The following is a 70,515-nucleotide window of genomic DNA, read 5'->3' as shown; positions in this document are numbered from 1 at the left end:
TCTAGACAAAGAGGAATTCACACTTTGGCACGGCAGGTGTGATGATCTGCATTGCTTACAATAGGAGGATTAATTGACTAGTCAGGTGATTAGTTAATCAACAAAAAATTCACAAGATGTATATAATTATTTAAGTGTTTAAGCATTTACAGTCTCTTAAATGTGAGGATTAGCTGCTTTTCTGTTTGATATCTATTCAAAATAAATATATTTGGTTTTTGTACTGTCACTTCCCTGAGGGGAACTAGGGGAAACAGAGACAGTAATATGAAGAGCCAATAAGCCTAGTGTAACAAACGTCATTTATGTGTAAAACATTTACTTGCCCTAACCTAGTTTACCTAATCTCCTCACCCCACCACATACCTGTTAGATTCTGCAAAAACCTTAGTTAGACAAAACAAGTCATTTAAAGTTTTGATGAATATTTTTCATGCTTTTGTGACACTTTATTGCATAAACAGTTAATTGATTAATCGTAAAAATACTGGACAGATCAATTGATAATGAAAAAAATTACAAGTTGCAGCCCTAGTCTTACAATTGTTGTGTCTTTCCTGGCTCTTCCTGTGTGAGTAGACGGCACTGACATACAGCTGGCTTCATTGAATCATTGGGCAGCCATTTGTGGTGTGTAGATTAGATGATACAGTTAGAAAAAGACATACATTACAATGGAGGTCATTCTCTTTCACTATAACAGAAAACCAGTCTGCTCTGTAAATAGTCTTCATTTGTAACGTTTTCAGAGTTAGAAGCTTGAAGTTTTGAACACTGTAATCACACTCTGGCAGACAGGCAACATTGCCACAGTAGCATTATGACATTGTCACTTAGTCATCATGTTCACTGAAGATTACAAAAAAAATAACGTGTTTAAAAATTCTTCTCACACTGTGATAGGAGTTTTTTTTTACTCTGGATAGTGCCAGTGTTTTTTTGCCATATTAAAAATCTGCAGGGTCACAAGTTGAGTGCCTTGTTCAGGTTTAGAAAGTGAATTAGGAGAAAAGAGCAGAGCAAAACTGACAAGATGAGAGAACAATTTTAAGGAAACAGTGGTGACCAGGCGTTCATTATCGTGGTCGTTTCATTGATCCCGTATATTAAGATTCCCACAGATGGAATCGCAACTGACAACCATAAAATTATGTTGGGCCATGCTTATTTGCCTTTCACCTGCATCTGTTTGGCTTAGGTCTCTAGACAATTATTCCTCCCTGGCTCTGACTCACAAACTAATAATGAAGGACAAACAGAGGTCTGTGTGTCAACTCCCAATTCGGATCAGATCTCATAAGAAATCCCTGCCACTGTCAACAGAGCTACAGGCTGCTGGTTTGGTGTCCTGTCAGAGGACGTCCAATATGGAGCAGATGTGCAGTATTTCTCTTGACATATGTTTGCCTTAGACTGTTCTATTTCCCGCTTATGAAGAGGAGGAGACGAAGTGAGACGGAAGAAGGAGGATGAGGGGGAGGTTGAAGAGTAGGAGGAGGATGAAGATACCTGTTTATTGCGGAGACTCTGCCAGCTTTCACCACTCACTCTACCGCAGGAATCCCCATTAGCTACTCTCTCTCCTGCGCCGTTGTCTGTGTGACTGAGGAGGCTGCTGGCTAGGGTTTGACGGGCTGCCGTGGGACTGAGAGGAGACTCAGGCATCCCAGCTCAGGTCCTAATGGAAAACAGTCAAACTCCAAATAAGATGTAAGACTCAATCACTGTTGTTCAGCATCACGGCTAAATTGCACCTTTGTGTGGCTTTGCATTAAACACATGGCTAGAAAGAAAACTTCTAAAAAACTAAATTCTAAAAATACCAAAGATGGTTGTCATGCTTATTGAGGTACTGGCTAATAGAACGCGCAAGAGATGGAAAAAATATTGTAAAAACTATTCCTTTGTACAACTGAAATAAACAGCACAAGGCTTCAAATCCATTTAAATTCTATAGATGTTTTTTATTGAACCAAAGACTAGATATGTATTATAAATCCAGATTGTCCATTATAATTTCAGATTATCACAACTCAAATTAGTAATTTGACACAGAATAAAGTCAGTTAGTGTCTGTGGCTTCTTATTGACAGACCATGAAGATCAAGCTTGGATTGAGTTTTTCAAAGCCAACTTTTTATTACATGTCTTAATTTATCTCTGCAATGCAGGAAGTAGATACTAAGGTAAAAAAAAAAAGGTCCTACATATATGCAAGAGAGTTATAAAAAACAACCAATTGCCTCTAAAACTGAGCACAAATAGGAGTTTAACTCTAAGTATTAACTCCTAAAATCATTCAAGAAGAAACATCTGATCACACCATCACAATAGAAAGCTCTCTGAAGCCTCTAGTTCTGTCAGAAGTGTGTTAAAGCTACATACCGTTACGATGAATAGTCGAATTCTGAGCAGCCAGGCAGAGTTGATGTCTCCAAGTCATGCAGTTTGGAGTGAGAATGGGAAAGAACTGATGGAGTTGTGTGTCTACCTGAGGGGGAGGAGTCACAGTGTCAGTCAGTGAATTAGACATTAAGAATAGCAGTTGATTACTGGAAGATGAAAACAGGTTACCAAATCAGCTAGCCCTATCTAGGTTACCTGGTGAGTGTCTCCACATATGTAGGGGATGATTTTCTTTTTCTCAGTTTGTAAAAAGGATCCTCTAATTTGCATGAATCAATAAACATCACTTGTACATTGCAGTGATATTAAAATACAATGTATATTGTAACATGATTTATAAACATATAAAATATGATATTGTGACTATTTAGCAGTAAGAAAGCATTTTTCCAGGCACTACTTTTCTTTGTTGATATTCATAGACATGCACAACAGTTTTTTGTAAAAACAAAACCATTAAAAACAAGATGCCTGAAACCAAGCATCGTTTATTGTCTTTCATGATTAAAACAAAGGGTCTGCTTTGAGAAAAGACAAGTATAGTTGTCTGTGACTTTATTTAGATATGCAGTATTTACAAGTTTTGAACAACAAAAAGAGCTCTACGCTACACAACTGTCAAATTGTTATCAAAGAGCTATTTACAGTAGCGTCTGCACTTTTATTTGAATAGCACATCAGTACATCTGTTTTAAACAAATAAAAGTGTTTTAATTTTGGCTACTGATAAATGCAGCTTACCCTAGAGTGTAAATGTTCAACACAGCATTGACAAACAATGCCTGAAATGACTGTGAAACTTTGTACAGGACATTTCTGCACTTCAGATTTTTAAGCATTTTGGTTCAGCATTTTCAGAGTCTATTTGACTCTTTTTTTTACTCTTTCCTTTCTTTTCTTCCTTTTCTTCTTTTAAGCATGTCACCTTCATCACACACCTGTAATGGTGGCTTGTGATGTCAGCTCTTTATTGCAAAATGTGTTTTACAGACTGCAAGTACATGATGCGGACCAAAGGCCAGGCTGCCAAACCATCAGGAGTACTTACAATATACTTTGATGAGATGCAAAGTACGTCAAGGTAACGAGCAAAGACCCATAATACATTATTTTACATTTTTGCACACAACAAAATTTTAAGTGTTTTTTTCTTGTCAGGGCATCAGAAATAACATGGCACAGCTATGAATATACACAACAATAATGCAGACTAGTACATGTTAAAGAATTAACTATTTACACCATGTAAAAGTGGATTAGTGCTGTACATTTAAATATGGTGACTTTATATCAGTGACAATTGAGCAGAGAGGCCAAGCATATCTTCTTATGATGTACAAACATCAGCAGGACAGACTCAAGAGCAATTAATGATTCAATTGTAGATATTGTTAACAAGGTAACTTTCTGCCACCTACTGGATTAGTATTTACCTGCCCTCTAGTTTATACTGGAAATATACATTTGTTCTGTATATTCAGAGACAGCAAACACATTTCCACATAGTCTCCACTTTGTTCTACATTTCATCATAATATTTTATGACAGTTCAGGAGTGAAATTAGAAATTGACTTTGCAAGGTAAAGGTTTTATTAACTCTTTGATGGCTGGAGACATACACCAGCAGCCAGGAAACCTAAAGGCTTGCACTGATGATGTCATGAACCTGCTCTCATATGACTCTTTCATGCTGTCCAGTGCTGGGTCATTCATCTGCCAACAGTGTAGTCTTGAGGTCATGGGTTGACTGTCGTGCCCTCTGACAGCTGTGGCCCTGCCATACTCTGGTAGCCTCTCTGAAAAATAGTAACCTTTCATCCAGCTGGGGGATGGGACCCAGCCCACACTGAAGTTGCAAGGCTCATAGCATGGTTGGGCCCAGTCCAAAAAACTCATCTGATACCTCCTTGGTTCCTGTAGAGGGCATTGTGGCTCCACCCACCCCAAAGATGGGCTCTTATAGAGCCTTCCCATAAAGTAGCTGGTCTCCATCCAAGCCAGACACCCTGCCACTTTGTCATATCGCTCCCTCTGCCTCCTCCCCCTGGTATTCCTGCATTGCCTGAAGTTGCCCTGCTGGAAGTCTCTCAGGTGAGCATGGTGGACACCCCAGTAATGGCCCCTACCGTCCTCGCAGCGGCTCACCTTCACAAAGCAATCATTGACGGACAAGTTGTGCCGGACACTGTTCCTCCACCCCGGACCCCGCCTCCTGAGGTAGGGAAAATGCTCCTCCATTGCTTTGTAGATGGATGCCAGGTTGAGTTTCTGGAAGCGGGAGGACAGGATGACTTTGGCAATCAGTGCAATGTAGGAGAGCCCGGGCTTTGAGAAGAGCTGAGTGTCCTCAGAGGAAGGATTGTCTGAGGAACTCATCAGATTGTCTTGAGGATGGGCTGGGTTGGTTAAGATGCTCTCAAAGGTACTGACAGGGCCTGCCATTTTTGCAGTCATTTCTTTTGAAATAACATCACTGCCGTTCTCTTCTGTCTCAGATGGATTTATGAAGTCACATCGTGCTTTTTCGTCTTTCATGTATGAAGTATCTGTGAGATGTTGTCTTGTTCTTCTTTTCTCTGTATTCATTGTATCTTTTTACTGTAACTTCCAAGTCTTAGCACTGCAGGGAAATATAAAGTATCCTGTTCGTATCCGATCCCACATCCTCTGGTTCTTTCCTGTTGGACCCTGGACAAACGATTATCTTCCCTGACAGCCTTTACACGCTTTTATACTGTTCATATCCAAATCAGGGGGGTTCACATTTTTCAGTTAAGCCTTAACACTCTTACTCACTGTTAAAATATGTATAATATTTGCTCAGTAAGATTAAGGACTAACCACTTTGGTCAAGGCTTGGGCTGGACAAGCCACTTTGTCACAGCTGGGAGATAAACACAGGAAATAGTACAAACACAATGCATTACTGTGAATTGTATAATTCTGGTATGTGCAGAAATATCTTTGATATGGCATAAGAGAATACAGAAATAACTTTATGTGGAATGGTTGTTTCTAACATACTAACAGGCTCTCAGTTATTGCACCATCAGAGAGTCAACGATTGGTTAGTGAAAATTATTTTGGAGGCCTAAACAGTATGCTAAGGCCATTAGTTCTATTTTAAACCTCATGTGACCAACTGTGGGCCAAAAGCAACAAACACAAATAGCTGTCATGGTAAATCTCATGCTTGTTACATGAATGGCATTATAACTCTCCAGGGACCAATTAGTACAGTTACATAAGAACAATTAGAGCTCTTAGTTGTTGGGTTACTTATCCAGTAAGAAAATTAGATAATTATTAATCTATATTGTTATATTATATCACACAAATGATGTGCCTTAAAGAGACACGAGGATGATATTTTCTCCTCCTGGGCTTAGACTACTGCACATACTTGAAGTCCTTTCTGGCCTATTTATAGCGTTGGCCCTTGCAACAATGTCATCTGTAACTTGATTCCATCTGTTAAGTCAGAGCATGTTGAATGTCACTTGCCAAAAGCAGAAGCCCTGCAGTTCATTTCCCACCAACTCTCTTACAGAGAGCCCCATGGAGTTTATGGAACAGCCAGGACCTTCTGGGGCCTGTAACCTCTTAGGAGTACCAGGCCTCAGCACCTTGGACGTGGATGACGATGAGGGCGAGGTGGTGATCGGCATCAGGCCCAAATCTTCGCCTCTCCCGCGGCGAAGGAACTCTGTCTCTGACGAGGACTCAGAGCCTGAGCCTCCCCTGTGTGGCTCCAGGAGAGTGTCCTTTGCAGATGCCAAAGGCCTCAGTTTGGTGCACGTGAAGAAGTTTGACTCTTGGGATGTACCCAAGCTGCCAGGGTATGACTCTTCTGAGGGCAAAGGTAAAGATGCAGAGGAATACTTCCTATCTCCTCTTACTTTCTACCTTCCATTATCTACTGAGGAGCTGTTTGACAAAGTCCGGGAACAAAAAGTGGAGTTGGAGAGCATTGAGTTACTTCCAGGGACCACAATACTGAAAGGAGTGATCCGTGTCCTTAATATCTCCTTTAGTAAAGCAGTATATGTCCGAATCACTTTGGACTCCTGGTCCAGCCACTTTGATCTCCTGGCAGAGTACATCCCCGGTTCCAGTGACAGTCTGATGGACTGTTTCTCGTTTAAGCTCACCTTAGTGCCCCCATTTGGAGAGCAGGGAGCCAGAGTTGATTTTTGTCTGCGATATGAGACTTCAGTAGGGACATTCTGGACCAACAATAACAACAGAAACTACGTGCTGTTCTGCCATCAGAGAGTGAAAGAGAGGAAAGAGAAACCACAGAAGGAAAATGTGAACATGAAAAGCTGCCTTAAGACTATCAGGTGAGGATATAAAGAGTCAAGAGAGTTAAAATGTCACTACTGATGATGTTTTTAGACACAATTCAGTGTATGTAAATTAAAGCTGTTACTTTTCCAATAGCCTAGATATTAAAAGGGGGGGCAAACTACATTGAATTTGGTATGTAGAGCGAAGGATAACATCAGCAAATCAGCACTATGTGAGCTCTGTATCATTTTACATAACTGGTATAAATATCCTCTATATTATTGCTGAATGAATAATATAATGGATTGTAAAACTGTGTTAAGGTGCAAGGGTTGTGCAACCAATCCAGGCTGTTTGTGAATGGGAAAATAGCCAAATGTTTTCAAAAAAATTAAATGTGGACAAACACATCTTGCACTGATAACATCACCAAAAGTATTTGAAATATTTTAATCAAAAGAAGTAGTGTATCTCAGCTTGTTACCTTATGTGGTTGGCTGATCAATGAGTGTATGTGAAAAGTGACTTATCACAATTTTATTAATTCACAGTCAGAAATTCTCCACCGTGGAAAACATTTCAGGATTGGAGGCTTCATTTCAACAAAACAACAAAAATATTTCAACAGGTGAATATTTATTTTTCTGTGAAATGAAGAAAATAGTTGTGAATTTAAAAACAAGTGTGTCTGTAATAGTGCAGCCTCAATACATATGTCTCTTTTCTCAAGATGTGTCAAAAAATGGACAGGAAGTGGACACTACAAAAGCCACACAAATCTCGGATTGCCAGTCAGGAACATCAGAGGAAGCTGAACAGAAATTACTAGTGAGTAAAAAAAAACATCACAAATATTTTGCATTTCTTTCTGTCATTGTTTGGCAAATATAAACCAAGACACAACTGTCCTGTTCACTAATACATTTTATGGTTTGCCCTTACACTTCCTAGTCAAATATCCAGACTTTAAAGGGCAATTCAGTGCAGTTGTTCTTGCCTCACAAGTGTGTAGCTTAAGTTAGCATAATATTATATTACAATATTAATTAAGGTGACTGACAAGTTACTTGATAATAATAGCTGTGAAATCCTAAATTCTTTTTGAGTCATTCAACTATATGGTATCAGGTCTGTTGCATTATTGGATTTGAAAGGGACCTCAAAGACACTGTGGTGTGTTCTATAATGTACAGGAGGAGCAGAAAATTTAACATGACCCTGGTACACTTTCTGGGAGTTATGTGACTGTGATTTGAGTCCCAGTCACATAACATTCAGTCATGCATACTATTCTAATATTATTTTAATAGTTTATCATTTTATATTTAATTAAAAATACTGTAAAATACAGGATTTAATCCAAGCATGCTACCGTGGGTCATGTGACTCTTAAACTCACCCCACTCCCTTTCTAAAAACAGAATAACTTTTGTTTGAGCAAACTGAAATTAATCTATCACTGTTGTTGATGAACAGACTGAGAGCAGACAGAACTACAGCCAAAGAAGTCGCAGAAAGGCTATACGGATGACTCAGCTGAGGGACCACTTTGCTGAAAGAGGTGGAGGAGGAAATGACACTGAAAGAGATGAATCACCTCCAGCAGTAAAACAGACAGCTCAAGAGGAAACCCAAGAAGAAAAGCATACAGATCTGCAATCTTTTTCTGAGTTGAGCAGCAAATCAGAAGATTCTGAGTTTGTTTCTAAATCTCTGGAAACATGCAGCGAATCCGTCCCTGCTGTCCTACATTATACATCACCAACACACGACTACACATCCAACAGTGAGCCAGAGAAATCTGAGAGCATCAATCTGGCTGACTCAGCCACATTAACAGGAGGTGAGAGTGCCACAGATACCCCAGACAACCCATTGCATTCAAATGATGAAATTGGTCCAGCAGATTGCCAACATATCAACAAGTGTGTCTCTAAAGTTGAGGAAAGAAATCAGAGGCAAGGCGTGTGTTATGAATGTACTAGAAACATTGCAGTGGAACCATATGACAGTGTTATTTCAGCAGTGAGTAGCGAAATCCTTGTTAGCCAGACCAGCAGCTTCACATTTGGAACTGTGGTGGCTCCGCTGTATCATCAGGTGTTTGGAAGAGTGGGAAGTGAAAGTCAAAGTGCAGGTGATTGGGGAAATCCAGTACAGGCTACATTGAATGTTGTAGATTTAACTCAAAGATACGCTCACACTGAAAGAAGAGAGACCAGATGCACAGTTCCAACAAAAGTTATTGGTAAAGCTGACAAAGTTCAAGGAAATGTGATAAAGACTCAGAAATCAAACCAAGAATGCCTAGATGCCACTCTGAGTAGTCCTCCTATTGTAGAAGAAGAAACAAGTTTGAGTGTAACAGCAAATGATATCCTGGACCCTGCAGACACTCTGCAGGATGCAGTTGAGATTATATATTCAGGCCAGAGACACACAAATACACCTGAGGTTCCAAAAACAATTTCAGGAGACACAGAAGCACAGCCACACACTGTAAACACTGTTAATACAGATTTGTTGAATCTGCAAATAACCACTGAGAGTTTACATCTCCAGGGAAAAGCACAGGACAGCAGTCTAACCCGTGACCTGCAAAGCCAAACCACAGCAGAAACAGCACAGGCTCAACTGCCAGAACACGCATGTAAAAACATTAAAAATAATCTAGTGGAACCAGTTGCACAAAAGGAAATGGAAGAAGTCCTGACCTGTCAAGAAACCTCATTTGTGTCACTTCAACTTTCTCAGAGTGTATCAGAGCATGTTAGTGATAAGACTGTTCAACATGCCAGTGGTAGTGGAGCAAACGAGTGTGTTGTAACTAAATCAACAATCAATGGCATTACAGAGGAGGATAAACCATTAGAAACTTTACATGATTGGGATCCTAACCAAAACAATAATTCAGTTACTAAAGAAACTGAGAACAGCTATATTTCTGTTTTTGAAACTGGGGAGAGAAAGGATGTCACAACATTACAGATGTCTCTTGAAACTCAGGAAGAAACTAATAATGTGGAAGGAGGAAATACAGTGGTGGACAAAACACATTCACATGAAACAAAACACTCAGGTGATATTAAGATAACTGGTGAGGTAGCTGAGTCAATGATGAGTAACAATCACATACATGGTGAATTGTTAATAGAGCTCAAAGATGAAGACATTTTAAAAGATAAAACAATTATTGTTTCAGAAAAAATAGATCATCATGAAATGGAGGCTGTCGTCTCAAAACAGGAGGATTCTTGTTTAGCAGGCACTACTGAGGTAAACTGGGAAATGATGGTTGAAGAAGAGGAGAAAAACCTATTAACAGATGAAGAGGAAAGCAAGGCACTGCTTTTAAATACAGAGGACACTAAAGCATTGAAGAAATGCCAAGGAGAACAGTTAGAGGAGGCTTGGATAGAGACAGGATTAGAAAAAACAGAGATAGGACAAAAGAAAACAGAAGATGAAATCGTGGGGGAGATCACAGTTGCAAGAGAGAAAGAGAACAAGGCTGATGATGCAGATGTTTTAGTGGACAAGCAGAGGATTGGAGAGGAAGGAATTGTGGAGATTGTTGCTGGAAACTATAGGGAAGAATTAAAAAAAAAATTACAATACATTCAAGCTACAAAGACGAAAAAGACACTTGGAGAAGAAGAACAAGTTGAGGAGTTTGAAGTAGAGAAAAGAGATGAACAAGAGAAGACAGAGTTAGAGAAAGAAAAACACTTTGAAGAGATACGAGAGGTCAATATTGAACGTACAAATGTCCAAGAAGAAGAGGAGATTGAGGGGAAGGAAGAAATGGCAAAGGACCTGAACGATGATGAGGAAGCAGGTGTGGAATGGGAGGATCAGGTAAATCCAAGGGAGGAAAACAATGAAGAGCAGAATCCAGATTACAAGGAGGAAATTCTAGTTTATGAAAAAGGAGAGTCAGAGATTGTAGATAATGAGTCACAGAGCAGGACAACAGAGAACGGGGGAAATGAAGTGGAGTATTTTGAGGAGAGGTTAGACATTCTCCAAAACAAGGTTGAGGGTGGTTTATCCGCTCTGGTGAACAATGTGCAGGACAAGAGAGTAATTGACATAGAAAATACAGGAGAAGGGCAAAATGCACACCTCCCATCTGAAATGCATCTTTACAAAGATGAAGATTTTCAAAGCAACGAGAATGTTACACATGACCGATCAAAAGCAGCGATAGATGAGAACGATTCCGCTGCTGCTGAGGCAGGTCCAAGCATTTTTGCAGATGAACCTGAAAGTGACCAAAAAGGCCACGACAGTGCTTCAGCAGAGTCTGACTCAGACGATGAGGTGGAGTTGTACATGCACTGTCTGAGGGCTGTTCACACTGGGGCACAGGCCCATAAAGACAGGAACAAAGATACAGGTTTTAGTGTGGGGAGAAGGCCCTCTGTAAGCAGAAGTAAACCGCTGTCCTCTCCCATGCCGCCCATCAGTGAGTCTCTGGATGAAGAACAACACCTCAGTTGCCTTCAGGACAATCATGAAGACACGGAGACAGAAGACATCCACCCCACAGCTGCAGCTCTGCGAGCGTCAAGTGGACAGGAGAGCCTCAACAGAAGTGTTTCGTGGTGGATAGAGTATTTTTCCTGCAGCAATATCTCAAAAACATTGTTATACGCCACCTTGTTAGTGATATTTTTAGTTGTGGCCTACTATTATGATTTTCTTGCTTGTTTTGGGCTCTACTTGATATCAATGATTTGGCTCTGCTGTCAAGGAGAGAGGCAGCCAGTTAAAAACAACAACAGAATAGGGTGAATTATATTGCAAAAATCTCTTTCAGTTGTGTGTTATTATTTACCATGGATTTCTTAGGGTTATAAGTGAACAAGGTGCTGGCATGACACAATTGTCTTTAGGTTTAGTAGATATGGAACTCCTTTTTTGCTACATACAATTATTGATTGACATAATTAGTAATGTTCAATAGAAGAAATAGAAGAAGTAGAAGAAGAAAAAACAAACAGTGAATGACGGGCATTGATTTGAAATATATATGACACATATCAGAAAAAATGCTGTATATTCCCTATGGGAGGATATTAACTCTCTGTTGTCAAGAGTATGAACCAATTTTCTTTATGTTTTTCTGTACAGTAAACGTAGCATCGACTCAGCCAACAGGCTGCGGACCATTTCTCACACTGATCATTTCTGCAGAGCCTTAATGCATTTTGGAGGTGTAAATGAAACTCATCACTGTGCTGTGTGTATGAATACCACTTAAAAATCCATGTATTTGTGTAGAGTAAATTTAGTTTTAAGTCTGTAATGAATAAATTGATATGGACATATAATTCAATGTGTTCTGTTTTATTTATTTAAGTATTTGGTAATACAGCAAATAATTTGACAACTTTTTTTTGCTAGCTGAGAAGTCAGAGAATCACCAAAGTTATTACAATACATCCTGGAACAATTGTTTGTTCCAAATTTAATATAGTTAGAATATAGTTGCCTAGTGCCACACATGTCAACCTCACTGTGGAGCTAAAGGAAAAGTCAGGGGATCGCCAAAATCATTAGGATTCATCTTTTGGGCCCAGGGCCCAGTTGTTCAAAAGGTTTAATCTGGACCAGAATGATCCGGATGTGGAAATCACATGTTTTGACATCCAGGATCAAGTAATCTATTCTATTTTTACTCTTTTTCAAAGCAACTTTGGATTGGTCTACCCTGATCCAGAAACAGTCTTTTCAAGATTACCAAATCCGGATTAAAAGTGCTCTAAATGGGACTATAAATCACAATGTAGGCTGTTAGCTGTATAATGAACAACAGGTAAAATGGTGAGCAACTTTACCTCACTTGTGGGGTCACTTTAATTTGAAGAGATAGAAAACAGCGCAATAAAACAACACAAATATTTCCTTCCATTTTACATTTCTTTAAACAGATGGACCCCTCATCTGACCCACAACAAAAAAACAAAAACAAATCTCAGAATGAGGGACTGGCTGGACCTGCAGTAAGGGAGGCAGTTGCTGGAAACTCCTTCTGACTGGTTCACCTCTGATGATTGTGTCATTGTAATTAATGCACAGTGATAAGTGACAGTTAAAATGAAATACATTATTTTTGTTTGATATTGACAGCTGTTGGTGAACAGTACCGAAAGGCTTAATATGTAATATCTACTTTATCTAATTTATTACTGTAATATTTGAACAAATCAAGTGCAAAATATAAATAAATGTATATATTACTATATGAAAAAAATGCATTTGACCAATTTTGAAGTTTTATTACAATTTGTTCCTAAAATCCACCCTGAATCCACCCTTATGTTGGGATCAGGATAATCCAGATTTTTTGGATCAAAGGTATCCCAATCCCAATCAATAAAAGTTTTGAACAAAACATGCTAAAGGTTTGATACAGATCAAACCCAAGACTGGATTAGGGGATCTAATTTGATTTCAGAATCCTTTTTTTTTCTTCTTTTGAACAACAAATTTTCAAGACTTGTTCGAATCCGATAGCCAAAATCCGATCAGATTACTTTTGAACAACTGGGCCCTGTGGACCATTAATGTCTGTAAAGTTTAATAACAATCCATGCAATAGATATTGAGATAATTCAGTCTGGACCAACAGACAGACACTGCCCATCATAGCTGACTGTGTGCCTAAAAACTGGGTTAATGCAGCAGATCACATTGTCTCCAACACATATGTTTCTGTTTTACATATAAACAGTAGGGTTCATATACTTGGAATACATTTTCCTTTTCCTTTAAAAGTCAGCAGATTGAAACAGAAATGCCAACCCATAATCAGTGTTTTGCAGAAGAAAACGTGAAGGCCATCGTGGAATTTTATGTGAGTAATCTGCGGTCATACCCTGAAACTCTACAAGAATGCAAGATTCTTACAGTATTTGTTTTTCTGGTGTGTTGAAATTATTTTATCTCGGGCTGCATTCTGATCAGATCAGGTGTTTAGTTATAACCACTAACCTTGAGCCAAGTAATTTCTGACATGCTGTCGTCAGTGTCAGTCCACAACAATAAATGGAGGTTAAGCATGTACTCTTTTGAATGACTGTTACCTGTCAGTAATTTTGTCTCTGAAATAAAGAACTGAGAGTCAACTCAATTCACTTTTACTGTAGCTGTGGCATGTAGTTCCTGCTCCATATTTGAACTTTGGCTTTTAACTGTGTTTTGAGCTGAACACAGCTGCAGTAATGTACTAGCCAGGGGATTTCCAGTTAGTCCACTGTGAGGATTACCACTCTTTTTTGCCAGATGTACTTGAACATTTTTAGTCACCAAACAAAAAACAACATGATATTTTTATAAGTCAAGACAAACAGAAGAACATATCTATCTGTGTAAAGAGAATTAATGACCTTTTGTATGTATGTATGTGTTGTTCATTTTGAGACATATTTTTTGGGGGGGTTTTTTGTATGGTCAGCCTGGCCTTTCAGTGGTCCTGAATAAGACCTTGATGTTTAAAAGAGGAGTATCACATTTGACATATGGGAACACACTTCTTACTGACCATACTGCCAGTATGGTTATATAATGTGTTTACTGTTTAAACATGGAATCACCCTGTAGAAATGCAGTGATAGGTGCTGCCCTCGCAACAAAGCCCATGAGAATAGTAATAATTTGTTTTTATCAGCTGTGCAGCTTATGCTGTCCACATATCATCAGAGCCTGGCTGACTCCTACACTTCTAGGACTACATATCCTCATGTCCTGATAATGACTACAGTGTTTAATAACTACTACAGACTGCAGCCAGCCAACTGTCTTCATTACCATGATAACAGATGCCCATCTGACCTCTTTCTAGGACGTTTATTACTCAAGTGCAGTGATAAATCAAAATTGCTGTGTGTGTGACAATGTTTAAAGCCAGAAGGTATTATTACTAAGAAGCAGTAGTGCTGCCTTTATATATAAAGAGTATAAGAGACATTCTCACATTTATTTAATGAAATATAAATGTGAAAAATTAACAATTAATGATCTGAGCCACACAGTATATTGCACTTTAATTACTTTAAAAGTGAAAGAAAATTCTAATTATTACATATTAACACACCAAATAACACATTTTACAATGTAAAAAAAATCCTAATATAAAACAATAATAAGTTTTCTTACCTTTAGCCTTTATATAAGACCTCACATAATGATGCTGCGTTAATACCCACTAACATTAGTATGGTTTATGGTGTAATCACATCCCATCCATGACAGTATTACAGTGCATCAAGCAGGCAGAGCTGCAGCTACAGAAAAAGAAAACAACAATGTTACCATCATGTGCTGTGTGTTATTTTGGAAGAGAGGAATAGTTATGCTTTGTCAAGGGGTTTAACAGAATGCATAGCAGTGGTCCGTATAACAAAACTCCAGATACAACAACAACAAAGGTCTTTAATTCACACTGAATTCAACATTAAATCAGTAGTGTAGAAACTGTAAAATCATTATTGCGTTTTAAGTGATTATACTGTATTTTAGTTGCTACAAAGCATCACGAACCCTGCCAATGGTATTCTTTTTTTACAAATGTAAATTTAAATGAAGTACCTTCATATTAGTATTGTGAGCTAACTAGAGAGATGAAAACGACATGTGTGGTGGAGATCTATCTTAAGAAATGTAGGTCCACACATGGTAGATAACACTGGAACCATTGGGTGTCACTATCTACACAGTTAATACAAGTCAAATTGAACGCACAAAAATGAAATATAATAATTTTTATAATATAAAAATTGTCCTTTTAACACTAGATGGGTTGTACATTTTTCATACAGAATGTAATGCGTTTATTTTGACTTCAAGTGCGTACACACTGGATGGGATGCTGCACTTTAATCACTAAAGGCTGACACTGCAGTAACTTTTGTCTTGACTCACCTGTGCATACATTTGTGTTCATGAACATTCACCTGCCATCACTGATTCACCCAAATCATCATTGGGTGAATCAGTGATTGCATGTGGATGAGGGTGACCAGGGTGAAAAATGTGTCTTTCTTTCACCAATAAAAAAAATAAACACAACACGCACTACAAATCAAAATCTTTAACAACACAGCAGTGATGCAGAAGTTGATACAACTTTTGTCATTAAAATCTTCCACCATGGAGGTAATTTACTGCTGTTATTTTATTAAACGAAATGCACTTGGTACAAAATGTCCCTTGTATTTCTTTTCTTTAACAGAAGCGTTCCACAGCATCTTCCAGGTGTTATTACCTCAATGTGATTGGACGTTCAGTGTTGTTAATAATTGATAGAGCTTTCCTGTAAACAACAGTGTTATACAACGGTGTTACACAGAGTATTTAATAATTTTGTTGGCAGCCTACAGTTTTACCCAGCTGTTTTGACAACGGTTGCTTCTTTTTATTAACCACAGTGACGTTAACATACCAGACTGAAATTCTCTCTGTCAAGCTGACATACACTTTTTCCAGCACATTTTTGGCTGACTCCAAAAAAGGACAAAGAGGATTGTATCCCCTCTTCAAACGTTTGAGACTGAATAGAGGCTGATGATTAATTTTAGGATGTCTAACACTTTGATCGATTATGCAGTGCTCCTGAATAATCTGCACTAACATCACACCAATTGCAACATTATTTATCTAGGCTTTCCAAGTGCCTCTTCTCACACTGTCCACCCTGATCAAGACAAAATGCCATGTTCATGTCCAGTCACACTCTCATATCTATTGTGTTGACCATATTCTATTTCTGGCTTGATCAGATTACTTCATTTGCTGAGGCAGTTGGCCAGGCGTCTTTGTTGTGTTGCTATTTTTCAGTTACCAAATCCTTATAGGTTGTACTAAACATTTGTATGAACATGTTTTTGGACTAAAGCATTTTGCAAGCAGATGACCTAACTGATAACGTATTAGGTGATGATGATGTAATTGGCTGAGTTATGAAAATGGCCTTTAATGATACACAGTTTACAGTATGACTCAGTTGTTTAAATTGACAAAGAACTATTAATATTAATTATTAATATTGGCATATGATGTAAAAAGTACTTTAGGTATGGTGTTCCATGCTATGCAGTTTAGTACAACAGTAGAACATAATGCTGGAGGGGAGATAAAAGTAGCCTACATTTACACATGACAAAAGATAACCAATGACCAAAGATTCATCGGTTTTATTTGTCATACACAAACAATATGTGTATTGAAATACAGGGTGGCACACTCCTAAAGCTGTGCTAAAAGACTAGTGTGAAATGAATAATATTTATATAATATGATAATATTTAGCATAACAGTAAAAATAAAATAAGTAAAAAAAGAGAAACATAAAGGACATAAATTCAAACATAAACAATTATAAATACATGTACTATATGAATTAATATATTAAAGTTGTTGATGTATAAATGGGTTCAGGTTAATATGTCATAAAGTATAAAATAAAATAATAAAATTGATGTGAGCGCAAAAATGAATACGAAATAAAAGAAAAATAGTAACTATGTTTGTTTTGTTTTAGTGTTTAAATATAAATGTTGACATTATTCATGAAAACATATTTAACAACAGCAACACATTTTCTATCATGACTTGCGGGATAACTTCTGGAGCTGTAGGATTTACAAGATACACTTAAACGCTCCATGGCAAGCACGCAGGCTCGTTTACGTTTTGAGACCTGTGATTGGATGAGAGACTGTCAGTTCTACGGCCTGTTTGCCAAAGTCAACCAATCAGCTTGCGTGTTGTTGGCCGGTGCACCGGTTCGCCGGTCGTTTTGCAGCTGGAAAAAGGGGAAGCAACTGGCGGAGGCAGCATCGGCGGTACGGTGCTATGGACCTCAGGGACAATGTCGAGACAGGGGAGACGGAAAATCACCCGGAGCTGTTCTACATGCCGATTCCAGAAGAAGCACCGTGCAAGAGGGAGCAGGAGAAGCTGTCGGGGGTCGTCAAAAACGTCCACAGAAAACTGCGCAGGAAATACAGAGAGGGTAACGTTAACGTTAAGCAGCCCTAGTGGGCCTCTGTGTCTCTGTGGCCCTGCAGCCGATGGCTAACACTGAACGTTAGCTTGCAAATACAACATTAAATCAGTTTCCGTTGACAGTAACGTTAATCCCAGTAAAGGCAAGTTACTCTGCCAGCCGCTAACGTTACCCCTGCTAGCTAAGTTAACGACGTTGTGTTGAGGCTGGGTAGACAGCAGACAGCAGCAGTGGGGGTTGCATTCAGCAATCAAGGCCTAACGTTAAAGCTACTTAACAATAACATTAAGTGATATTGCAGTTTATTTAGTCACCAATGTAAACATGTGTTATCTCTCCAGTAAACTGACAACTGAGAACATAATAGGTTGTTAATGAGAGACAGTGCATATCTCTTGATATTAGAGAATATATATATATATATATAGAGAGAGAGAGAATTATTTTCTATTGCCAATAAATGATAACTCTGTGGACTGAACAAACATTTGATGCAACTTTTACGACCAAATTAGCTTTATTTCTGACTTTGGTGTTATTCAGAACTAGAAAACTTGGTTCTAAGTCAGTATTTCTTACATCAGATATTGTCAAAAAGTTCCCCACAGATGCAGCTTTTACAAACGAGACAGTGGGTTTGAAAATATGAGGCTAGAATAAGTGGATCTAAAATGACTATATGTCAAAATGCAGGCATGGACGGTTAGGAAGTCCTGGTTATCTTGGGAAGCAGCTAAGGCAGAGATTGGCCATTTGTTCTAAATTAAAAGAAAAGAGATTGAGTCTAACCTTTTTTCCAGGAAGTAACATTAGTATATTTTTTTCCCAATACCAGTATGACCGGATGTCTGGCATCATGTCAGTGAAGAGTTTGTACATGTTTATAGAAGGTAAATAAATCACTCCTACTGTCCTAAAAAGTCATCTTTGGCGTTGCCTGTTAGAGACAGGTGGAAAGTGTCACTTGAGAATATCAGAGACTAAAGTTTTCACCCTTTTATCTCACGTTTTAGAGAAATATTCCCCATTTATTACTCATAGGTAAAATTAAGGTCTAAACTGACACTTTGGATACAACTTTAGGATGGTTGTGATTTGGGGAAGTACAAAAAAAAGTCAGATGATATTGTATCTGTTGAGACTGTGACAAAATGTTTTAAGTTCACCTGAGATGCTATTCTCGATCACCTTATCTGTCTTCACTCAGTAAGTGAAATTAGCAAGACCGCAACCGACCTTTCCTGATGCAAAAATGCTAAACTAGATGCGGCTTCATTCTCTCAAGTGTTTGTGTTCTAGTGGCTGAAACAAGAAGAGTTAATTGATCCCCTATAACTAAAAGCGTCTTAGGGTTGGATTTCCACAGGAGTCGGTGCGTGTTCTTCAGCAGCTGTCTCTCCGGAGAGCCAAAACATCTTATTTCCTATTGTGAGTCAATCTGGATAAGAGCATGATGCAAAATGGGAAGTGTGGAAAAACCCCTTTTGCAATACTTCAGTGCTGATGTATGACATCAAAGTGTCAGTCAACATTTCTCAGAGACAAAACTTGACATTTAACTTTAATGCACTGACAGAGGGGTTTGTTTCAATCACAAAGACTGTTTCAAGTGCCTACCAACAATGCTGAAGTGCCCTGGATTTAAAAACTTGTGACCACGCCTACCGACCCAGACACTTTGAACTGTTGTTGATGCTGCACTCTCTCTCTCTCTCTCTCTCTCTCTCTCTCTCGCATTTTCTATTTTTGAGGAAACTCGTACTATGGAGGGGAACGCAAAAAGACAAATTGATATTGCAATCGCAGAAGAAGAACAGACAGGCTATAGGATGTTTTTGATTTTGCATATTTAAAAGCCAAAAATATCATGCTTTAGGTTGTTTATGTTGGCTTGTTTGTTTCATTTGCCTCTGAATCAAAAATATGCCTTTGACCATTTCACTACTATCAAAGTAAACTGCAGAAAGAGAAGACTCACCACCAAACGTTTATTAGTTTAAAACAATTGATAAAGAAGGACTTTCAGTCACACATCAGTCTTGTTTTAGCAAATGTGGCCACATTCTCTACTGTTGTGTAGTAAGAAATGCATTAAAAGGTCATGTTTTGCAGTTACTTGTGTAGGCTCTGTCCTACTTTTCCTCCTTTTAAATAAACAAACAAACTAAAAAGCGATGTTATATCCAGTCATGTTTAGTCAAGAGCAGGAGAGACTAGTTGGTTGTTTTGGAGACTAGAACAGCAAAGAGAGGTTGTCCTGCTAGCAGACCTCATGATTGGTTAATAAGTAAAGCATGATCTGGTAGGCTTGGCATTGAACCACAGTGGTCATGCTTCCAGACTGCTGCTGTTTACCACCACTCCTCTTGTTGTCCTTTCATTTCTGCAAATCTGATAGAGCGTTTTTCCTCGTGGTCATGGGATTTCTCCCTTATCAGTGTGTTTGCCTATGCTACAGGCTATAAACTGCTCGGTAACTCTGAAGATTTGCTGAAGGGAATTTTTGTGGACTTTATTATTACTGTCAAATGTCAATTTGAGGATGATTTTCAGAGAAACAGTTCCACTTATGTGCTGGCTGAGACGTGTGAACATGTAGGCAATGTAGCAGTAAATGTAGCCTGAGCTTTTTTAGCAGGTTTTTCCAAAGAAGTACTGTGTAATGTTTCGGTGCTAAAGGGGATGGCCAAAGTTGGTAAGTAGGTTGTGAATGTTTGCTACTTGGCTGTGGATAGACGTGTCAGACTAAAAGAAGACAAATAGGTCTGCAGCATAATGATACCAGCTAGGTCTGCGATTTACTTTTTGTGTTCTTATTTGTTAATTCTGTCCTGATTTCATGTGTTTTGTTTTTTTCCTCAGTGGGCGACTTTGACAAAATCTGGCGCGAGCACTGTGAGGATGAGCAGACGCTGAGTGAGTACGCCCTCGCCATGAAGAATCTTGCTGACAACCACTGGACCAAGAATTGTGAAGGAGAGGGACGCATTGATTGGTGTCGCAGGTACGACCGCGTTCAAATGTCTTCAGGCGTCTTTCAGCGGCAGTTGTACGCCTCATGACAGTGAGGTCTGACTCATCTGAACCTGTAGGATGTGTTTCTGTGACAATTCGTTGTCCCCTTCACAGTGTGGTTTGAGTAGTGTTTTGATTCCACTTCCACAGTGTCTGTCAAGAATATTTTTTGGATGGTGGGATGAAAAGAATGTTAGAAAAGGATGAGAAAAGTGCCACGCTTGCCATGGGTCTGACAGCAGCATCTGTAAGTGCCCAACCGTATAGCACCATGCCCAGGTAAGTTGTAGCAACAACAAGAGTGTATTTCCCAATTTCATACTGCACAGCACTCGTATAAAGTATGACCTATATAATAATATTTATAGAATCTTTCTTGCAAGAAATCCACATTCTTTACTGTTATAGTGACAGTAACTGTGGATCTGTCGTTTGATGGATTTTCAAGCTGCCCACAACTTTTCTACAATTCCAAAGCCCTGATAGTGACCCCTACAGTCTGAAGTGTATATTACATGCAATATAAAAGCGCAGAATACTTACATATACTGATGATTGTTGCTCTTATTAGAGCCTCGCTGCTGGAATAGAATGTAAAGTTTGACCTCAGCATCATCCCAAGCTCAATCTGGTAGCATGAAAATAATCAGTAAGTGTAATGTGAACAGAAAAGAAAACATTCTTTGAGCATTCTTCAGCAGTGAAAGGTGAAAAGTTATATTAAAAGCCTACATTTAGTCAGGCGTAATTGTTTAAAATGCCACTTACATAATGATTGCCATTAAATGTTGAGATAGCGTATGTACAGGCAAAAACCTCCTCCGAGGACCACGTAGGTCCATACCAAACTTCATGATGATCTGCCCAGCAGTAAGGGTGTCTTGTTCATGATTAAATTTTTGTATACAAAAACAGTTTTTCCATGCAGTCCATCTGTATCCTTGTGTTCTGACACCAGGGGTACAAAAACTCACACAGCTCATGAGTTCTGTAGTTTCCATTAAATTTTTTAAATGCTTAGTAATACATGTGGATCAAGTGTCTGCCCTAATAATCCAATGTGAAAGTTAACATAATACATTTGTCTTGATAAGGTTGTAGAAAACATTTTGTTATATAATATTACTATATTGTTATATTATAGTATTATACTATGATAGCTAATTACGTAAATATGTTTGTTTTTCACTGTACCAGATGTTTTATTTAAATTTAACATTTCGGTTGCAGCAAGACAAATACATGCAAAAGTTGCATGTTGGTTTGACAGTAAGCTATTGACAATGACACTTCTTCCCCTTTGTGTTGTAGTTCAATCTCTCAGCTGGGGAAAATGCGCCTTCTTGACGTGGGAAGCTGCTTCAACCCTTTCTTGAAGTTTGATGAATTCCTTACAGTTGGTATTGACATAGTGCCTGCAGTTGAGGTATGAGTGCTTATTTATTCTGCTCACTTTTCAGTGACAACATATTTTAAATCTTTGTTGACAAAAAGAAAATGCATTGAGGTCTTCCTGTCTGGTGGCTCGGTGCTGGCATTACAGTCAAAGCAGCAGCAGAAATGACTCATGCAGGAGTATCAGCGTTGTGGTTAGACGGTCTGTGTGAACACATTCCTCAGAAAGCAGAACAAAAAGCGCCTTGCATTTTGCAGCTGCAAGGAGACAGTGCATAGGTAGAATGACAATGAAAGTTCAAGAGAAAGTGCAAAAGATCACCTTTTGAACCATTTGTAAGTGCAGACTTTTTGCCTGTTGTCTCTCCTTCAGAGTGTGTACAAGTGTGACTTCCTCAACCTTCAGCTCCAGCAGCCTCTCCAGCTGGCAGGTGACGCGGTAGAGGCCTTCCTCCGCCAGCTCCACAACCCTATCGACAGCCTGCCTGCCCAGCTTTTCCACGTGGTGGTCTTCTCCCTGCTCCTGTCCTACTTTCCCTCACCATACCAGCGCTGGATCTGCTGCAAGAAGGCCCATGAGCTGCTGGAGCTGCACGGCCTGCTGCTCATCATCACACCCGACTCCTCCCACCAAAACCGCCATGCCCTCATGATGCGCAGCTGGCGCGTCGCGGTGGAGTCACTGGGCTTCAAGCGCTACAAATACGTCAAGTATTCCCACATGCATCTCATCGCCTTCCGTAAGGTGTGTCTTGCCACCACCAGTGACCTGGTGTCCCGCAACTACCCTGAGATGCTCTACATCCCTCAGGACTTCCACTCCAATGAGGAGGAAGAGTGTGCCGACGTGCCCGTGCAGGTGCGCTCCGAGTTTGAGGATGACCAGCTGGCTTGGGGCTTCACGGAGCTACCTGACACGCCCTATGATTCAGATTCTGGGGAGAGCCAGAGCAGCTCAGTGCCTGGCTTCTATGAGCTAGAAGACCCCATCCTGCTTCAGAGCTAGGCTAAACCAGCTACCCCACCCCACTTTTCTCTACATAACTGTAACCTCCCCTTCAACTGCTGCGCTGCCAAATTTAACCTGCTGCATTCTTCTCCCACTTCTCCTCCCTGTCCTCGAAACAATGCAGTTTGCACAGTGTGAAAGACCGAAGTTTACAGATTATTTTCTCATATCCACACTCCTCTGAGAGCACACACATACATGCACACATAGACGCATACACACACACACACACACACACACTAAGATGGATATATTTTGATAAATGTCTAGGTTTTTTAAAAGTTGGAAAGTGAATGCCCTTAAGATATCTAAACTCCCTGCTCATTGATTTCCATCCCATCTTCCAATCAGCTCTCAATAATAAAAGTCAGCTTGTCTACATTCTGTACTCAGTTTCTATTTGAATAAGCTAGAGTGGCAGGTGGCTTAGTACAAAAACGCAAATACAGCAACCCGAGTGGTCTGACAGGAGTATGATTGCACTGGAGAGACTGAAATGGAATAACTGGACTGGTACGCTTGCTTATGTTGCAATCATGCAGCTAGATTTTCTGAAAATTCTTGATGTGCATTTAGTTTTCCAAGACAAAAAAAAAGAAAGTTTGTTGTTTTGAAATATATATTCTCAACAGTCAAAACATTGGTGTTGTCCAGTGTTACGTGTGGCAGTGCCCTTTTAACTTGGCATCCTCTAAATGATTTGTGTATCTTTTACAAGAAAGTGGTATTTGTAGCATTTTAAACATTTTCAGAAACATACAGTAGGTGTATTACTAGGTTTACTAATGTGAAACTGTAGCTGTGTTTACTCATTGTGTAACAAGGTACGAGTGTTTCAAAGTAGGTATTACACTTTTCTCCTCCTCCTCGTTGTCCTCACAAATATTAATACAGAATTATCTCCTGATATATTTCCAATACATTGTTGTTCCCAATCAAAGAGAAGTAGTATCAAACTGACTTTACAGCACCAGTATCCTTTGACACAATTTTGTAACTTTGTGAAAATACAGTACTTTGCCTCCAAAAAGATCCAGTTCTGAACTGCTCACAGTCAGAAAATTCACCTCGACAGAAAGATTTGCACTAATTTTCTGTTTTGTCATACAGAACCTCTGAAACGGGTGAGAAACTGAAGATTTTAGCAATAGCAAGGGATTCCAGATCTGAAGATACTGTATCCTACTGGGGGAGGTTTTAGCTAAAGACACTACCAGGTGAAATGTTAGCGTGTGTTCCGGCCTGTCCCTGTGCAGGCTAAATGTGTGGGTATGGTTGGGTTTGTTATTGTGAATGGAGGAATGAATTTGTGTTGGTGTGTGTTTTGTCTGTGGCACTTTATCATTGATCCCAAAGGGTGTCACAAAATGTAATTATTTTCCTATGATGACGGTTTTACAACCAATATGATGGGCCCATAATAATACCATTAAGTCGAAGGTGCCTTCTTTGTTCACATTTGCTGTATGTTGCGAGCAGACTTTCATGCCCCTGGAGAAAACGAAACTCATACCTTTTGTAACAAAACAATATCAAGCTTCTCTAGCCAAACAGTACATACAAACCGTCTCCTTTTGTCATATTAATGGTTAACAAGAAACATTTCCAGTGTTGATGTAATGCGGTGTGTTGTTGCCATATCGTTTTCCAGTTAATGCACATCCCTCTGCTGATATCTCCTGTTTTCATAGAAACAGTACCAGACAAAATCAGACTTTGAAGAAGAGTGTTTTGTGATTAATTGGTGCATTTGTCTTCCAGTCTTTCTTTGGTTCCATTTGCATGAGATGGTTCATCTACATTATCAGCATTTTCAACAATGCAGAACAACGTGTGCTTATAGTATGTTTGTATTTCTCTTTTATAAATGAATGTAAACGTAACGTGACTGTGTGGGTTTGTTTGTGTGTACTGTATGTTTTTACTTTTGAACACCTAAAAATACTGCCCTGTGTACTGCTAATGAAGTTAGGAACATCAGTAACAATTGAAGACACGGTGGCCTGTATCATGAGGCCTCATTATTTCATTGCATGTAGTAATACTGAACATGATTGTATTATACCTAGCCTTTGAGGCCATTTTGACACAGAGGCTGGGTCTTCATGTATATTTTTTCAGGAGTTAAGTTTACACTTAAAACTTACAGGTGGTGGGTATTTTACCAGCCAGTTCTAGTATTTCACTGAAAGTCCAATAAACCTTACTACCTTAAGAAAAAAAAGAAACTATAAGGTAAATAGATAGATAAATGGATAGGTAGGCACTTTATTCATCTCCGAAGTGAAATTGCAGTGTTGCAGCAGCAGCTGGATGTGGACAAAATACAGATAATAAAAGACAATTTTACAGGATTTATTTTTCTTTCCTTTTTCTTAGGAAGGTATGGTTGCAATGGGGAGAATTGAACTCATGACCTCAGTATTTTGCTTACATTTTGAGCCAAGAACGGGCCTTTTGCAGCTGCTGCTTAATTGAGTATTGTTGACTAAAGTGCTTCAGCAGTAGGCAGAAATAACCTTGTGTGAGTTATTCCCAAAACCTCCTCAAATCTGGAACATAAAACGGAAATAGAACTGGTACAATTTTTGTTTTATTCAGTTGCCTCTCATTCTTGGGTGTAAAAGTTCATTTTTGGAAAAACGATATTCGAGAGATGCGATAGAATGCTCCGGAAAATGTAAGTAATCTCATTTAGATGTAAAAGCCAAACTGATTTAGTATGAAAATCGATTAAAATACATTAACTTTGGCAAAACGTGTTTGACCCTCACTACTTGCCGTAGTCAGCGTCATGGCGCCTGTCATCTGACTCAACTTTTGTCGTGCCTAACTTTTTGAAGTAATATGTCTTGCAAACAACTGACAACTGGTGTCTGGGCACTATGTCTTAGAAGTTTTAAAACCGCATCGGACATCAGATGAAAACAAAACCAACGCTCGTCAAGATGTATGTTAAATGTTTATCCGTGCTAACGGTAACTAAGCTAGCCACTCTCAACAAGTTAGCTAGCTAAAGTTTGTTTTGGTGTCGCAACGGACAGCAAACGGACTATAACTCATCAAAGTACCTGCTTCTGGCTTTGGATGGTTAACGCTAGTCTTTCATATCAAAATGTGTCGTATTCTGCGCTACTGTGTCAGCCACTGCCTTCATGCAGCGATGACCCGGCTGGAGGAGGTCAACGGAGATGTGAGCATGTGGTCGTCTGTCCGGTGGCTGGGCTACCTGTCCGGTCTCAACCTGCTGGTCGCCCTCTGTTTGGGCCTATATGCCCGGTGGGAGAGCACAGCGGAGTCTACTCTTCTTGTCATTTTCGTTTTGGCTTTGATCGTCCTCGGAATATCCTGTATTGTGTACTACTACTTCAGCATGGAGAGGATCAGCCTCAGTCTCCTCCACCTGTGGTTCGGCTTTTTGCTGGGCCTGCAGTGTTTCCTCAGCAGTCCCGACCTGGAGAGCGACTTGAAGGAGCAGGTGGCCAACTACCTGCTGCTGGCAAGTGTGGCTCTGAGGACGCTGTGGGCGCTGCTGGAGAGACTGTTTGGATGTACCAGGTACCGTCCTGCCTTCCTCACCTCGGCAGAGCGGCAGGAGCTGGCGGGCTTTGCCGCCGCCAGCACGGCACTGCTCATGCACAAGTCCTGGAGCGTGATGGTGTTGGTGGTGGCGCTGGCCACGGTCATGGTTGCCCTCCGTATGAAGGCTCTCCTGGCTCTTCCCAATTTGGCCTGCTTCGCTGTTATCACCGGCGTGCTGTTCTTCAAGTCCCTGAACATCACCATCAACCCCTTTGCGCTCGCCTGCTTTTTCAGCCAGCTCATCTGCGACCCCCTGCTGGATGTCTACTTCAGTGGTCTCTCTGTGACCGAGCGTTGGCAGCCTTTCCTGGTGTGGCGGGGCCTGTGGCGCCGGCTGTCTCTCCTGCCTCTGATGATGGTGGAAGTGACCTTCATCGTTCTGGCCGCTCGGAAGCTGACAGGTCTGGACCAGTGGTACCTCATGATCCCAGGCATCGTGGTCTGTGGGCTCTTCTGGGCCATCTGCCACATGGTGTTTGTCATCACAGTGTGGGGCTTTCACACTAAGCTCAGTGACTGCCAGAGAGTGTGCTTGTCCCAGGGGTTAGGTGTCAGCGGCCTGGACAAGGTTATGGCCTCGAAGGGCATGAGACATTTCTGCCTCATCTCTGAACGCCTGGTGCTCTTCACGCTTCTGTCAACGGTTGCTGTTGCTGCTCTGTGTTGGCAGGTAAAGGCAGCCAGACAACATGTATTTTGTCCTTTTTTTATAGGTACCACACAAGATCAGTTGAATATCACAGGGCTCTATAAATCCAATGTGGTGCAAATATGGAAATAATATAATTTCATTGTTAATGATGCAAAGGCAGTTAATCATCTGGAGGCACACACACATCCATAAATTATTTGCAATAATCTGTTCTGCACAAAAGGAAAAAAAAACACTGTACACTGCTATCTAATTCCAAGTTCTCATTTTATTCAACATGGACATTACAATATAATATAAATATAATATTTCGACCACAGTTAGGGAGGGAGGGAAGTCCACTTGTGGTCATAACGTTGTCTCGTCCTTTTAGACCACCATTTCCTTCTTTTTGGCATGTGATTCCTTGAAATGAGTGTTTATTTGGGACCCCTCATTATTGGTTGCATATGTCTGAAGATTTGAGAAAAGTCGGGGAAGTAAATATAATTTTGTATAGCAGAAATAGTGTTTTCCTGCTTTCCTCTCTTGTTAATCATTTTGCAAATCCTTGTGGGGGTCCCACAGTTTAGGGACAATCTGAGAATGTGCCTTCCATTTGCTAGGATTTGCTATTTCACAGTGAGAACTTTTAGGAGCATATTCTTATTCTCAGCTAAATAAATGTATTATATTCTGCTAAAATGTTTCAGAATTCCATGTAGATTCATGTTAGTTTGTAACAGCACTTTCCTTCACACTCATAGGTCATACTCTATCAGTGTAGCGTGACTCAGTTGTGAATTGACTAGTGAATGTGCTCTGCAGGCCTCCAGCAGTATCTTTGTGAGTATGTTCCTGTTAGTCCTGCCTCTGGAGTCTCTGTTCCATGGTCTTTTCCACGAGCTCGGGAGCAGTCTGGGAGGAACCTGCGTGGGTTATGCAGTGGTCATCCCCACCAACTACTGCAGGTAGTGTGTAATGCATAACTACTGTAAGAGAAGAAAACAATAAGGCTACCAGCCAAATTTAGGTAGACTGTTAAGGCTATACAAGGGTTTAAATCCCATGATATGAAGACAATTGTAAGAAGTAAATTAAATTATTTCCTAGCTTTAAAATTAGTATTTTGTGTGTTATTCCTGAGAGCGTATCTTGCCACACAACATTAAGACATAGCTGCTCTGTGCTTTGTCCTGCACAGTGATTCAAGTTTTAAGTTTTAGCCATATAAGATCTATAATTACAGGTTTGTCAGCAGTCAAATTTTACATTCCTGCAACCAGTGAGTTGTAAGTCAAAGGCAGCAGGACTGTCTGTGTATTCATGAATTCTCTCCGACTTGTGCTGAATGACTGTACTAGATGGACGTGATTCATTCGCTTTCCGCCTGTGTCTTATTTTTGTCTGCCGTGCAGTCCTGACGGTCAGCCCACGCTGCTGCCTCCAGGCCAGGTGCAGGAGCTGAACCGGCGCTCTACAGGCATGTTGAACTATGTGCAGCGCTTCTTCGCCCACCACCTGATTGAGGCTTTTGGCTGCGACTATTCCACCAGTGGGGTGACCCTGGAGGCGTTGCAGGCCAAGATCAAATCTTTCTTGGAGCTTCGCACAGCAGACGGGCCTCGCCACGACACCTACGTGATCTTCTACAGCGGGCATAGTCACCACTCTGGAGAGTGGGCACTGGCAGGTGAGGGGGGCATCTAGTCGAAGCAGTTATGATTAGTAAGGGTATTTGAATGGTAATATAATTAGAAGTTAGGCTGGATAATCAGTTGTATAGAAAGTACTCCAAATTTAATGCTTTTTGTTTTCCAATTTCCCTCAGAATTTTGTTACACTGTGGAAAAAGCTCTCAGGTAGTATTTAGACCAGAGGAAACTTGGTCACAAATGATAACTTGGCAATTAATTCAGTGACCGAGAGAAACTTGATTTCAAGTGTACAACTGTATTTTTCTGTTTAATAACGAAAATAGGTGTATGAATATTCCTTTGACAGTTTTAGAGTTGATTTGTTTATTTATTGAACTATTAAACTAAAAAAGCTAAGAGAGCTTGTGTAGTGTAGCGAACTCCCCGCACACATCTCCAAGAACTGTTATTTCATTCAAGGTTAGTTCATATTTAGAATGTTTTAAACTAAAATTCTGGCCACATCTTAATTTACAAGATTGTTCTGCGCAATTTCAGAATTTGAAAACAAAACAGAATGAATCTGAGGTCACACTTTGAATCCGTCTTTTTACCGTCAGCGGGATTTCTAGTAACCTGGGAAACTTATTCTCCACATATGTAGTTTGTTTCTCTGTGGTCTGTAATCAGCTGGTTTCCGTGTTCCTCATCAGGAGGTGACACTCTTCGTCTGGAGCAGATCTTGGAGTGGTGGAGGGAGAAGAACGGCAGCTTCTGTTCGCGCCTCATCTTGGTGCTCGACTGTGACAACTCCTTGCCGTGGGTGAAGGAGATCAGGAAGGTGGAGGGTCTGTATGCGGCCGTGCAGGGAGCAACGCTCGCTCGTGTGAGCGACGTGGAGCAGGACCCCCCTCAGCTTGGAGATTTCACCTCTCAGTGGGTTGAGTATAACTGCAACTTAAACAGCAACATCCAGTGGTCTGAGAGGGGCAGGCTGATTTCTGCCGACTACGGCATCTCCAAACACTGGAGCGACTACACTCTGCACCTGCCGACAGGAAGCGATGTCACCAGCCACTGGAGCGTGTACTTTCCTCGGATGACGTACCCGGTGGTTCAGTTGGCGCTGTGGTGCGGTGGTCTGAACGTGCTGTGGCTCTGCAGCGTCTGCATGCGATGTCTGAAGAGAGTCAAACTCAACTGGTTTCCACCAGCGATTCTGGACACTGGGCAAGGCTTCAAACTGGTCAGATCATAGAAATAGAACAGAGGCCATTTTCATTTTCAGAATACGTTTCAGGCAAAATATTTTCTAAAAGTCAACAAGTTTCTTTTGACCCTGAAAATAGGCAGCTATTGGATTCTAAAGTTGCGGCTAACCAGTATCCTGTCAGTTACTGAAAAAGAATCACACAGTTACCGGTTTATTTTGAACTTTGTCTTTTATAGTACCAGATTTTATATTCTTTGCAAAATGTGTGCTTTTAGCTTTGGTTGAGAGATCTAAACATCCTTGTCAAACAGGTATTTCATTATGTGGGATGAGACTGAGCACATTGACACTATTTTTGCACATTTTTGCATTGCATTTACTGTTCGATCTGATTCCACCGTGACTTAGAACATTCATGTTGTGCCTTTTTATCATAAAATCACCAAATAACATCCAGCTTGCTAGGCTGATGGGTTTTTTTTAAACTTTAAACCAAAGTGGCCATGGTACATCTTCAGAAGAAGATCTCAGGCATAAATAATATTCTGAGCAGTTTTTTGGGGAGCACAAAATGTTCTATTATTTTCGTCTTTTGATTGTGAAATCATTCCTTTTACACCCCTCCGTACTACACAATGCAATTTACGCTCAAAGCGCTGAGTATATTCAATGCACTGCTTTGTCTGTTGTAACAGCATTTTGTAATGCTTTTAGGGGTGATTTTTAAATACACTCCAGCTGCTTCAGGGAGTCCAGAAAGAGTTTTGTACTGATGAATGCACTATAAGAAGAGATGTGTGAGAACTACAGTATTTATATCATAAGAAACCCCAGGAATTAAATGCATCACATAAGATGGATTTTCCTCCTGGGATTCATTGCAGTTTACTGGGCTATGCAAGTTTATTCTAATCAGTTCTGATGTGCCTGCAGAGGGATTTGTTGTAAGAAAATCTGGTGAGGGATGGTTGAAACTATGCAATAAAGGAGAAGTAGGACTTCACTCCTGAAATCTTGGATTTATTAGGCTCCTCATTGGATACATTGTGCTATAAACTAAATGAAATGGGTTTTTTCATGTCAGATACTAGAGGAATTACAACAAATCTACCTAATCTGTTCATAAAAAGTAAATGATCTGCACTTGTTGAACATTTTATGTGGAGGTTTCTTTAAACCTTTTCAAACCTTTCCTGGAAAAAACTGTTATCTGGTACTACTTAATATAAAAAATATAGACTAGTCAAATTTCTCAGATTTCCAGAAAAATTTGGATTAACTGCTCCTTTTAAACCCAAGTAAATATCTATTAATTTAAAATCTATTTAATTTATAATTAGAAATGATAATCTTCATCTATGTTGAACTGCGTTTGTGCGTGTTCAACTTACCTGAATAACTCAATGTTATGATCAATGGGAAATCTGCTCTACCAGCTGAGCCAGTAGCCGCCCAATGACGAGTAAGGTAGTTGGTGAAAGCGCTAGGAAATTGTAGAGGGGCAACTCCACAATAAATGAACATGACTCAGCCAAAATATAGCTTGTTCAGCATTATTTTCTCTATTGTGGCAAATATGTGAAAGAGGAAAAGGAAGAAAATTGTCTGCTACTCAACTTCAAAATGGAGTGCATGGTTCCAGGGTTTTGCTTTACAACCTATTTGCCTTACCAGTGGAATCTTTGTTTGCGTGGCGACAGAAAACAGCTTCTGTAAACAGTGAGCCTTTGTCTCCAGGGAGTAAATTCAACAGAAGTACCATCACAAAGCCACAACAGATGAAACGCTGTTTGTACTTTAAAATTTAATCTTATATTTCTTTACCCCTCTTTGTGACGTGATTTGTTAAAAAATTAAGCAGACTAAAATCAGATTTTCAGTTTATTTTATTGAAAACATTATAAAAGTAAGTAGTGCAGCAGCATATTTCAGTTTGTATGACCTTTAACATCTTCACATTTACACAAACTATGTTGAAAATGGCTTTTACAGCAAGTTGTAAATGATTGAGACAGGAACACCGGGCAGAGACAGTAAGAACACCTACCGCCCCCATGTGGCAAGTGAAACTACACTGAACCCTCAAAACCTTCTGTCCTTTTTGGGGGGGGACCACTTCCTATTTTGTTCTGCAGCTCATTTATGGGTTTAGTTTCTGAATTCACCATTTTGTGATTTCAGATCTGATGTGCAAATTCTTGACTTGGGCTTGTTTAAGTCTTCAGCGATTTCAAATGAAAGCACTTGGACACGGGTACACAATGAATCCCCAGCCCCCATCTAAAAAGCATTTAGTTAAAGGAGGGGGGGTAAGCAAACTTCCCTAACTTCTACAAAAGTTCACAAGTGACAGAATTAGCACAGGACAACAAGTACAAACTTTGAAATATTAGCTACATCGCTTTTAGGGTTTTAAATTTGCACAGCAATCTCTGTGTCCAAAAAAGAAGGTCAAACATGCAAACAGTTGCAGCCTGATTTAGCAGGAGAAACTTCAGTTTAGTGTTTATGGCTAAATAAACTGATACATATAAGCAAACCCTCTCATTTGAACAGCAAATTCTGCTGGATTACCTTCACATGATAATTACTATAGTGACATTTAACATGAGCCTAGGTTAAAACAGGACATTCTGGAGCTAGGTTCACAGATGTCATAATTTGTCAACTATGTAGTATGCAGCCACTGGGACACAATGAGTAGCACACAGAAATTCACAACTCCTTTCTCTGACAGCTACAGGACAAAGACTAAAGCTCTCTGGGAGACATTTTGGGAACAGTGGAAATCCAATCAGACTGGAATGCAAGGGAGTTATTTTCAGTTTTTCCAAGTTGGATTTTTTTTCAACATAATTCTTATTTTCTTGTATCATTATGAAAAGATCAGAACATCTAACTAAGGCTGCAACTAACACTTATTTTCATTATCACTTATTCTGCCTGTTATTTTCTTGACTAACTTTTAACTGTTTTGTCTATAGATAAAAACAAAAATAGAAAAACGGCCATTTTAAGTTTAATAATTTATAACTTGTCTTCAAATTCCATTTGCTTGAAAGAAAGAAAATGAATCGATCACACTAGTTGTGGATAACTTTTGTGTCGACTAATTGACCACATATTTAGACAGACATTTAATGTTAGTGAATTAAGGGAGTTGAGGCCTTTTAAAATGCCTTTATTGCCCAAATATTTTTTTCCCTAGTGGTCTGACCTCCAGGTGTCAGTTTTCTTTTGTAACATAAAACCTGTAAGCTGACATGACTGACCTCGGCGGCTTTGAGAGTCTGCTTTAGTCTAAATGAAAAGGAATTGAAATGAGGCTTAAACGGCTGTTTGGGCATCTCGGATGGTTTGGGTGGCATTTATGGTTTTAGCAAGATTGAGATCTAAGCTTTGGCTTGTTTTCATGTGCAATATGGTAAACCCCACGGAGCTGGAAAAGGTTGGTTCTCCTCCCAAACCAAACCACACCTAAACCTTCATTTCACCCTCTTAAGATAAGGTTGGTTTTCATTTTGTTTCAGCTTATTCAGACACAGCAGAACACACCATTTTAATAAGTTAAATAAAAAACATTTGGCATGAAAGAAATCAAATATTAAATTCATGTTCTGATGTGACTGAATGAGCACAGCTTTATTTACAGTCCTGTTACAGTGGAGGAAAACGGAGTGCAGCTTTCCGCCAGTGTGATTGTCATGGATGTATTCATTTGAGTGCTTCAGATTTCTCAGTACTTCATTTCAAGGAACTTGAGTACAATCTAGTGTTCATCATTTAGTTACCCTAAAGAAAATAACAACAGTGATAACAAAACATCTACAAAAACACCCATACTATATCCAATATATCATGTAGAATATCAGCAGTTAAATACCTAGAATATCGTACAATTTGATTTTTTTTTCTTTACAAACTTGATGTTCTTTTCGAGAACAAAGCATTTGAGGAGAGAAAAGCTTTTACCAGTTTCTCCTCTCCATGTCAGCCTGAGGGAGGTTCCCCAGCAGTGACAAGGACCTCCAAACTCAGTGCTCCCAGGAATAAGAACCCTGATCTGTAAATAAAAAGCTGATATCGAGTCCCATATGTAAACAATGCATCACAAGCTTGGGACCAAATCAAAGAAAAGAGTACTGTCTTAAACGGTCAAAAATGCATGGGAATCAATAGACAAAAAAAGTGTTATTTTAACTTAACATAACAGAAATGTGTGATTAACCATTTAAACTACTGCTTGGCAAGTTTGTGACGAAAATCCCAGGTTGATACTGAACATCTGTTACCTACACCTACAGAAACCCCTCACTGCTCCAAATACTATACTTTCTCATCTGCACAACACCGAGCGAAGCATATTTACAGTGGCGGACACGTTCCTGGTGCTTACCTCTTGTTTTCTACGACAGCTGAGAAAATGAAAACGGCTGTCGATTATTGATCAAGAGTCTATCTATTCTACTTCCCTGGTCGCCTATATCCCTCCTTCCACTACGCTACCTCTCTTTGACTCAGTGTTTTCTTTTTTTCTCCTCATCACCAAACATCCAAAGTAATGTATAAATAACACAAATGTATCTTGCCCTGTGTATAATTCCCCAAATGTTCTTAAAAAATAGAATGAGGTAAATCCCTGTAGTAAGACAATAACTAGACAATGCACCAAATGAAAATTGCCCCTTCCCTCGCCCCTGCTGAATGACTACTTAGTGTGTAGGCACAAATTAAGTCTACATAGCACATACGTGTCCATTTGTGCCTTTGTGTCATGATTCTCCTTCATTTTTCACATCAAACCTTGAACTTCACTCCTCAGCTGCTGCTGGCCGACCGGGTTACGACTCGCGTCCCCCACCACCACCACCTTCAGGACTTCCTCTGCCGCAGAGTCTCGGAGCTGCCATTCAGTTTACTCCGCCCAGACGGGGTGGCTGTGCTGCCGTTGCCCAGGGGACGGTCCCGGTCCGTGGGGACTTCATGTTTGCGTTGACGCGTCTCTTTGTAACGAAGGGTGATGTCACTGTGACAGAGAAGATCGAAGGAAAGGAGACACACTGTAACACCCACTTTTATTGCTCAATGTGTTTTCTCTTGGAGGACCACACTATTTACATAATAAAAGAAATTTCTGAGGTTTTCTATCCATTTCTGAGTTAAATACCAAACATTTTTAAACCTCATCCCAATTTAGCATTTACAAACACTATAAACATTCCTACACTACAGTGTAGTTGTAAGTGTTTTATATATATATTTGTACTATAACTGCTCCTGTGAAGCAAGTGGATGCTGGTGTATAAACAGATAATAAATGACAACATAGTAAAATACAGTTGTAATATTATAAAATAAGTCTTCATAGGAAAATTGTTACTGTACATTAATAAACATAAACATTATAGTGCGTTATAAAACTTTATTCAATGTTTACACAGTTCCTATATAAAGTAAATATGGGGGTTCAAAACAAAACCATGATCATTTTCTAACCGTTCATTCAAAAACTATAGTCCACGTGATGCTGTGAAAGCGTGTGAAGACTAATGGGAGATTTAATACTGACAAAATAATCACTGTTATCTTTGTTAAAATGGTAATCAGAATATGGATAGAAACCGTCAGTGCCATATTTCAGGTCTGAAGACAGCTTGTTAGAAAACCCAATGTGTTACTTAAGCTAGTATCAGAAAGTACTGCAGATTGGAGCAGGACTCAGACCCTTTATATGCCACCTAAACGCTTTTAAATTTGAAGTATCTGCAGGTAAGTAACCTGTTTTAGTGTGTTTCGGTATGTTCCTTAGTTGAAATAACCCATGAGCCTTGACATTATACAAGAACGATTTTATTTGTTGAAACAGTACTCTGAGGCTGCTGGTAACCAGGGTTGGGCCCATGTGGCCAAAAATGTCACGATAAAAACATTTCATATCATTCTATATCAATATTTATCACGATAAATGTCAAATCATTATTTCAAGATTAAAGGCTGATTTTTTTCTCCTTAGTGAAAATTGAAGAAACCAGATGTGGTTAAACTTTTGTTTATGACAAACACTTGATGCCAAACAGTGGATCACTTAACAAATCTGAGGTAGAACATTCAAAACAATTATGATAAAATTTTTTCAACAAATATGATCAGTAAATCTTTTTCCAGTCCCTTTTCCTCAACAAAATAAATATTTTAATAGAAAAATTAAGCGCTAATTTGTCCATGATTCAAATTAATTAAACCAAATATTTATTGACAATATATTGAACATTAATTATAATGTTATCGAGGAAAATTATATCCTTTAACGGTCGTGTCTAGCACACTTAGTGGCAGAGCACCAAAACTCTTTAATGTCTACAGAGGTGAAGTGAAACATCCCAACAATACTCACCTTAGTCTGCTGATGCAGTATGCAGTGTATTAGATGAGGGAGAGGGGCATGACACACCTGAACTTGTACAACTGGGTCAAATGGTATTTGCCGATAATTACTACAGCCGTCTGTTTGTTTTAAGCTGCTCGGAGTGGTGGAAGAGTTGGGTTTGTTGCAGCAGCCTAGAGACGATTCTCACAATGACAGTCAAGTATGTATACCGTATATACATACCTTTCTCCAAAAAAAACAAACAAAAAAAAACAATCTAAAATACTATTTTAGGGCAATGCTAACAGATTTGTAACAAAACAAACAAAATAAGGTTAAAACTATTTGCAAATACAATTTCACCCAGGTCTATAAAATGGCATGCTTTAGTGTCTGGTGTCCTTGATGCACTGTAGTGTATGACTGGAAGAGGTGCACTATGAGAAGTGATGAAGCGGATCTCATTGGCTCTCATCAGCTGATGGTCAGCTCGGTCGGAGGAGCCAGGCATGCTGATTGGAACGTAGTGTGTGTGTGGTGTGCAGACAGTTCCTCTGGGTTTCACTCAATGAGCCCTTGTGTCTCCTGTCTATCACATCTACAGCGGCAGCACAAACTGGCTGTTTCTGTATCACTTTACTGACTGCCACTGGGAATAAAAACGATGTAAAGGGAAGTGCTAAAAATAAAGATGACAAAAATTCACCACAGCAAAAACAACTAAAAAGTGTCATGCAGGAGAAGGATCCATGGGGAGTAATATCTTTAATGTCTAGATGATCCCAATGATCTTCTGAATATAATTATGGATCCAAACAGTGATGTATTAGAGAGGAAATAAAACAAAATACAACACTGCTGATAGGAGGGAGTGAACGGGCAAAGTGCTTCTCTCCTATACCTACCTCACAGGACATGGACATTACTGCATTACTGCTGAGCATGAGCAGAAAGGAGTTTAAGAGGGAAGGAGAAAGGGAAGGTGGATGGGGGAGGGGGGAGAAAATAGACGAGAAGCTTAACATGCTGGGGCATGGCTACACTTAACAGAAGGTGAATCAAACCAAAAATAAGCTTAAATATATATCGCTGCATGAGGTCATGAGGAAGAAGAAAATCAAATACAGGGCCTATTGATAAAAAGTCTCATTAAATGGGGGTCACACGCACATTAAAATCGTTTTTGTGAAATTAAATAGATTATTGTGTGTAATCAAACTGTCAAAGCCTGTGTTACCTGCCTGCAAAACAGCAGCAGCCTAGCTGAACTGATTGTTTGGAATCTTTAGTGTGAGCTAAAAATGACTATATTTAAAAGTAACCTTCTAACAAACCCCTCTACTCTTCTTTTGTCTGTATTAGGGCTGAACGATTTTGGGAATAGATCTAATTGTGATTTTTCTGCCAGATATTGCAATTGCGATTCAATTTTCGATTTATTTATTTATTTTTTAAGTTTAGCTTAAGTTCAACATTCACTGCCAGTCTATTTCTGATTAAAGCCGTGTCAAGCAGCACAGAGCAGATGAACCGGGCAGGAAGTCAGACACTGAACGTCATAGAGAATCCGGTAAAAATAAAACCCCCTGCTGCAAATGCTCGCTTCCTGTGTCTGTTCGGCTGACGCCATTATCCCGTTTTTCTCCAGTTTTGTTTGTTGTTGTAAAGTGTACACGCCCCATGCCCGGAGGATGACACAACATACTGAATTTTAAAATCTATCAGATGCGCTGTATAATTAACCTACATTTAATCACCGTCTTCACGATTAGCTAATCACGTTCTTTCAAATCTCAATTTCAATTTGAAAACGATTAATCGTTCAACCCTGGTCTGCAACCCTATTTTTTTTTTTTTTTCCACCTAATCAAAGAACACGCTTTTGCATGGCGATTTTAATCTCCACTAACAAATCAGCTGAAAAATAAATCTGCATTACTACATTTTATAGTTGCAGACCATTTTCTATTCTACTTTCTTTTTTTTTTTTTTTTTTTAAATAATCAAAAATAATTTCTTTACCCGAATGAGCACAGGGTTTATTTATTTTAGGAATCCGTCTTTAAAATAGCTTTTTGATCAATGTTGCCTTAATTCCAAACCTAAACCAATTCACACCCCATCGCCCTGCCCAGTAACCCACCCCACTTCTTACCGGATGAAGAACCGCCACAGCGTCCAGGTAAAGATGAGGAGGATTCCTAAAAACCAGCACTGCATGATGAAGAAGGGGATGGGCAGCATGATAGTGTTGGGATCATACTTGACCACTATGAGGAACTCTGTCACTGTGATTGCTGCCACCAGCCACGCCTGCTGGCCAAGCTTCTTGTGGAACTTCCTGATGGGAAATGAAAAAAGGGGTTGTTATGGAAAAGTAATAAAACTGGGAGGATGTTTCAACTGTTTATAGGTAAACTTGTGACTTGAACGATCCTAAAAATACACATAATTTCATAATGGTACTCAAGGTCAGTGTGACTCATACAGCTGCATTAAAAGCTTTCTACACAATTTTCTATATACATAAATGTAAATAGCAGCACAGCAAACACATAATGTAAAGCTGATTGGTAGTATTTCAGGGTTCTCACTCTTTTTAGAGATAATTTCCCAGGACTTTTCCAGTGATGATCTAGCTTGTATGACAGACAGGTCTCATGTCATACACCAATATGTTCATTTCTTACGAAGTCTGATTTTAAAGATGGGAATTTAATCACCACTTCCTATTCATTCACCCAACTTTCTCAACAAAACACATTTAAAACCATTACTCCTAGCCAGAGTTCAACCACAAACCTTTGCAGGCAAATTAAGCTAGCAAGCATGTCAGCTTCAGCAACTGAACCAAAAATGTTTACCAATTTAACATTATTCAACTTTTTAAGACAAGTTGAGAAGAAAACATTAAACTATAACCTAATTAAGCCAGCAGTGACTAATATTCACCTTTGAAGGATAATGCAACTTCCATTATTAAGAGTTTCAATCCCTTGAATTAATGTCATCCAACCTTTGCTACCATGTGACATGACTCTTGGGGGTGTTCACAACAAAGCAACAACATAATTTTCCAGGTTTTCCAGGATGTGTGGGAACCCTGTTTTTGTAAGCATTTTCCTCCATTGCTAACTGAAACCAAGTCACTATGATATAGCAAGTTGCACTGGATTGTTTTTGCTGTTCTGATATGAATTTCTGATTCTGAATAACAAAGACGAGTGCTAGTGTGTGTGACAATGGAGAACTTTCATCAAAGATGCCCTTAAAGAAATGACTGCTGAAAAAGCATTGTCAATTGTTAAAGGCAATGCAATAGTGCTTGGATACTTGTCAAACAGCAATGCTTGCTTTCTGTAAGCGGATGTGATAAGAGGCTTACACTATCGGTCAGGTAAATATACTCCGTAAGCTGCTCTTGAGGGTTTGCCAATAACAACCTGCATACTGGTGCAAGTAGGCATAAGCTGTGTTTCGACCAAAGGAACTATACCCCAGAACTACATTACATTAATTAATTTAGCTGACGCTTTTATCCAAAGCGACTTACTTGCTATACATGTCAGAGGTTGCACGCCTCTGGAGCAACTAGGGGCTAAGTGTCTTGCTCAGAGACACAATGGTGGATGGGTCACAGTGGAGGATTGAACCAGGGTCTCTCACACCAAAGGCAGGCGTCTTATCCATTGCTCCATCACCACCCCGGGACTAGGAACCTTTGGAGGAACTCACTGTTTTTCCACCGGAGGGACCAGGGTCTAAATGTAGTTCTGGGGTCTTCATTTTACCCCCTAAAAAGTCCCTGCTCGGGGGGGTATTACTTTCCGAAAGTACCGGTACTTTGGGGTGGTGGGGCTGGCTTTAACTGGAGAACGTCGGCTGTTTGTCTGCTACTGCTCCTCTCTTTTCCACCAGTGTTTGCAAACAAATAAATCACAACCAACAGTAAGAGAGCCACACAAGTCTCACCAACGTCGCCTGAGTTCGAATCAGCATTAAATGTGTTGCTGGGAAACCGCAGCTAGTGTGCAGCTGTGTGTTTACAGTGAACAGCTGATGGAGCTAAATACTGGGTCCTGAGTTGTTGTTTTAAGTTTTCATCAGTCAGGAGGTTTTCCCACAGAGCTGAAGTCGGTCTCCTCCTCTCCAAAACAAGCGGAACAGCTGAATACAGCAGGTAATAAAGCTCGTTAAACATCCCGTTCCTCCGACGCTCAGGCGACACAGACGTGATGCTGCAGCTGATCTGCAGCTCGTCTGCTAGAAATGTTTTAATAACCTTCCAAACTGTCGCAATTTTATTTTTGTGTTGCTTTCTCTGCGTTGGAGTTATTTTAAGAACTTTATGGCTTTATCCAGTTTGTTGTTAACAAACTTTATTGTGTGTCTCTTCATTATAACTCCCACACAAAAAAGCTGCTTTAATGGTCAAACACAGCCTGTAGTTTTTCATTATATTCCATCAAATCTGATGTTCATTTATAAATGTTTCTCATGGATCGTGGTTACAAATGATGATGCCTGTGCATGGCTTTCTACAGCCAGGCATACAGCCTAAGTCAGCTGGTTAATTTGTCTAATCTTCGCAGGTCTTTAGACCACGGTGGAAACGCACACAACAGTGGGCTGAAGGAACCTCTTAGTTCCTTGAAATGAGATCTGGGGACTTAAAAGTCCCCGGTACTTTTGCTCGAACGGGGGCTATAGTGGTAAAGGCCTTTGTTGATTTCTCTCTTAACACAGAACTGGAAATCTGAATTTTAAGGGCTTAAGAAATAACCAGCACAGACTGAACGCCCATATACCGTAACTGTCAGCGAAATATTCCTTTACAGGACAGCCAACAACTTTATGGAATATAATATATGATTTTGACCAACAGTTTCATTGATCCTTAAAAGATTAAGTTACCTTTAACTGCAGTGTTACTTCTTGTTCATTTTGTTTCTGCTTGGCATCACTATCCTTTCTGACATTTAGAAAGCAGCAAACACTAAATACTGTGATACAAAAATACTTGAATAACAGCCACAGCAGATTACAGCCATGTTTTGAATCAGTACTCTAGACAATGTATGGTTTTACTCACTCTACTTGTACATGTGATCAACCTAAGAACCCAAACAACCTTGCTGCAGCTACCACCAGTCAACTTCATTAAGCTGCTACTCACGGGTCATCCATGAAGTCGTAGATTTCCCTCATAGCTACGCCTCCCACGTTGACAAAGAAGACCAAGCGAAGCAGCACCAGGTAGTGTTCAGGAGGCATCCACAGCACAAACTTCAGGTAGAAGGTGTTCAGCTCCGCTAGGAGGAACTGGGAAGGGAGGAGATAATATAACACGTCTTAATTTAGGACTTAGAATATAATAAATTGAAGATGACTGAAAAGGACGGCACTTATGCCCTGCCTTGTGGGTGGTGGCTCATCATGTTTTGATATATTAATACAAATGAATGTTATTAAAGTAAGACAGTTACTATTATTTACAGTATAAGTTCATCAGATTATTTCCCAAATATAATTGATTATTTAAAATAATATTTAAATGACAAATACAGACTCCTTGGTTTGAAAATGAATGGTAAAAAGGGAATATGTATGGGGACTGGAATGGTATGACGGTGAAACTTTTTGCAATCTCTTCCTTAACCTCTTGAGTGTGTGTGCTTGGTTGTGGCTCATGGCAGAAAACATTTAGGTAAACATTTTTGTAAAGTAGCTTAAAGTTTCCTTCCAGACACACTTTAAAGTATGTAAAAAAAACAAAACAACAACTCTGCTATGGTTAATATTTTGTTTAACATTTTTTAAACAAAATTGTAAGTGTAGTTACCATCTTTTATTTGTTTAGCTTGTTAGCTTGTAACTGGCAGTAATAAGTGGTTGTGAATAATACCTGTCACAATGTGAACGCACTGTAACAATATTACATAGCAGATAGTGGGAGGAAGCTCCAGAGTTTGGTTTCCATCCAAAAACTGCACACTCTATGCACACTCTTACGTCTGTTGTTAAAACTTTCACTAAATCTAACTTGCCCGGGGTACTGATATATGAATATCAGATTTTAGGGAAGTGTACAGACATCTCCCCCCTGGAGTAGAGGAATTTGTAAACAACCCTCTAGTGACAAACTTTGCACATACAAGTCAGTAAAGTCAAGGTCTGACATTTCAGGGAGCATCTCTTTAGGGGATCTTTAAGTAATGTCAACTCATTCCTGGCAGTGAAGAGTTTGTGAAGACATCCATAATCAGAGTATATGTTTAGTTTAATATTTTTTATTTTATTGTAATCACCATTACACCCCAAGCCCCTCTTTCATGTCAGTACAAACGGGATATTTCTTACCATAAAGATGATGCCTAACACAGCAAGCCAGCGCTGAACTGTTGAAGCAGGCTTCCACTCAAACTTCACCCAACTGTATGGTGTGAACTGAAATGCTATACGCTTTATCTTCCCCCTGGGAGTGACACAGCAGAGCTACAGTTACAAATACGTACATTTGTTATAATTACATTGCTTAGACAGGGTACCCCCAGGATTCTCAAAGTTAAATTTAAGACTTTTTAAGACCTTTTTAATACCTCCTAGGAGAATTTAATACCAACTTCACTGCCGTCTGTATGAATTTTAAGCCCGAGAAAATTATTTACAAAGTTACATGAATTTAATAAAACTTATTATAATACATTAATATTTAACACACTATAGCTTTTTGGGGTGTGTTTGTACTTTGAAATGAATCAAGGACGTCACTTTGTGTTGAAAAGTGGTGGGGACATAGGGGTTCAAATTAGGGGTGTGACGATATACTTAGCTCACATGCATGATTTACAATATTGGTAAGATATTTTAACACTATTTTGATGAAATATTCAATGCTGAAATATATAAATGGGGGTCTCCTAGAAAATTGTGAGCACTAAACACTCCTGCATTCTGTAGACATTTTCTGCACCAATTTATGGTAGAATTTTTATCTTTTTTTTTTTTTTATATAAAGTGATTCAGATGTCAATGCAAAAAGAATATAATGCAGTACTCAGCAGGTTGTTTTTTAGCTTAAGAAACTTTTTTTTGGACAATGCACATTTGTTTCTTCTATATTTAAATGGCATTGCAGGTTTTCTTATTGTGCAAATACACCTTTCTCAAGTATTTTTTTTTATTTGGTATTTGGTTTTTTTTTAACATTTCTTGTTTCAAGCCATTTTTCAGAACATATTTAACAAATGCTTCAAAAAAAGTGATGGAAACATGTCCCCAGTATCCCCAGTGTAAATTACACCTATGAAATCAATCCAATATTTGTGCACTAAGAACTCTTAAGGTGTGAAATCAAAAATAAGAAATTGTGCAGTATGAGTTGTTACAATTAGTTAAACCTTGGCTAGATATGGTAATGTAATTTAATGTGATTTTTCATCCTGTTCGTTTGTGCATCTTGAGGCTGTTTGAAATATTGGCTTGAAAGCAGCAGGGATAAGGAGTTGGGCTACAGTTTGTTTTTTCCTCGTCCTGGTGATCAGCACATCTGGGTAATGTAAGTTTAATGTGCGTTAGCATGTCGGATGTTTCCATTCACATAACGTTACACTACAACTGTGGTGCAACGCCGACACACACAGACACGGTCCTCATACACAACTGCCTCTCCGTTGCTGTTATAACCTTCACTGACCAGGAACCTACAGCTCCACTGTTTCATTAGTGCTCGCCATAGTGTTAGCGCCACTGTCCTCAGCCTCAACCGCCACTTGTCCATGTCTCTTGCTTTCTGAATTGACACTTTCCCATTATCAGGCAACAAGCTAGCGTTAGCTTGTTAGTAGCACGTCAGAGACATTTTGTTTTCTTTCCTAACTGACTAATTCGCCCAGAGCTGGATGCCGGAGCTCGTGCACCGCCAAAACGCCACAGTCCAGAGCGTAAAGCTAAATACTGACGTAAACAGTAATGTTACCTGTACTGCCGTATAACATCAGAGTCACACCAAACGGAGTAAATTATAAAGTCACGCACATAAAAAGTGTTTATTTATGACGTTATGGCATTTATTTAATCCTATGAAAGGACAAGATACTTTTAAAGGCCTTATTTTTGGAATATGAATTTTAAGACTTTTTAATATTTTTAAGACCCCACGGGTACCCTGTTATAATGTAAGCGCCAATATTGCTGTACTTATAATATTGGTACTGTAATTAACAGAGGAAATACCACCCCCTAATTCATGTTATTTCAAGTGTTAAAAAAAAAAAAAAAGTCATGTCAAAAACTCTATATTTTTAAACATTAACATTATACTTATATCTGTCACAGAGAATCAGTGTGGAGAACTTAATATATTTGAAAAAACATTTGCACAATTTAATGTGGTCTTAGTTCTATAAGAGTAGAGTTGGTTAATAAACCAAATCCCATTTTAAAAGGCAGTTGTTTCCATTGATTAAGTGTGTTAAACCATACTTGTATGTAGGAATGTTCCACAGGCCCTGCCACTGATAGGGCTTCATTGACAACCAGGCCAGGGTCTTCATGCCACAGTAGATTCCCAGACCATTACACACCAACACATCCATGATCCACTAGAGAGAGGGAGAGAAAGATAAACAATTTTATCAAAAGGGTTAAATTTTTTTTTTTATTTTAAAAAGGTCAAACAAAGCTCCTACACAACTGTCATCCACCAACACAAGAGTGGACCTTTTCTTAGGACTGTGTGGGTGTGTACAGATTGTGCTCAACTGACATCTCCTTGACATACTTCTTCGTTTTTCCTTTTGTTTGCAGCATAGGGGGAGGAAAAACTCAAATTTAACATTCTTTTGACACAAGGGAGTTTGCTGTCCTTAAAGAAAAACTGAAACCTTAAACCTAAAAAAAATGTTTGTCAGACAGACTTAAATGAAAACAATGCCTCGTGTACATCAACTGAGGCACCATAACCTTTTGTTTTCAGAATTCTCTCTATTTAATGTAAATATATTTACATTCTATTATGTATACACTTGTACTGTAATTCATATTTACTGTAAATAAGTAGTTGTTTGTGTAGCAGCTTAAAAAAAAAAAATCTATTATGTTGCCTCATTGCTTTCTAATGGTGTTTGAAGGATTGTCCCTGCTATCACTTGTGTTGCTTAGACCACCTAGGTTCCCCCTGGTATAATCTAAGGTTCTTATGATACAAACAAATGACCACTCATTGCTTAATACACAGCTGGCACCCGGATAAACCAAAATCACAATGCTTCCTTAACTCTTCATGCGAGATACTGCTCCAATGTGCTGCAGAGCAACAGCTCAGAAGTATAGTGACCTTTGCGGACTGGAGTGAATTCAGCACGTCGAGTTTAGCACTCTGTCTAATAGCTACAATCTTCACAGTCTCGTTCGCTGTACCCCAACCCTCCAATGTCTGCAAATGGTCAACAATATCATGTATATTATTTCAGTTCTTTAGTTGAGTACACTGTCAGCACAGACGTTCTGTTAAATTTGCTGTCTCTAATGATCAATTTCTAACTGGAAACACACCACAGCAAGGTGTAGACCAGAGTGAACTTTAATGCAGGTCCATCAACAATTAAAACAACTCAGATGAAGTCAAGACAACTGAAAACGTTTGGTAAACAAAGCATGGTGTACTGACAAGTTAAGCAGTATCTTCTTTTATGTGCTGAGACCTTTTAAAAATGTAGCATTTTTAAATCTAATTTGTTTTGAGGGCCTGCCTGCTAATTCTTAGTTAAGCAAGTGACACGAGCAGTAATATGTATACGTACATGGTCCCACCAACACTCTGAGAAGTTAGGTAACTGGTGCTCCAGGCTGTATTCCAGGAACTCAAACATGACACTGATTATCATACACATCCACCAATCGCGAATCATCAGAGTCTGTGGAAGAAAACAGAGCAAAAGGGGAGGGGGAGGAGTAGGAGGAGGAGAATGGAGTGGAGTGGGAGGAGGTGAGAAACATGCAAATACAATAGAGCGCACTGTCAGTATGTTACAATTATGATTGCAATCTTAGTCAGATTTGTGAAGATTTCTTGCTCTTCAATATATTTAAATGTCATCTGTAATCATTGGCTAATAAATTATTGTCATTCCCTATATGCCAACATGACTGCAACAAATAAGCTTTATCATGTTTTGTGCACATGCTCAACTGCTTTCATGAAGCATAATTCTGCTTAGATTGGGCAGAGGAAATGGTATCAGATCATTCTTTAAACCATCATAGGACAGTAACAGAACAGTTGAAGTCTGTCAATTTGCGCACACAGGTGTACAGAATTCAGTTTTGTTCAGCCTACTCCATACCTACCTTGATATACCATCCCAGGAAGTGAGCTGGAACAAAGCCATCCATTTTATCCTGTAGAGACAAATTAATGTGTTGATTTAACAACAAGTTTTCTGTTTGTTATGTTAAACATCACCCTAACACACCTTCGCCATTTATTATATGCACTTGAGCTAAGCTTCTTTCAAGCTAAACTTTAGCTTGAAAGAAGCTTAGCTCAAGTGCATGTCACTTGTGAAATGCTGTATGACAAAATACAAAGCATGACATACTGTAGTATCGTATTGTCTCTGATGTAATTAAGCATAAGAAAACTAAAACATATCCATTAAACTCTGTTATTTTTCACGCAAAAAATGACAACCCAATTCCCTGGCTTCAGCTTCTCAAAAGTGAGGATTTGATGCATTTTTTGATGAGTCACATAGGATAGTTTTGGACACACCCAAAACCAGTTCTCCACTGTGTGTTCTATAGCAAAGTATAGTTCAACCACATGCTTCTACTGACAGGCTATAATCTGCACCACTAGACACAATCTTCTGGATCCAGTCAGGACACAGCCATACTAACTTTGTGTTTGTGAGAATGTATTAGAGAGAAAGTATAGGAGTGTGTGTGAGAATGTACGAGGGAAAGAAAGAGGGAAAGAGAGGATTCTGTTCATTTCCCATTAATGCAGAAGGTTGTGTGCAGACGCGTTAAGCCTGCCACACTATCTGAGATCTGGGTCACATACAGGTTTTCATAACTGAAACAAACGTGGGCAGGATGACTGGAGGATAAATAAATAATAAAATGATAATAAAATAAAACAAATAGTCTCACCCAGATGTTGTGGAAGGGGTCGGTGGTGTTGCCTGGGTCGTACATGAGGCAGTTTCCTCCATAGTCACGCTCAGGGAGGGGTACCCCAAGCTTGGGGTCAATGTACTTCATGAACTGTCGTCCATCGTGCACCGTCTGGATAACGAGGTTTAGAGAAGTAAAGAAACATTAATGGAGGCTTTCACTAAGCTACACTTTTCATTTTCATTGCACGAGTAAAGAATGTAGATGGCTTAAGTATTTCAACTCCTTTTTGTACAGTGTCTAGTCCTGATTAAGATACAGAATGTCAGCTGTAAAGTACTTCTATTTTAAAGGGTCTGGCTCAGTGACAGACATTTTAATTAAACTGGGAGAGCGCAAAGAGGCTTCCAGGGTTCAAGATGAAGGAGGATCACAGCAGAAAAAGTAGATCAGAGCAGATTTCAAACAACAAACTCTGCCAGTGTTTTGGCCTGGTATTAAGATGCCTTTATGAATGCCACCACATGTTTTTCTAAGGATGTAGCTACTTTGCTTTGTTTTGGTTTGTGGACACTACACAATCCAAGATTTAAGCTCTGATGCCTTGTTCTTTGGGTGGAGACTGTGACATCAAAATCAAGAGAGAACATCAAGAGAAAGATGGGCATGTGGTATAATTGCCATACTTTTCTGTGATGCTATATTGATTTCCCTTACGCAATGAATGTTTTAATGTGAGCGTTTCGGCCCATCAAGGCGTCAGTTTGATCAGCACACCAACCTGAAACAGGATGAAGATGAGGAACAGCTCGTAGACGACAGTGACACAAAGCCAGAACCGCCAATAAGCTACAGAGAGAGAGAGAGAGAGAGAGAAAAGTGACGGTGAGAGTTGTAGCAATAAGCTTCATTGGACATCTGTGCGCTACTTTCAAAAAAAGAAAACATGTTGTCTGACATCTGGCAATAATGACTTCAGCTTTAGCTTCTCGTTGTTTTTAAGGGGGCACCAAAGATTATGTACATGTTATGCTGTCCGAATAGAATCAGAGTGATAGTTTAGTTTCTGTTGAGTACCAGTATGTCTCTCCAAGTCACAATACCTTGCTGACATTCTTAAGTACAACATTTTTATACAGCTTCTTTCAGTTTAAGCACGTTTCATTCAACACTCCATGAAGAAGTTTAATGCTAGGTTATGCCATGTTAACTTCTGTTCCCACCCTGATTTTGATATTAGTCTTTCCCCGGATCCTGTCTTTTGGTCAAAGACATCTACGCAAAACACATGACACTGGACATGATGAGCTGCTAGGGGTGCATGCATAAGTGCTAAATCAAATCATGACTGTAAGATCTGTTTACTATTACCAAGGATACAGTGAAATTCAGTTGAGTACTACAGCCAGAGGGATTGCAAAAGATAATCTGGTTTCCATTAAAGTTCAGTTTTAAGTCACATGCAAGGACTATTAGTGGCTGTGTTAAAAGCCTAAAGCTATTGTAGCTGCACCTGGTAATAAATGTCCCACAAAGGGATTACAATCAGCTGTCACTGTTATTGTAATTTCTTGTGAATTGTTGTGTATGAGCTCAGTTTGCTGCGACACTCCCCGCCAGTGATCCAGGTTGTTAATCTGAAAGTCCCCCTGGGTCTTTTCCCACGATATGCACATGTGGAGCCTCAACTGAACTGCAACAAAAGGTAAACAACAACTGAGTCTACTTGGCCTGCTGAACAGTTCAGGAAGTATAACACAGTCAATACAAACAAAACTCCCTTTTCTTTCTATCCACAAAAGGAGGAGGCAAGAAGGCACAAGTAATGCAACAACTGCAGCACAAATTCCTGCCCGGCCACTTCACGCCTTGACAATTAACTCATTCAGTGTGTGTCTCCATGTGACCTCCAAGCTGTTACCGTCCTCCCTTCCTTCATTTCCATTAAGTGGGAAACATATTGCGCAAGAGATGAGTTTTCTGCATGAATGACCTATAATAGCAAACTGCACTGTTTAAACAGAAGCGTCGCTTTATAGTGTGAAGTACATTTTAAAAAAAGGTTTTATTAACATAGTGTCACAGTAAGGCTAATACACGCAGCCACACCAAAAATGGTACAACATACAATATATCACCGCCTAAACAGTCTGATGAAACATTTCAATACATAGCTGATGCTTTTAGCAAATAACATTAAACTTAAAAGTACTGAAGCACTAATGATGCAGACTTATATCAACAATTAAAAGGTTCTATACATGAGATTCTGAACAATAATATAGCAGCCGACAACTATTTACTACGTAAAGATAGCAGTAACGGCGTCCTGAGCAGAAAATTTGGTTGGTGATTATTGGAACAGTGGAAAGACTAACAAAGACAACACAGCATCTGAGCTGGACCATAGCTGAACAGACAAGTGTAGCAGAAATGAACGCTCAGTCACATATTTACATATTGTAACATTGTTAAGAATTTTACCCAATAAAAGTAAGCCTGCGACCCATTATGGGTCCCGACCCTAAGTTTGGGAAACATGGCTCTAAGGGATCAGATTGGGCCTTACCCATGCCAAGAAAGCACCCTACCTCCTTTCAAGTTCTTCTTTTACTCAGATGTCTACTTTATTTTGACTATTACATTTAGCTATCCATTGTGTGTATTGATTCACAGCACTCAGATGATCTTTATTTCATATTAGAAGTCAATAGGAGATTATTGATGGAATTTGTGGTAACTGCTATCAGGTCCTGAAGCCACAATCAATATGCCATTAAGTCAGACTCAACACCTGGGCTTCTCCTGACAGTAGCATGCTATTTAAACAGCATAATTGTCAGTTACTGTAATGACAGATATCCTTAAAATATATCAGTTTGTAAACAAGTGCCTTTTGATGCTTATGGGCTATTCATATGTATCTATGAACAGCCCATAAGCATCAATAAACGCAACACTTTTGTTTTTGCCCCATCTTAACTAATCTTAAATTTGTAACAGGGCAAACATATATATTTTATTCAGAGTGGAATAAAGCTTTGCATCTCTGCAAAAGCTTGACCTACTCAAATTCTTTTTCAGTTTGACCGGCATTGCACAAGATATATGACGATGTTCTGTAACTTTTAAAAATGGAAATAGACAGCATTGCTTTGACTGAGATACATGCCACGAAGAAGATCTAAATGTTGCCCTAAAACTATGAAAAGCAGATTTAGAAAACGTTAGATAGTTTGTGATCAATGTTCTATTCTTACCTGGATGAGGTCTGGAGAAGGGTCCATCTTTGGCTTGTGTCACTCCAAAACAGAGGAACACCAGGATGCTTGCCACAATCCCCCTACCGGACCACAAGTGTCAACACAGAAAAACGCAATTTAAGTTTATGGTATACTATAGAAGAGTCCAGGGGCTGGTTTATGTGTGGCTTCCATTACTGTGGTGGTACTGAACATATTAACGACGAAAGTGAAAGCAAATATGTTTGAGTAAATCACGATTGACAGTCGCTTCCTCCGACAAAAAACATCACTTCTGTCCGAACTCCACAGTCTGGATATGAAAGTTTAGTGTAATGTATTAAACCCAGTTTAATTATTTATCAAACTCCATGACTCCTTGCCTCATAATCAGAAGAAATGAATCATTTAATAAAAATCTGAAACACACAATACTTAAAAGTAGATTTTCGGCTAGGAAATGTAGTAAAAAACTAACAGGCATGTGGAATAGCGACTCACCACCTTCCCCATGTGGGATGATCACAGCATGCCGCTCAAAACATGAGGCTTTAACAATAACGGAGATTTAGGAAAATGAAATTAATTTCATGAAGCAGAGACTTGTGGCTGTCACTTTCACTTTTCTTTCAAAAGTGTCAGCTTGTTGCTGGACCAGCTGATAACAACACAGCCCAGAAAAGAAGCCTAACTGTCTGTTCAAACTGGACTCACGTTAATTGAGTAAATGAGGACATATAAATTTTACAGCAACTACAAGGTTTTCCTAGTAGTTTTTTGGCAAAAAACTGGCTGTAAAATGTATAATTTTGTAAAAGTGGCCTTTTATTGTGGCCAGCCTAAGGCACACCTGTGCAATACCCATGCTGTCTGATCAGCATCTTGATTTGCCACACCTGTGAGGTGGATGGATTATCTCGGCAAAGGAGAAGTGCTCACTAACACAAGTTTTGACAGCTTTGTGAACAATATTTGAGAGAAATAGGCCTTTTGTGTACATAGAGAAAGTCTCAAGATCTTTGAATTTATAATTTTGTTCAGTGTATTTATATAGATCAACGTGCATTGCTCCTGAAAATAAATTAGAAAATGAATGAAAATAAGACCCTGCTCTGCAGAATTAGAACACTAGTAGAGCATTCCTCTTTATTTGTGCCACAAATAAAATAGCAACACCCACAGTAGCCACTGCACGGTCCACGCGCAAACAGACAGCACATTTGTCAGCATTTTGACATGTTTAAATAAAATCACCCAAAAGATTAACACGTAAGGTGACTATTTTGCTGTTTTTGAGAAGCACAGACTAGTCAGTACAGTCACCACTAAGCTTCCAGCACCACCAATGTCAATGACCGGGCACTAATAAAGGAACTGGATCACACCTCAGTCATTTTGCAAGTCTCAATGCTTCAGTAAATGTAAATTTCACTGTGTTGAAGGCATAAAACCTACTTGTGAATCTTAATCTAATCAAATAGTAATCTGGTGTTCATGCTCTTTCTTTTCATGATCATCAGGGTTTTATTTTTCTGTGAACAGTTAAATTTGACCTTGAAAGAGGGCCAGCTCGACTCAAGGTAAATGCTACTGAAAAAGGATATGATTCAATGGGAAACAATGAATTATGCACCTCACATGTGTTGCTGTGTGAAAACTAAAAAGTGTGTACTCCTTATTGGCTAGTTTTGTTATGTGACCTAGTCATCAGACTTTAAATAGCAATGTGACGTGAGCCACAAAAGGTTGACACACACACACACACACATACAATTGCTTTTTTTCTTATGTTTCACACAAAGAAAAAAATCAACTGTAATCTGCTGGCTCCTCAGTAAAACATCATCATTGGACTAACAGAGCGCTACATGAAGACAAAGGTTATATGGTTATTAGGTATAAAGGTTATAAGGGGCACAATATTAGAATGAAGCCTGAAATGATCAGTGTTGCTGACTACTAATAAAACAAGTTTTCTGTCAAGAGAAACAGCTGCTAAAATTATTATTTCAAACTTCAGTCTAATCAAAAGATTTCTTTGGGCTGCCTGCTGGGTTTTGCAAGTTTTTGGCATTGAGGACACTGAGGAAGTCACGTGTGCAGCCTACTGACCTCTTAGTGTTGTAGGCCGTGTCCTGGGGGGTCTCTTCCAACAGCGTAACATAGACCAGAGCACAGGTCAGAATGAACAGCACTGTCACAGTATGTGCTCGCCTGCAGAGAAAGAGGGAGAGAAGCGACACACAGAGGGAGATTAACAACATTTGTAAAGAGGAAAATTCAAGAAAAGCCAGAGAGCAAAAGATCCACTGATGCTGTATGACGCCACCAAGGGAGAATGATTAGCAATATTAACGCAATATGGGGTGGTGATGGAGCAGTGGACAAGACACATGCCTTTGGTGTGAGAGACCCGGGTTCAATTCCCCACTGTGACACATCCACTAATGTGTCCCTGGTGCTCCAGAGGCGTGCAACCTCTGACATACTTAGCAATTGTAAGTCACTTTGGATAAAAGCGTCAGCTAAATTAATAAAATATAAATATAAATTGAGTTGAGAACACATCAGTGATCACTAAACAATGTGTCTTTAAAAAAGCTTTTAAACATCTGTCTTTAAAAAAGCTTTTAAACATCCTGTGCTTGTGAGCGGAAAAATCTTTGTCTCTAATAATCAGCAGTAAATATATTGAAAGGAGTGGAGAAATTTCTATTGGGAAATGGGGTTACTTTGGCTGTCAACAATTACAAAAGGGGTGTGCAACCAACAAAACAAAACAAAAAATACATAATGAGGTATGGATTTTAGGACCAAATGCCAGCCATAGGCTCATATCTCCATCATCAGACAGCAGGGAATGAACCTTGGCCTTTGTCATACAATAGTTTGACACTAATGGTTCAGATATATTGTACATCCACGCCATGTGTAGGATTTATCTCAGGGGGCAAAGTATAGTAGTTATTGACTTACTGACAAGAGTTACAAGAACATTCCAGTATGGATAAAGGATTAAGCACTTGAATGGTCTTGCTGACAAGGACATAATCGCCAGAGTCAGTTCAAATATTTAATATTACTTTAAACTTAATACTAGTGAATGCTCTGATTGATCAGACAGCCAATTTTAATTATTATTTGGGATGTCTAAAAAGGCAATCCACAGGATCAGGGTCGATCAAAGCACTTTTAAATGCTTGACCTATTGTCAATCTTGTGTTTGTTTGCTTAGGCTACCCCAGCTGTCAAAAACACTCCATTGAGCTCAGTTAAAACACTGGCACCAAACAGCATTGTGAGCGAGTGACCTGCAGGTGAACTGTGAAGCTCACTGTGAAGTAAATAAACAGCCGCCAGCAGTTTCAATTAACCCAGTGATATGACAATGCATACCAATGAGTACTGCGGGCAGTACTACTCCAGGTAAAGAAAACGACAAAAAGACATTTTCTTGAACTTGAGCAACATGTTGCAGGAGTACAATCCCTCTAAACTATTGCTGAACGTCAGTGTCTTGCTTCACAATGCAGTAGAGGCTGACATTTTTTCTTCTACTAGACAGCACCTGTCAAGCATCAAACAACAAAGTGGTCGCTACCCATACAGGGTTAAGCCTAGTTCACACTACATGATTTTTATCCCAATTTGCCAAGCTCAAACTACGCTTAAACATAAACCCAACATCCCCGAGCATGCTCAGTGACATTTGCCTGACACAGAGACATACAAAGCAGCCATGGAGTTGTTTCAGCACAAATTCACTTTCCATGTTTACTGCCAATACGGAAAATGTTACCCGTTTTAAAAGTTCTGGGACAGCAATCGAGGTCAGTGGCACAGAGGCATTAGCTATATCAGTCTGTAGAACAAACAGTGGTCTCCTCAGTGAAAATATAAAACAACACCTTATTATTTAAGAGTACTTAATATTACAATAGAGCAATGGCTTAAAAAAGCTTATTTTGTATTGAGGCTACTGCTGTCATCTGTCAAACTAAAGAACGTCACCCCCTCTGCCAGCCATTCGGCTCAGAGTCAGAGTCACAGAGACGGCTGTCATGTGTTTTTCACCCTGTTTCACCTTCTTATCCAACCTGTTTGGCAGGAGACACAGAGGAGGACCTGGTTTCTCCCTTGCGTGACAACAACACAACACCACTGCGAGTGAAAAGGCGCAACAGAAATACCAGCCTGGTGCAAATGAGAAGAAAGAAATTTACCACTAAGATTGAGGAAGAGCATCTAGGAAAAAACAGCCCAATGCCCAATCAGAGCATAGCCTAATGTTGTCCTGAGGCTGACTGTAGAGTTAAAATAGGCTTGACAAATACAGTTTGTGACTGTGCCAAGCTTAAAAACAAAGTGACCCTATTTAATACAATAGGCTTGATTGTCAGTTTCATGTATTTGGCCACAGCTGCCTCTGGTTTCCATGATCACAGTTTGTTATAAATCACAGAATATCAGGCCTTGTGACACTTTGATAACATTAAATTCTGTTTTGAGCACAGTTCTTCAAAATACATTTAGAAATAAAACTTTTCCAAGACATTGTCAGTAGTCAAAATGTACAAATCACACTCAGAAGTCTCTGAGAGTTGAGTAGGGAAAGATTTTAAGTGCCAGCAGAAAATTTTGCTTCATCGGGCTGAGTTCTATATAAGGTCTATCCAAGCTGTTCCTCTTTTCTTAGGGAAAAAAAACACTTCCAATTCCAATTTGTACTAATAATAATAATAATTTAACAACGACACCAAGGTGCCACAATCAGACAGTTCTTTGGTATATCTCTTTAACACGTGGGAGTCTTCAACAACACAGCCAGTGTGCTTCTGTACTGACTCCATGATCAGAAAATCACCACAAGCAACCAACTTCTTCACTTCCACTTTTCAATGCTGGAGTGTCGTTTGCTGAACCTCCAATTTCTTCGCTGTTATCACAAGTCAGCTCTTAAAAATTGTTCATCATGGTTTAATTTGAGGTAGTGGTTAGTATTAGAGCATTTCTGCAAAATATTAACTTCTAAATATTATTCACAGCTAACTTTATGTAATGTAATGGATATACATTTCTGATGACTTAAGACAGGAGATTAATATGCTACACATTCAGTGACATGTATTCTGTGCCTTTTTCATTCTTGTTTTCAATGTGTTTATACATGCAGTATTAGCTCATACATATCCAGAATGCCACATGATTCACGAGGGCCACAGGTTTCCAAGTTGACCACAAGCTAAACAGTTACAAAGCCATTCTTCATTATCGGTTCTCTGTTATAACAGGCTGGGAGTGCCAACAAACTACTGTGAGGCCAAATTCCTTAACAGCAATCACATAAATCACAAGCAGTATTAACCAGAGCTGGCCATTTTGTGACTAAACTGAGCTAGCGTCAAGCCTGCACTAAACCCTACTTTGATGCTTTGATGCAATATTCAGAAGGCTGTGTGTTGAAACAGTTTTATAGTTAAGTATTAATTCGACTTCATGGCCATTTTTGAGGCTGTAGTTTGTAGCGCTGTTGAATTACACTGTATAAACAAAGCAGTGTTTCTAGTATGTACCCTAACTTATAAATGGGATGGCCATTTATTAGAAACCCCTCTACATCCTACAGGATGCTGGTCTACTTTAATGACATGAATAGACAAAAGCATCTAAGCACCTTAGTTCCTGTTAATGCCTCCAGTATAAGAATAACAGGAAACCTGAATGTCAAGGCTGTAACATAGCAATGAGAAAGCGTACCAGTCTCCTCTGGTGCCGAGGATATTGGATAGCTTAGCAGATTCTTACTGCCTTTGCTTTACAGGCAAAGCACAGCTTTACACACAAAGCAGAGATGAGACACACATACATTTACCCAGGCTCAAATATTCCTGGAGGGACAGGTTGAAGGGCCATTAAAGATGGCAGCAGAACAGAATGTCACTTTGCCCCAATAACACCTGCACCTTGCACATGTCAGCACGCTCAGCCTGTGTGTGTGCGCATGTGTGTCAGTTGGTGCATACAAAACTCAATCCTCCAGTTAACCGCATGGACAGAATATCTGTCTTGACTTCAAGTCTGTTATGAATCTCTTTCTGCTGAAGGTGCAGGGAGGGATATTAGCTATTGACTTATCAACAACAAGCTCTGAGCTTGGATGTGCACTGTAAGCATTTATGACATGCCGACAAACATTAGCAGAGGACATCATTTTACATGTGAACAATTTCGCCAGAACACATTTCAGCTTGACCTCAGACTTAATTTTTAAAAAAACTACAAGGTTACAGTGTTTGTTGTGATTATGGAGGTCACTGTCTTTCAGTTCACCTTGAACCCTATAACACACGCTGTTGTCACCAAACACGTGCATTTTCGACAAGGACTGTGAATTCGAAGTATTTTCATGCAGTGCCTGTCAAAACACCCCGATCACTTCAGATGCTGCAGCGTTCAGTATTTGACATTTGTATGGTTGACATTGTCGGAACGCACTCACCAGAAAAAGGTGTTGGTCCCGTCGTCATAGACTTCGCACTCCGTGTTTCTCCGGTGCAGGCTCTCCTTGGAGGGCTGCTTCATCACATTAACTTTGATCTGTGCGCTCTGGTGCGGACTGTCCTGCTCGAGGGAGCCGTTCTTGTCCTGCTCGGCAGCGGACGCGGTTGTGGCGCACTTGCCGGTAGCGCTGATCGCGGCCACACCGCTTTTCTTCGACTCGGGCTTGGTCATGGCTCTACCCACCAACAGCCCCCCGTACTTCTTTAAACTGGTCTTGTGCGGTCTGGTTTATCCCTGGGCTCTGCTCCTGTGTACGGTCATCAGCGTCAGCCCCACCCAAGTGACTGCCAGCATCCTGGGGTGGTCGGAGGAAATTAACGTTAACGTTACTGAAACGATACAGGGGAGCGCAGAGAATAACCTGATAAGCACGTTCTGCGGGTGTTTCACCTGCTGAGTCTGGAGCACCACCGAGCACGGCAAAGACGTGCAGACGTGTAACGTTAACGTTATAGTTATATAAAAGTGCAAGTTATGCAAGCTATGACTACTTCTCAGACACCTAAGTTACTTATATCAAAGCCTGTCTACAAAAACGAACGGGGCAAGACTGTTAGATGCCAGTAAATGCGACATCTACGGGTATTTAATTCATGTCTATGAGGTGGTAAACAAATCTCAGTAACGTTAGCTGCACTGCGACAAGTAATTGATGTCAGACAGCTTGGCTAACTGCGTTAGCTATTTTTGTGACAATTTGACCTTGCTAATAACAAGGCTAACTGACACGCTTGTTACCCAACATAGCACCAGCTTTACTAGAGACGGTGTTTTACCATTAATGAGTTAGAAACTGTCTTTACGTTAGCTATTCGGGATGGTGTTGCCGTTACATTTAAGCTATCGTCACTTACCAGTTGAATTTATGGTATTAACGTTACTGACTGGATCCCGGTTTTAGGAGCTGCTAGCGCTACATCAGTACAAACGCTTAAAATCCGTTTTATTAGTAGAAAGAAAAACAATTTAGCGGTAACCTGTGCCACACTGCGCCTGGAGACTGCGTCTACTGTAGCAAAAAACGAGAAACCGCTCAGACTACAGACTGCAAGCGACTCTCCAGACGTACACATCACATGGACGTTAGTCTGCTTGGTGTTAAGCTAACAACGGCAACAATAGCAATCCGGTCTATGATTTTCACAATGAGAGCCAGTCACATAGTCACGCCTCAGTATGATTTTATTTTGAAATCATAATCTTGAACTCGGAACTCTTACGTCTGCAACTTTCTGCAATGTTGTAACATACCCTATCTGGCGGGTTTAGCTGAGGATCATCTGTTTATACGCTTTGTTCAGCGTTCACAGTTGATGAGTTAATGATAAAGATTTGAAATCATACAAATAACTTCACCACAGTGTGCCGTTGGAGTGGCTACAACAACAAAAATACGTGCTATCAAAAACAGTTTCAGTACAACATGTTTTGGGCATAGACTGTATATAAAAAGGTTTTGTGTCATTTGTATGTCGTCACTTCCGTTCAGCTACAATTCAGACGTCATTAGCCATGATAAACAATGACGGTCTAATAGTTGATTAACTAGTTAATTATCACAATTTTGCTGTGGAAGAAAGTCAAAGTGCTTGATGGGCAAGACAAGTCAAGGATTGCTCAATAAAAACTTTTACTTTTTTTTAAATAAAACATTTGTATGTCTTTTAATGATATATAAATCACTTTATAGCTCATCAATAAACATTGATTAAAAAAAATACTTTAGCGTTGCCAGGTTGTAAAAAGCCCCTTCATCCTTGTTTTTCTATAAAAAAAAAACATGCTTAGGGGGTTTTCACTTTTTCATTTTTCCAGAAGATAGTAGTGAAATTGGTCATTAAAGATGGCGTCCTGATAAATTAAAGCAGGTGTCATTCTTGAAGAGCACAAACACCATTCCATGTTTCACAACCTGGCAACTTGCTGGTTTATTAAGGACTTACTGATATATTTACAGCATGAAACCATCAATAAAGCTATTCATTATATTATTACACCCTTTACAAAGTTTGTTTTCTTTCTCAAAACTAAAGGTTTATAGCACTATAGCACTGTCTGTACATCACTTATTTACTTACAAAATCTAGAAATTCAAAGGCTTATTTTTAATCAAAGATGCAGAAGATCTAATCTCTGTCAGCCAGTGTGGCGTAAACTCACCCAACGGTTCAACAGCTTTATTTGTTCACAGATGGAACAATCTGGAAACCTCAGGCCTACAGCTGCTTTTTGTTCTACAGTCCAACAACAGTGAGAGAAGATTTGAGGAGCTTTCCAAGCAGTCACTGTTAGGCAATTACAACCTTTGCTTAGGCTGCATCACCAAGTTTGTCTTGTCAAAGATCCATTCAGAAGATTATCCTCGAGACTTCAGTTTCAAGATGGGAAAAATCGCTCTGCTGACAACACATGGTAAAACCACCCTTATCTCTCTCTCTTTTGTGTAAACAGAATTGGGGACTCTAGGCCAGAGGTAAAGAGAAATCTCTCCTCTGTACGTAATTATTATCATTTTATAAGACTTTATACTTCTACTGAAATGCATCAAGGAAGGTGTTGTACTTTTTACTCTTCTACATTTATCTGGGGCCTTTTGGTAGTTTGCCAAGGTTTTGCATTCAAAGATGTCTTATAATTGATTGTTAATTAACAAGCATAGTAGTTACATTTATCAACTTAATACTGAAGGGAACCATTATTCAAAATACTTTTTTAGTTATAGATGAGTTGCATTTATTGCTAATATGGCTGTACATAAGTGCCATTTTGAATTCAACAATAAAATTTGACATTGCTGCTTTTGTAGGATTCAAGTGCTTTTTTTGTTTACACAGTCATATTGTGGGGATGCCTTTTTCTTTTGGAGACAAAAGCCCACAATAAGATAAGTCCCCATAATGTAAATGATTAAATTTTATGATGAAGACTTGGTTCAAGGTTAGGTTAATATTAGGTTTAGGTTATGGTTAGGGTTACGGTTAAGCAAGTAGTTTTTATGGTTAAGGTTTAGGTAAGTCTCCAGGAAATAAGTTAATGTAATGTCCCCTGAAGTGGAAACGTGGAGAAAGCGCATGTGTGAAAAGATTGACCTATAGTAAACCTACCCACAGCCAAAGGCAACATTCTCTGCAGGCTGGCTGAGGCCCACTGTGGTCTGAGAACCATAACAGCCACTGTAGGTCATAAACTGTGAGGACAGAGGTTTTGTAATTGTAAGGGTAAATGAATGGCAGGAGTCGCCCAAGGCTTTAAGTATTTGTCTGAACTATAATGTTTTACTGCATGGCCAATTAGCATTCAAAAACAAAAACTACTGAGTGATACTTTTTCTTTGACGACATTTATTGTTCATCAACAAAGAATATTCTTTTGATATACTGACATTCTCTCTGATTCAGGGCATAACATGTAGCTCTTTAAATCCCCAAATTACAATGAAATTCAAAAACAACAAAGCTTCCAAGAAAACAGATATTTTATATATAAAATGCAGCTAAATAATGTATAAAGTGACATACAAAATGATACATATTGGAGAGAGAGAATTCGAATCTAGGGACAGAAAGACAAAACATAAAGGTCTTATCTTCAAAGGAGTTATAGGTGCAATCCAGACAGCTGTCTTCTCGTCAGTGCTTTCAATTTAGATCTTTGCTTCTGTAAACGTTCTATTAAATTTTTTTTATTTGAGTTTTTTTGACTTTATAACATTCTTGAGTGGTTTATCCTACAAAAATAACAGACTTTGTTGTGGTTATATTTCACACTGGGTTTCCTTTGGTGATATAACAACTTCTGGAAGATGCTTTTTCTGTTCTATTTTTAATGAGGAAAAAATAACTACAGTAAATAAAAGCAATGGTGAACAGCTGCCATCTAGCCTAAGTGTCAAGGTTTAAAAAGTAAAACTATAGATGTCCACAAAGTCTAAATGTGTCTAAATCAATACATCCAGACTAGAGTATTATTTAATAAAAGAGGGCACACAAAAATAGCTGGAGGGCTGTGGTAAAATTAAACATTAAACATGCACTGAAACAACTGCTTTGCTTAGACTTTGCTTTAAATCAACAGACATGGATCCCGAATATATCCCTGAACAGAAAATGATATTACTTGTCACATGGTATAATTCAGTTTCAAACTGCTCACTGATTTACTTTGAGACGTTGGAGGAAGACGTCTGCTCCTCAGGTTTGACGGCGTTCTTTTATGTCTTCTTCTTTAAACATACACACCCACATACACTTTGCTTTAAATCAACACACATGGATGCAGGTTTATAAAGTAAAGTAAAAATATTACAAATGTCACCATTATTGTATGTATTCTATAATCAACTGAGCTTACACTGTAGATTCATCAGTTTTCTCTCTGTTTCTGCTCTCTGCACAGCTGAGGTTCCATCCTACAGGAAGACATAATGAAACAACTGTGTTTGTATAAGTTAAAGTTGTTAAATTATATATTTCTGAAAGGTCTGATGAGCTTAGGAAATACATGCAGAATTTGGCGGAGTGGATCATTAGGTAGGAAACAGTGGCTAACTCGTCCAGGAAATCACTCCATCCGGGTGTGTCAAACAATGGCCAACTTCAAGCTTAAAGGCAGCATGCTGAGGAAACAGTTTAGGTGTCTCATGTGGGTGGGGGATCAAATGACCATTGATCCTCTTTCTAAAGGGCCCTGTGGTGATGCCTGCAACCCTCTAACATCAAATGGATGCGTTTCTTCAGGTGAGTGGTTTAGGTGGGGGTGGGGGTATAGCAAGACCCTCAAAGTGGCTTTTCAGTAAAATCCTTTAGGTATAAAACTTACATCCAACCACGGCAGCAAAACACATCTCTTGAAGTCTCTTGTAGTTAAGTTAAATACTGCAATTAAAGATCTCTCTTTTCTCTTTAATCTTTCTGTAGGGTCTAGCAGAGGACAATATGCATATTCATTACTCGTTTAGATTTTTTAGTATCATATAAACCATACATACAATATTATTGGAAATAAAACATCACATGGCATAAAAAGAAGTACAATTCAAGCCAAAAATACCTGCTGTGGAGCTCCAACATAATGTTCCATTTGAATTTAATTTAACTTTACATTCAAACGTTCTCTTGTGTCAGTGATTTATTGGCTCCTTGAAAGTACCTGCATGACATTCAGAGGATCTAAGACATCAACTTAAAATACACACTGTTCTGTTTTTGTCTGCTATTGACACAGGAATCTGGAGAACTTGCATTTAGTCCTCAGGGTAGTCTATCAAAAAGCAAATTATGCCGCTGGAGTGTGTGTGTTGTGTGTATGTTTAAAGAAGAAGACATAAAAGAACGCTGTCGAATGTACTGTGCACCTGAGGAGCAGAAGTCTTCCTCCAACTTCTCAAAGGAAATCAGTGAGCAGTTCGAAAATGAGTTATACAGTTTGACAAGTAAGATCATTTTCTGTTCAGGCATAGATTTTTATCAGAGCAAAAGCACACCCATGAACAGTACTGATGAACTGAAGCTGTTGATCATTGTGGTCTGTCATCCACTCAATAACGTAATGTTTATCCACTTTATTGATTACAGAGAATATTAATGGAGGTAAAAGTGAATGCTTTATTTAATTGTTTATGCAAGTGAATTGACCTTCTCTGCATGGAGATAGGCTACAGCTTTAAATTAAGTTAATAAACAAAGGCCACATTTTAGTAAGTAGCCTAGCTATCTTTCACCATTAGAGGGAGCCAACATACAACACATAGAGACTTCTGCCTGCCTTAGTCACAGAAAGGGAAGGTTTTTTGTTTTCATCTTTCCCAACAGAGCCAAAATGATGACAATGATCATCAGGTGTGGCTCCAATCACCAATCACCAATCACCAATCACCAATCAACTTAAGAGATTAACAACTTAATCTTGTCATTTTTTATTATCAGAAGTACTACAACAATAAAGACATTTTTTTGAAAGGCAATCACATCAGATGTTTTTTTTAGTAACCAAACCAAATAGCCAATAAACTATAACGTGTCAGCCCTTATCCATTATTTGGTTGCAGAGAATGTTTTTACTATTTAGAAAAATTTGGAAACCTTTTTCATCACTCATTGATCACTTACAATGGGTCCTTTTGTGTGTGTCCAGCTGCTGCTTACTGCCTAAATATATGGTATGGTTTTTAGCATCATTATAGCTGAATCACATGTCCAACCCGACATGGGACAGAACATCACCTGGTGAAGGGACATCACTTACAGAGAGCACCTGACCTTTGGTGGAACGGGTGAATCATTCAGGCAGGTTGCTGCCTACAATGCCATCCTGACACCCCTCCCCAGGTGGTCTCACACTTAAATCCATAGGACTCTAGCAACTAGCAACTCTCTAATGTCAAAAGTGCCTTGTTGACCCAGGTGACTCTCATGTGACATCACTGTGTCACATGAGAGTAAAAGTTTTTCACTTTGAGAAACTGGCAACTGACCTGCTCACTCATTCTTAGGTGTAAATGAATTTAAGTCTTGAATAGTAATATATTACAAATAAAAACGTGTTTATTCCAACTCCATATGACATACTCCATTTGCACATTTGCATTTGGAAATACGAGTTTAAGTGCTACTGTCCACTTACACAAATAACAAAACTATATGTTCCATTTTGGGGGGTTTTATTGCCTTTCATTTTGCTGCATGTGTGCGGTTAACTCCTATTGCAGTACCTTTTGGAACCACTAAGGGTCGCTATGCACCTACTAGCCACTGCAAAGGCGTTGTCTGTCTCTCCCGACTGTTTGGATCCAAGGACAGCAGACTGGAGACTGTAGACACTGTCAACGCTCAAAGTTATTTATAGTATTGTTCTGGTATTAAGGAATGTTATAGCAAGTCACCCCCAATGGACTGAATGTACAAACTAAATAAATAAATGATGACCAATGCTGAATAACCTACCTAACCCATAATAATCCTTCAAGCCTCCATACGCGCAGACCCACATCAGTGATGACAGTCACTGTGACAGATTGTGTCACTGCTACAGTGATTTACACCTTTGTGCATAACCTTACTCTTCCATGGTGAAACTGAACATCTTTGTTGTTGAAATGTAGGGGGTTGTAATTCACTACTTAGCTGGATTACAGTTATCTCTGTACAACATGCAGTGGTGTAATCAGTTACACAAAGAAAGCCTTTACATCTTCTGAAGAGTTGTGTTGCTTCGTTTATAGAGTTGAAAACTGCTCAGCTGGGTTTAAAACAATGTGTATGACCAGGTCTTCCCATACAGTTGTATACTTTGCTCATGTGCGTAAAAACCAAAGCAGCTCTCAGAGCAAAATCCTTGCGGACGGGTGAGAGAAGATACAATGTAACCTGAGTTCGCTCGTAGGCTAGGTCAGAGAGAAAATCAGAGTGTGTGTTGCGACAGGGAGTTGCTGTAGGCCTATAGCCTATGTGTGCAGTGACGTTAAGGGGTCATTGTCGGACAGAGAATTTCACCTTATAGTCTTCCCGTGTACATTCGTTTTTATCTGTAGCCCACTTACAGCCGTCAGGCTGTGTGTTTTTATAAAACATAATACGATCGATCCCCTACTAGTTAATTGAGGGACGCACTACACAGCGGAGCGAAGAACACTTGTGGGGAGAAAGGAAAAAACGTGTCCGGTAATAGATGCACAACTACCAGCCGCTTGTGTGAGTGCCCACAGGCGACCGAAAAGTGCAGCTCCAACAGTTTGACGCTGACATCGGGGGAAGTCCGCTCCCTGTTATCACAGGGTTTGACACTCCAGGAGAAAAATCAGAACGCTGCGCTTTGCTCGGCGCACAGCCAAATGGCCACCAGGGGCCGATGGGAAATTGGGGTGGGGGTGGTGCGTGTTTTTTGAAGAGGGTTGGACTCGGACTTAAGGCAACCAATGAGAAAGTCGCCCGAGGTGGCAGACGAGTTGTTGGGAGGTTATATACGCCACATCTCACTAAGAAGGTACATTTAAACCGAGCTGTGTGGTGGAGAGAGACGGGCGAGCGAGGAGAAAGAAACAAACTCTCTCACGCACATTTAAAGCACAACAACAACAACAACAACAACACCTGATATCCTACTCTCTCATCGGGGATCAATCAGCCAAATCGGGCATCTTTACATTTTTTGGGCTTTGTTGGAAAGATTTTGGAGATGTCTAACGTTCAGTTATCGAGCAGCGCGCTGGAGAGGCTGGTGGCCAGGAGGACCTTCCCTCTCCACAGACGCACGAGCGTCTGCCGCAACCTCTTCGGGCCGGTAGATCACGACGAACTGAGCCGGGAGATGAAAACCAAGTTGCGGGAGATTTCCGAGCTGGACCAACAGAGATGGAACTTTAATTTCGAGACCAGCACCCCGCTGGATGGGGATTACGAGTGGCAAGAGGTGCCCGTGGATAAGACCCCGGTGTTTTACCAGGACTCTGTACAGAACGACAGGACCAGGGTGCCGGCGACGCCCGTCAAGAAGATGCCTTCCTCGGACTCTGCTCCCCAGGAGATCCCTCTCGTGGATGTACAGGAGCGCTTGGCCTTGCCCGAGAGCACCAGCACTCCCTCCCCAGCTGAGGTCAACCAGGAGAACCGCACAGACAAGCTCAACTCAGGGAGGCCGACTCACAGACAGGTCCCGTGTGTTAGGCGCAAGAGGACGGCCACTACTGACAACAACACACACATCACAGGTAAATATAAATCATTTTAAATCTCACGTTTAGGTTGTGTGTGCTCTTGGCTTGAGGCTTGTGTCCTGTAGACTATCACATCATTCCCGTGTCTGTCGCTCTCTCTCCGTGCGTCATTTCAGCCCAAGAAGATTTATGTATCTTAACTGGTTTTCTTCGTTCCCGCAGACTTCTTCGTGAAACGAAAGAGGGCTGCTGATAGAAAATCGAATGATATGGGCGCCTGCCATCACTCCAAGTCTCCAATCCCATTGGAACAAACTCCACGGAAGAGAATCCGTTGAAGGTAAGAAGATTTATCGTACTATTTTCTAAAGTGTTCAAGCGCTTCAAACGTTAATTCTAGTCTACTATGATCCCTATAATATAACACCTGAAATGTTCAAACTGTTATTAATTATTAAGAGTTCAGCCTTAAGCCCGGTGGCTGCATTGTAGGCTAACTTTTTATTTCTGTTTTGGCTTTCCTGTGTTAATTGTAAATGATTACGTTTGTCAGAAAGCCCAGGCACTATCATATGGAAGGGGGTGGGGTGAGTTTGGGGTGGTGGTGAAATCGCAGTAGTAGTGTAGTAGCCTGGCTGTAGTAACACCAGTGGTTGGGGGAGGGGAATGTGCGTCACGATGTGGCGGGAAAAGGCATGGGTTAAAGGGTGACGCCTGCTGAGGTTACGTCTCCTGTTTCCTCAGAAAGCTGACTCGCGTCTTTCTTCGGAAAACTTATCGTGCTGTATTCCTTCCCCAGGTGGTTTTGCACTATTTCCCATCGCATTTCGATGACGGAGGGGAGAATGTTTCTCCCTACTTCTTAAATGCCTGGAGAAGAGAAAACGGGACCGGCCCGCTGCTGCGGCTCGGTGAGACCCGGCGGAGCGCAGCCTGAACACCGGACCAGACTCTCAGGACTGAACGGTTTGGGGGGGAGGGAGTGGAAAGAGAAAAATTATCGGATTACTTATCCAGTACAAATGTAGCATTCATTGTTGCTTTTGCATACAGCCACTCGACAGTGTTAAATGTTTTAACATCTGTGCAATCCTAAATTACTTTAAAAGAATTGTCTACACTGGCCTAAAGTGTACAGCTTTATAGAGACAATAGCTTATAAATGTTTATTTCTGTTCTGTTTCTGTAAATGTATATTTTTAAGACTATTCTAACTTATAATTTATTTATGTTTCTTTTATATTTGTTAAATGCCTTGTTGATTTAGCCAAAGGGCATGTTTCTAATTTTATTTTATTTTATTATTTCCATTTTGTATTGTGATGTTTTTGCAATCATGTAGCTTCCCCATAGTAGTCAACACTTGAAAAAAATAGGTTTCTTTGTGTTTCTGAGCCGTTAATTTGTGTTTTCATATAAGTGCCCTAATTATGTCTTGCAAAAGATGAGAATAAAATATTTTTCACTTCAACCTTAAAGCTGATTTGTTGGTGTTTTTGTCCAGTTGTTTGGTTTAGGGATGTTTTGAAACTGGTTGTGAGTCAAATTAGTCTTGAAACTGAGATAAGAGACTCGTGTGTTCTCGGTTCCTGTTTTTATTTAGGACTGCATTTTTATTTTCAACAGAAGCTGGCCGCAGTCTCCTTATTGGTTGTAGATTAGATTAATAGTAGGTCTACCTTTAGAGATGATTTGATGTTTCACACAAGTGTGGCAGCAAAGAATGCAAAATAAGCACCACAAACAAGCGCCCCCCTCCCGGGGAAGCAGGTACATTACTTTTCAATAAGCAGCGCCTGTAGGCCTATCTGTCTGCCTCTATGGCCTCATATACCTTGCGGAGGGGAAACGCATTCAGACGTGGAGCATGGCAGCTGCAGGGTATAGGCTGGGATTTAAAGACCCTTTCGCCCCTCTAAAGAAGCAGCAGCTGCCTTTGGATCCCCGCTTTGTCCGCCACGAAGACACTCCCACATCCACCCGCACTCAACAAGCCCTCTAAAGACCCACTCACACACACACTGTTTACCCCGTCGTGGATACACCGGGCGTGGAGGCCACCTGCCAGAGCTGGAAAAAGAAAACTACTAGTATTGTAATTGTCCTAGTCTATTGAAACAAACCATTCAACAGGTCATACTTGCAAGTTTAGCCTTAATTGAAAGAAGCCAAAAGCAGCAGTGTCTGCGCGCGGGGCCTGGGCTGCCTGTCAGTGCGCAGAAAACAAAGGTGCATTTCATAATTGTCCACACGTTTCTCCATTTGTTTGGATCGTTTCGACTGTCTGACATTGATGTTTTGATGAAAATGGAGACTTTTGATGGCCAGAGTGACTTTGTCAGCTCTATGCAGCCATAAGCTCTGACGGGCTTGTTCTGATTTCCAACACAAAGCGCTCTCTGGCTCCATTCTTTCCTTTTTGTTGCCATATGGCAAATCCATGTAGACATAGCCAAGACCCATTCAGTCAGCCACAGAATGTCCTGCATCAGAGAACAAAGGACACTTTGTCTGGCTGCTCTATTGATACGGATGGGCGAAAAAAATATTATAATTAATCTATGGCTATATCCAGCTAATTAACGCCCATATGCCCGCGGGGAGCTGCTAGACCATTCAGTGTAGTTTTAAATTCTCAATAGTTTACATGTTAAAGACAACAGCTGTTCATGTGTTACTTTGATGAAGTCCCCTGTATGTTGGAGACTAGACACATTCAGGGGTTCAAGTCCCCCCTCAGAGTTAAAGGGGTCATCTTCCTTTATTTGTCTACAGCTGTGCAACTATATAAAAGTTGTCCTAATAAAAAGAACTTAATATCGCATTCGTTTTATCACAAAGGTATTGAATTTGAGCCATTGCAGAGGAGGTCAAAGGTTAAGGCCTCTGTAAGCTTCTCTTTAAACAGAAAAAAAAATTCTAGTTGTAGGCCTATTTTAAACAGTGATTCACTTTAATCAGACTGTCCATGCATAATAAGTGATAATTGACACATATATTCTAAGCTTCTGAGCCGAGGCCTGAATATTTTGTGACTGGATGGACAGTGTGAATTGTCTTCCTTGAAAATGTTATAACCAATTTGCAATTATAACTTAATTCAGCTCTTTTGTACATATGATGGACATAAGGGAAAGAGATGAGGGCTAACATACAGACCTCATTAACAAGCCCACTACAAGAGAATATAATTACACAACCAGCTGCTGATGGAGAGGATCAACCTCATGGGCCCTCCAGCCTCCTACCCGACCTTTAATTCTCATCCACAGTTTTATTTTTCTCAGTCATCAGTGAAATCTTAATCACATTATATTTGCTTTAATCACTTAGTTAAATTAAGCTTCAAAATGTATACATCTACTGTATAATATATATGTATTGTTACTGTGTTCTGCTATTTGCAGTTACAATAAAAATGTAGTTGAACATTTAGTAGGTGAGAAGAGATTGATGTGAATATCCAATAAATACTGAAATACTTTTTCTGTAAGTAAGTAAAGTTTATTTGTATAGAACTTCCAAATTTTCAGTAAATGTACAAAGTTTTATTTTTATTTTATTTTGAATTAGATCATTTAAAATTCCGTTAAATGATTTACATCATGTTTAGTTCTCAGATAAAAATTAAATTCAAACAGTTTTTGTTTTGCAAAATGTGCAAGTGAGTGATCAAAGTGTGTTTGAAGTCTAAATCAAAGTCTATTCGATTGTTTACATTAGTGTAATGAGAAGAGAAGTTAAGTTAAATAAATATATATGTAAAATTATATAGCATGCACACAATGCCTCCTCTGTGTGCTCTTTGCTGAGTCTGTTAATTCTATCTTTAATAATTATTCACATAGGCTGCTTATAAAATCTTGTCAGTGCTCAGTAAAATGCAACAGTAGTTCCTCCAAAATGTTTAATGTATTGTTTATTGAAGTGGCAAATGACTTAAATGCAGCCACTTTGACATGTAGGCCTACAGTGGCTTTGAAGCTTCATACAAATGTAGCACCTATAAATATAATTTCAGAGACAAAAAAAACTTAAATCACATTTTCCTCTCAAAACACACAATTAACGTCAGTCTGCAAAGACTGCAATTAAATATAAAAAGGAGGAAAATCAGCCAAGGGGAATTAGCATTTTCCATGACCATCTGGCATCGGCGCAGGCGACAGGGAACAAAGACGAGTTGGATGGAGAGGAGAGGCGAGTGTGCCATCGCATTGACCTGCAAATGAGGCTTTGTCACCGAGTTAAAGCTCCCTGACCCCCTTTACCCCCCTCCACCCAACATACTTCTTTTTTTAACCTATAGGCCTAGCGTGACGAATGGAGGCCTGAATTCACGTCTGAGTGTGTTTAGTTGTTGTAGACCAAAATATCCAGG

At 39.6% G+C, this 70,515-nt stretch overlaps 6 protein-coding genes across 11 annotated transcripts in view; 4 read left to right on the top strand and 2 right to left on the bottom strand.

The window, feature by feature from the left end:
• LOC123962146 (forkhead box protein P2-like) overlaps positions 1-1,665 on the bottom strand; it is a 12,177-nt gene extending 10,512 nt beyond the window's left edge. For all 3 annotated transcript variants that reach the window (XM_046038088.1, XM_046038089.1, XM_046038090.1), the window contains exon 1: positions 1,510-1,665. In XM_046038088.1, the coding sequence (XP_045894044.1) occupies positions 1,510-1,665 (156 nt within the window). The remainder of the gene's footprint in view (positions 1-1,509) is intronic.
• A 2,642-nt stretch (positions 1,666-4,307) lies between these two features.
• Positions 4,308-12,013, top strand: ppp1r3ab (protein phosphatase 1, regulatory subunit 3Ab). Its single transcript, XM_046036291.1, has 5 exons — positions 4,308-4,624; positions 5,958-6,750; positions 7,249-7,325; positions 7,428-7,525; positions 8,174-12,013. Exons 2-5 carry the CDS (start codon positions 5,966-5,968, stop codon positions 11,492-11,494), a joined length of 4,281 nt encoding a protein of 1,426 aa, XP_045892247.1. The 5' UTR covers positions 4,308-4,624; positions 5,958-5,965; the 3' UTR covers positions 11,495-12,013.
• Positions 12,014-17,466: 5,453 nt separating this feature from the next.
• Positions 17,467-25,013, top strand: bmt2 (base methyltransferase of 25S rRNA 2 homolog). 2 transcript variants are annotated; one of them, XM_046038390.1, is made up of 5 exons: positions 17,467-17,717; positions 20,574-20,715; positions 20,877-21,005; positions 22,038-22,152; positions 22,495-25,013. In XM_046038390.1, the coding sequence occupies exons 1-5, from the start codon at positions 17,558-17,560 to the stop codon at positions 23,125-23,127; spliced, it is 1,179 nt and encodes a 392-aa protein (XP_045894346.1). In that variant the 5' UTR covers positions 17,467-17,557; the 3' UTR covers positions 23,128-25,013. The 2 variants fall into 2 exon arrangements, with proteins under 2 accessions (XP_045894346.1, XP_045894348.1); XM_046038392.1 differs by lacking the exon at positions 17,467-17,717 and adding an exon at positions 20,062-20,406.
• Positions 25,014-25,905: 892 nt separating this feature from the next.
• Positions 25,906-31,196, top strand: tmem168b (transmembrane protein 168b). Its single transcript, XM_046038389.1, has 4 exons — positions 25,906-27,382; positions 28,172-28,314; positions 28,762-29,036; positions 29,694-31,196. Exons 1-4 carry the CDS (start codon positions 26,246-26,248, stop codon positions 30,236-30,238), a joined length of 2,100 nt encoding a protein of 699 aa, XP_045894345.1. The 5' UTR covers positions 25,906-26,245; the 3' UTR covers positions 30,239-31,196.
• Positions 31,197-32,061: 865 nt separating this feature from the next.
• Positions 32,062-58,583, bottom strand: ptdss2 (phosphatidylserine synthase 2). Of its 3 annotated transcripts, XR_006822902.1 has the most exons (14): positions 58,339-58,583; positions 57,423-57,779; positions 53,036-53,137; positions 50,942-51,024; positions 48,463-48,530; positions 47,718-47,852; positions 46,911-46,961; positions 46,364-46,477; positions 45,045-45,163; positions 42,921-43,035; positions 41,737-41,882; positions 38,716-38,901; positions 34,997-35,219; positions 32,062-34,256 (listed from the first exon to the last, which is right to left on the bottom strand). XR_006822902.1 is itself a non-coding variant. In XM_046038387.1 (13 exons), the coding sequence occupies exons 2-13, from the start codon at positions 57,653-57,655 to the stop codon at positions 35,066-35,068; spliced, it is 1,506 nt and encodes a 501-aa protein (XP_045894343.1). In that variant the 5' UTR covers positions 57,656-57,779; positions 58,339-58,583; the 3' UTR covers positions 32,062-35,065. The 3 variants fall into 3 exon arrangements, 2 of the variants coding, with proteins under 2 accessions (XP_045894343.1, XP_045894344.1); XM_046038387.1 differs by having other exon boundaries at positions 32,062-35,219; XM_046038388.1 differs by having other exon boundaries at positions 32,062-35,219; positions 58,462-58,560.
• A 6,900-nt stretch (positions 58,584-65,483) lies between these two features.
• Positions 65,484-67,612, top strand: LOC123961895 (cyclin-dependent kinase inhibitor 1C-like). Its single transcript, XM_046037679.1, has 3 exons — positions 65,484-66,188; positions 66,357-66,474; positions 66,934-67,612. Exons 1-2 carry the CDS (start codon positions 65,657-65,659, stop codon positions 66,470-66,472), a joined length of 648 nt encoding a protein of 215 aa, XP_045893635.1. The 5' UTR covers positions 65,484-65,656; the 3' UTR covers positions 66,473-66,474; positions 66,934-67,612.
• The last annotated feature ends 2,903 nt before the right edge of the window (positions 67,613-70,515 follow it).

Source organism: Micropterus dolomieu, linkage group LG22 (assembly GCF_021292245.1).
Source record: "Micropterus dolomieu isolate WLL.071019.BEF.003 ecotype Adirondacks linkage group LG22, ASM2129224v1, whole genome shotgun sequence".
Lineage (NCBI taxonomy): Eukaryota > Metazoa > Chordata > Actinopteri > Centrarchiformes > Centrarchidae > Micropterus > Micropterus dolomieu.
This window is presented reverse-complemented; position numbering and strand designations above follow the sequence as displayed.

What these genes read in the sequence shown, in the direction of transcription:
- tmem168b (XM_046038389.1), top strand. Translation starts at nt 26,246, where the DNA reads ATGTGTCGTATTCTGCGCTACTGTGTCAGCCACTGCCTTCATGCAGCG. An exon ending in TTGCTGCTCTGTGTTGGCAG is followed by an intron (nt 27,383 to 28,171) that starts GTAAAGGCAGCC and finishes TGTGCTCTGCAG; the next exon opens with GCCTCCAGCAGTATCTTTGT. An exon ending in ATCCCCACCAACTACTGCAG is followed by an intron (nt 28,315 to 28,761) that starts GTAGTGTGTAAT and finishes TCTGCCGTGCAG; the next exon opens with TCCTGACGGTCAGCCCACGC.
- ptdss2 (XM_046038387.1), bottom strand. Translation starts at nt 57,655, where the DNA reads ATGACCAAGCCCGAGTCGAAGAAAAGCGGTGTGGCCGCGATCAGCGCT. An exon ending in GGGACCAACACCTTTTTCTG is followed by an intron (nt 53,138 to 57,422) that starts GTGAGTGCGTTC and finishes CTTTCTCTGCAG; the next exon opens with GCGAGCACATACTGTGACAG. An exon ending in TGGAACATTCCTACATACAA is followed by an intron (nt 43,036 to 45,044) that starts GTATGGTTTAAC and finishes TGTCACTCCCAG; the next exon opens with GGGGAAGATAAAGCGTATAG.
- ppp1r3ab (XM_046036291.1), top strand. Translation starts at nt 5,966, where the DNA reads ATGGAGTTTATGGAACAGCCAGGACCTTCTGGGGCCTGTAACCTCTTA. An exon ending in AGCTGCCTTAAGACTATCAG is followed by an intron (nt 6,751 to 7,248) that starts GTGAGGATATAA and finishes ATTAATTCACAG; the next exon opens with TCAGAAATTCTCCACCGTGG. An exon ending in AAGCTGAACAGAAATTACTA is followed by an intron (nt 7,526 to 8,173) that starts GTGAGTAAAAAA and finishes GTTGATGAACAG; the next exon opens with ACTGAGAGCAGACAGAACTA.
- bmt2 (XM_046038390.1), top strand. Translation starts at nt 17,558, where the DNA reads ATGGACCTCAGGGACAATGTCGAGACAGGGGAGACGGAAAATCACCCG. An exon ending in GCGCAGGAAATACAGAGAGG is followed by an intron (nt 17,718 to 20,573) that starts GTAACGTTAACG and finishes TTTTTTCCTCAG; the next exon opens with TGGGCGACTTTGACAAAATC. An exon ending in CGCATTGATTGGTGTCGCAG is followed by an intron (nt 20,716 to 20,876) that starts GTACGACCGCGT and finishes CCACTTCCACAG; the next exon opens with TGTCTGTCAAGAATATTTTT.
- LOC123961895 (XM_046037679.1), top strand. Translation starts at nt 65,657, where the DNA reads ATGTCTAACGTTCAGTTATCGAGCAGCGCGCTGGAGAGGCTGGTGGCC. An exon ending in CAACAACACACACATCACAG is followed by an intron (nt 66,189 to 66,356) that starts GTAAATATAAAT and finishes TCGTTCCCGCAG; the next exon opens with ACTTCTTCGTGAAACGAAAG.